Below are 72,089 nucleotides of genomic sequence, written 5' to 3'. Positions count from 1 at the left end.
CCATCACTGTGATATTAAATTTTGCATTTAGCATAATAATATTCATATATTTTGCTTACTTGTTGCTGAAAGAAATGATGAAAATAGTGTGCATGTAATCTTTTAGTGGAAAGATATTGGATAATTTTAAGTTTCTTAGATTTGTGTTTTCATTGGAATTCATAGAATTCTTGTTTTTGTTAAAAGGCTTGAAAAAAGTCCCATTAGATCCCAGTATTATTAATTGGAAATAAAAGAAGTCAGAGTTTGTAAACATGGTAAAGTTAAACAATATTTTCTCCTACCAAACATTTGTGCAATTTAAGGAATAATATTTTTTTCCTGAAAAGGTAAACTATACATCACACATACAAGTAATGTATTATATAATTTCAAACCCATCCTCATTGCATCTTTTTTCGATAAAAAAAGCCCTTTTTATTTAAAAATAGGATAAAATTTAGAACTTTATGCTGTAATAAAAATTTATAAATTTCAATAAACAGTCCTATAGATGAAGCACTATAAACATGATAAAAAATTATATTTTTTTCTGAATTCTGTTGTCGTTTATGTGTCAAGAAAAGCTATGCAAAGTTTTCATTGTCTGTTAATTATTATAGAAGTGAAACTATATAGTTTGTTTGTTTCAGATATATCCATGTATAAAGAGAACATTAAATGTTGTCTATTCCCTAAATCTGTTTTATAAATGTTAACAAAACACAATTACTGGCATGACTGTGTATATGTATATTCTCTTGATATACTGTATAGCGGGTTATTTTCACGGGTTTAAAATTTCATGATTTTCATTGAATATGGTATTCAAAATATATTGGGCAATTATTATTTTGGCAGATTCAAAACTTTTTTCAATACCTTTGGATGTGCACTTTTAAATTTGTGGAATATATTTTGGCGATTTTGTTCTATCCGCGAAAATAAGCCAAATTTACACCCCTGTAAAAATAAATACAGTATATTGAGTGAATTACCCAAAAAAATGGCATCACCTTGATAATTTTTTCCGTGGTCATTTTCAAAAGATGCATGCTTTCAAATCGTATGCAGGATTCTAAATGTGATTGTAAATTTAGTCATTGTGGAATTTTTTTAAATATGATAATAGAAAAACACAGGTTAATCTGATATTAGAATACCTGAAAAATATATCAAAAAAACATGTATCATAAGTTTAAAAGGGAACAAAAGAGTCAGTAGTTATAATTGTGTACTTTCTTATATTTCATGATACATGTGTTTTATATTGTAGATGCATTTATTCTGATGTATAACAATTTTTAGGAACAAAGTAATGTTTTTCATATACATGTATGAAAGCTCATTGACTATTTTTCTGAACATTTTGTTAGCTTTTTTTTTAATAAATTTTTTACATGTGAAGACATAATATTCCTAATAATTAGATTCTAAGCAAACTATACATTTAAATTTTCTTACATATTTTATTATATATGATCTCTATTTTAACACCTGAATCAACAAAATGTTATGAACAAAAAACTATCAACCTGTTAAAGTTTGTTTTCCTTCTTAATTGTAAATAGCTTGTTATCCTTTATATTGATTTCTGACTTATTATAAATGATGTCTTAAAGTATCAGCTGGGTTTTATTTGAAAGGTTTATATTACTTTGTTATGTGCCAATCTGTAGGTTAAAGAAGTAGCCTCATCATACTTGATATAAATATTTCTGCAATGTGATTATTAATTCAGTGGGTGTTTATTTTTTTGTCAAATTATGATTTACTTGGAGATTGCTTAAAATTTTGGTATTATCCTTGACACCAATCAACTTACAGGGAATTATTTTTATCACTTCAAAATGAAATGAAGAGGTGTCCTTCTTTCTAAAATTTTGGTATTATCCTTGACGCTAATCAACTTACAGGGAATTATTTTTATCACTTCAAAATGAAATGAAGAGGTGTTCTTCTATCTAAAATTTTGGTATTATCCTTGACTCCAACCAACTTACAGGGAATTATTTTTATCACTTCAAAATTTAATGAAGAGGTGTTCTTCTATCAAAGAAATCCATGAAAATAGTCCTACACACATATGCATGATATTGAAGATAATCATAATATGAATTAATTTTTGATTGGAGATATCAATTATCATTGGGATATATATACCTTCTGCTGTTATCTCCTCTTTGGTCGGGTTGTTGTCTCTTTGACATATTCCCCATTTCCATTCTCAATCTTATTTTAACCTGGAATTTCAATATACAATATGTTACTGTCAATGACTGTGTATTAGGAACATGTTTTCCAACAAATTTCGATATCTAAAATGATGTCTTGTTTATTTGTGTCTTTAGATTGCTGTCTCATTGATTGATACTAAAATCTCCTTTGAATAAAGATAAATCATTAACAATTATGTAACTCCATATCATATAATTGGATTTGTAGCTTAAACTGTACCAATACAATCAGCTTCCTCTATAGGTTGAATCATTTCATAAAATTTAATCCAAAGTGTTTTTGAATAAACTCAAAAAAAGGCAATAGATGACTGTTCTTAAATTTGTATATACATGTACATTTTCAATGTCACAATGTCACTTGTGTTTTTTCATCACAGTAAGACACAATTGTTGAAGTATGCCATTTGTAGCTGTTTGACCTTAGTCAACCAGTAGTGTTGCTCATTCAGGAAAAGAAACTTAAATTAGTACCATTTGCTTATATATGTCCTAGAAATCACTCTTGTATTGGGTTGTTACTCAGATTTGTTTTTTCTCACCCAATTTATGACTTTTGAACACCGGTATACTACTGTTACCTTTATTTATATTAAACCATTCAAATCTATTAAAATTTTCTAATTTGTTTGTCTATTTTGATTGTAATAAGGTAGGTTCAAATGTAAATCATTGAAAAAAAACCATTTGAATAGAGGAGTTTTACTTTTGCAATGTATTGTCTACTTTTAAAATGAGAAGGTTTTAGTATCAGGAAACTGGGTTTAAGGTGGTACATAACACTACAAGAGGAAAACTGTAACAGTCGACTGATTGTTTTAATCGTATTCTATTGTTAAGGTTATATAAAACTTGTCAATGATCGTAATTAGTGTTTGTCAAACTGCTATATTTCCAACATGTCCAATGAAATTTTGGTAGATAAAGTGTGTGGTTTTTTTTCTCAATTTTTCTTATGTTTTTGTCAAATTTGAACAAATCTAATTTCTTTTCTATGTTATTTTCTTTGTCAAGTTGTTTCTTTCTTATATCAATGAGTGAAGTTTGGTGTTATGTTTTATCTTTTTACTTAATGCTCTTTACATTTTATTATTACGCCAGGGAAAATTGAAATTAGGGATGTCAATTTATTTTATTTTGAAATGTTTGTTCAAATCATGTTAGTTAATTAATTACAATTTTGTGAATTTTACACCCATGAAGAAAATTAATTTATATAAATTATATTAGAATCAATTTGCATTAGGATTTAGATTTTTTTTTCAACTAGAAATGAAATTAGTTGTTGATATAATAAATACAAAACAAACATAAAAAAGACACTTTTTTTCAGAAGGGAATTATCATTTATCATGTATTTATAACTTTGTCCCATGTTATCACGAAGATGTATAAATTATTTATTTAATGTTTAACCTTGACCTGCATGTGCTTGTAAATTTGCTATGAATGGTAAAGTCTGTATTTACTCATCTTGTTCTACTGTATTATACATCGATATCTCACCATTTATATATGATTTCCCCCTTTAACTTACTTATATTTTTAAAGATTTTATCTTTGTTTAGTCTTTGGTGTATATAGGGTCTGAACAAATAGGTTTTAATTCAAAAATTTGTTTTGAGTTATCTCCCTTGGCCACCATTTTGGAGGTGTAATTTGTAGATGTTCTAATTTAATTAATGGCATTGCATGTGGAACAAACAAGTGAAATCTTGCTTGATCCTAATGATGAATTAAGCAAGGCTTCAAGAAATTAAAATCTTTCAAAAAACAACATTGTGACAAAGGGGAAATTACTCTTGTTCAATTTGTGTCAATCCAAACTTTTGACCAAATTGGATGCAAAAGAGTTGATGATAGGAATTGAATATAAATAGGTTACAATGGTCTTGATAGTATAAGATAAAGAAGCATATGCAATGAAGAATATTATTGGTGATTTCAAAGTATTAAACAGGCTTCATACTACAATTAATTCCCATTGTCAGTGGTCTGCAAAATTAGGTCACAAGTATTTAATGTATTCCTGTTTTTTCTTGCTACTGTTTTATTTAAAAACCAAACTATTCCTGTCTGTTATATATATATATGTCTAAATAAGTGAAACCTGTGAAAACTAATTGTTGTCACAGATGTACTGATTCATACAAATTGAAAGTAGGGTAGAAATAAACCTACCATTTTTTCAAAAAATAAAATTGTACCGTTTTTTGCTGTAACATGCATATTTTAATAGTATGTTAATGGTATATAATCAGGGAATTAATTTTACCTTAAAATGTATGAATGTATCAAAACTCATTTAGATTTGAAAAACTATTGTAAACAATGGAAAAATATTTGTAGTTAGAGGTCATCAAAATGGCAAAGAGGACACAGTTATGTTTATTACTTAAATAATAAGCAAACTTAATAACAATTAATTATCTTGTTTATATTTCTTCTTTTCCCTCCCCACTACACTGTGCAGAGATCAACATTACCAAGAACAATAGCTGTCAATTAGGATTTTTTTCTTGTTGATTTGAATACTTGATGTTATTTGATGCTTGTATTATTAATTGTTATTTTGACATTAATAAAAATACATTGTGGCAATCAACCTTATTTTTGAAATATATTTGCTGTTATTGTTTTGAAAAAAGGATAAAATGAATGTTTAAAAGTGAACTGAAATAGAGAAATGAAGATCTCAATAAGGAAATTGAATTAAGTAATATACAAGTATTTTGTTGTAGAAGTTTGTGTCTGTCATACACCATTGTAATCCTGGTATCTATATAAATTTATATAAACTATAAGTCAGACAAGAAGGATTAGTAAAAATATGAAAGCAAAGTATGGTTGTAAAAAAAATGTTTGTATGTTGAACTTCTAGATCATCAAGGAAGGGGAGCGAGGACAAGAACATAACACGCTTATAATTAAGTGGTCAAGACATGCGTTTGGTCTACATATGACTCATCAGTCACTCTCAAATCAATACAGAAATGATATTCGAAAGTTCAAAGTTCATAGCATTGACAACATAAAAACTAAAAAATATGTGCTTAATTTGGTTAAAGCCATCTATCACTGGGGTAGAGAAAACCAAAAATCAGAATGATTCGACATTTTTTCAAAACTGTAAGAGGGACAAAGATGTTGATTCTATTTAAAGTAGGTAAGTCTGTATAAAGGCGAAAACGGATCTGTCACCAATAAATATGCAGCCAGCATTCTTTCAGTATGTAATGATTGCATATATTTAGTAGTTTCCAGTTTATCATTCACAACTTAATTGATGATACTTTTATTTAGAGCTTGAAATATGCCATTGGCAACCATCTATTTTTGAAGAAATGAAGACAGTATGATGGCTGATCCCAAGTTTTATATTTGTGTAGTAATGTTTGCCCCTCATCCACAGATAGCAAATATGACCAGCAATAAGTGATATATCTAATTGCTATGATCTCCTTAATGATTTTATGATTCCATAAAGTAGTTATTGTCCGTAGATGATGATTTTAAAATTGAGAATAAACATGGGGAATGTTTCAACCCAACCACATTGCAGAAAACAGAATACAATGTACTAATTGTTCCTCAACACAGCTAGAAAATCTCGCATCAGGAGGCGGGCTTCAAAGCCCGTAATAAAAAATGTGTACCAGTTCAGTGAAAGCGGACGTCACACTAAACTCCAAAACATATTAATGTACTAGAATTAAAAAAAAATACATACAAAGCTAACAAGACCAGAGACTCCTGACTTGCGAACATGCGGTGGAGTTAAACATAATTTGTGAGATATTTATATTTTCGTTTTTGTCTATTATCTCGAAAACTGTAATTGATAGGAAAACAGTAGCCAAAAAAAAAAAAATGATCAGCAATTCAAGATATAAGAAATAATACGACAAAAACATTTTTTAGACTGTAGGATTAATAAAAAACGAATTCAAACTGTTCTACAGTACATCTTATCAATTAAAGATTTGATCAGGAAAGTTCACAGAACTCTTGTCTAATCACACACATGAATAAATTTTTAAAAACATATCTGGACTATGTCTCTTAACTGATAGGTTATACCATAATTAGTAAATCATTGTTTTCTCGAATTGTCGACCCCCCAAAAAAAGCAACCAACTTCTCGAAATTTTATATGAAGTTTAAAAGTATGTAAATGAAAATAGAAAAAAGGAATGAATTTCATTACTTGACTGAATTTGATGGTCGTTATATCTACTGGTATTACTACATCATTTCTGTTTGTTTTTATAGTGATTAACACTATGTTGACTGCTGTACCCCATATATAGACATTTTTACCTATTATGTCTGTTTGTTTTCTTCACACAACATTGTCAAAATATAGACAATAACTGTTTAGTGTCTTTAAATATCAGCTGTATTTGTACGAGGCTAGGACACAAGGTGTATGCTAACTTTTAGCGAGCTATTACACCTCTTTCGAGCCGAGTACAAATACAGCTGATATTTAAAGACACTAAACAGTTATTGTCTTTATCCTGCAATTAATTCTGCATATTATTTGTGTTTTTAAAGACACAAAAACACATGTTTTGCATTTATTTTCGATTTGAAATCCCTTGAGGCCCGTGTAGTAATACGATACAGTAATAACACATTCAGCTGAAGACGGGTTCGCAAAAACGAATCTCGAATGGTCAGCATTAATACATAGCTCAAAGTAAATAATTATCTATTTTAACATAACAATTAATTCAACAGTAAAAACAAATAGCAAAACATTGTCCAATTTGAAACAGAAGTATACGAGTTATCCTACACTTCAGGCTCGACATTCACTAAACATGCATGCTCAAATTGACATATTTGTTTTTGTTACACAATCATTCACATTCCAGTTTTGAAATCGATAGTTGTCATCGTAGAAAAGACTGCTGTTCATGTGTGTATGTTATCAGAAAATTGTTGTGATTCTTATTGCTCCAAAGAAATGTTTGAAAACAAACAGAACATATAAGTAATCGTTAATTCGCAAATGATACGTCGTTGGAATGCGACTGCAATACCCATTATGTGGTCACGCAGGTTCATACAATACTCGGTCCGGCAGTGGGCGGAGCTTTACAGCGATATCTGTATTGTATACAGATACAGCATAGCGATATCTGTAGGGCTGTATCTGTATAGTAGAATACTCAATTGCAGGATGAAATGGGATTTGTATACGACTGTCATACAAGTGAGAGGTTTAGCTTGCTTTAAAACCAGGTTTGATCCACCATTTTCTATGTAGGAAAATGCCTATACCAATTTCAGAAATATGACAGTTGATGTCCATTCGTTTGATGAGTTTGATTTGTTTTAGCTTTTGATTTTGCCATTTGATTAGAGACTTTCCGTTTTGGAAAATTGGAGATTAGTATTTTTTGATTTTGCTTCTTTTTAATGAAAAGGGCAATGACGATCGAAAATTTTTGTGTAGCTCATCTGATGCAGAAAACTTGGTATTTGTTGGTGTTATTAATTTCACTGAGTCGATATCTCTGATGTTAAACTGTTAGTCCTTTAGAGTTTCCACAGCTCAGTAGCTAGTACTTTGATTTCTGGCATGAAAAAAAGAAAGCGAACATTATTTGATTCGAATTACATTTGCTAATATTAGTAATTCGTATAGTATATTTTAACTAATTTGATTCGTTCAGGGATAGTCACATGTTTAACTATATTGTCAGAGGTAGATAGAACACGCGTACGGTGGATAGCAAAAAACAAATTGCACGACTATTTTTAGAATATCTAAAAACCCACCATTTTGTTACGTCATGTAATGAATTTCATAATATTGTTAAAAGTTATCGACCAAAAGAAGTATATCGACCTCGGACTTCGTCCTCAGTAAATATACTTCTTTCATGTCAAGAATCATTTGAAATTAAGGAATATATATACCGTAGGTAAAGCTATTATGATTCTTTGTCTGAAGTGTGCTTTACTATAGTTCCTTTGATCTTTGATCAGCTATTCAGCGTTAATATTAGGTTTTTGGTTAAAATAATTTAATCTCCAGTATCATTGAAAAATATTATTTGTCGAAATACGCAGCTGGAGCAATAACTTCCGAACTTTTTACCGTAAATGTTATCATTCATTTTTTTAACCTGGTAGTTTTAAAAACACCCACCCGATCTTCATCCTTTTGTAAATACAAGACTTAATATTATGAAATGTATACTGACAAGAGCAATAATGTTTGCACAGTATTTGAATCCAGGGATTAGTGTTCATACAATTTAATGCAAGTTTAATCTTAACGCTTAGTCCGTTAAAGGAAATTCTGAAACTTTGATATATCTTTTTTCAAAGTAATCACATGCAAAATCGATTCATCTATGTCATTGAGTCAATATGTTCCTTAGGTTCATGTATATAAAGATTTAAAAACACTCTTTCAAATAGTTTATTCTTGGTAAAATAAAGAGGAAGAAGAAGTTACCAAGAATCATAAATCAATGAAAAACACGCAATACCCAGACCAAAAAGAAAAACGATGGAAAGACATCAAAATCTCACAAAATAAAATACAGAAAATAAAGAATTGATCAGTACAAACCCCACCAAAAGCTGAGAGGACAGTTCAAGTTCTTTGGTTAATTAAGCAGATCTCGCATTTGCCATAGTCAATGTAGACATTAGGGAAAAGTGGAAGTACGGGAGATTAACAGTCGATACTTACTTAACTTTATATGGAGGTAACACGGCATGCATATTCTCTAAAATGTCTAATTGCAAAATAAAGGCAACAGTAGCATACGGCTGTTCAAAAGTTATAAAGCGACTTAGAGAAAACGATTACGGGTTACAAACTAAAACCGATTGAAACTCATTACCAACAGAAACACAACAAAACAAACGCCAACATAAAAGCGAACTATTTGATAACAACTGCCTTACTCCTGACTTGTTATAGGACATTTTAAGAAAAAATATCCAAGATCTCCATGCTTAGTGTAATAATTATTCGCCTATCATTTCATACGGGATAAATCGATGCAAATTTTGACTTATTTTGGCTTAACAAATTTGTCGTGTCAAAGAGTGGTAGAAATATCCACATCGATCGTAGTGCAATGTTCAATTATTGTATTTATTGATATTTACACTAATTGAGTTTTTGTCAAAAACAACCCAGACATATCTACATAAATAATGATAAATGCATACAGTAATGAGGACTCTTGAGACTACATCCATCTACCTTTCGATGCCGTCTTCCTATATTTTGGCATTGCTTTAGGTCGTGCATTTCTAATACTGTTTATGATTTTTTACACTAATGTTGGACGTGTAACGAATATTACTTTAATCTGGGAGAACATGACATATTAAAAGTTGTAGTTGTATAAAAACAAATTTGATATTACACACCCTTATAACCTTGCGACATTCCTAATGTGCCTGTTCCAAGTCAGAAGCTTGTAATGCAATGGTTGTCACTGGTTCATGTCTGTCATATTTGTTTATCGTAAATTGTATTGTTATAAGTGAGTCCGCTATTTTCGTCGTATGATTTTTTTCCCCACATTTATCATGTCGAGGCTGTTTTATAGCTGACTATACGATTTTGGGTATTATCATGGCACAATGCCGCACGGTGACATATGGTGTCTCAAATGCACGCAATAGAAATTTTATTGGATATCCTTCTCAATATTAATCATCCATCTTTTCAATTTTATATTGTTCCTTCACTATATTATCTAAAATGGATTTTTGAATATATCTTTTTAGGCATGCTGACGCAGAAATAAAATACTTTTTTATTAAGTTGACTTATTTTTACATAAAAGCAATATTAGGCATCCTTCATTGAGAAAAAAACCCGAATGACTCACAATAAAGAATTTACGGCGATGATATCTCTCTGTTTTTTAGATATGCTTTATTCTCTCACCTTGATTTGAATTGTTAATGACTTTGAAGCACCGGGTCCGACTCCTTTGTGAGTTCGTGTAAATCCCTCAGTATTCAGTTTGTCAACTTTGACTTGTATCGTATTAATTGAATAATGACCAATCGGATGACAAGAATGACATTCAAACATCCACTTCTTTCTAATACTACCCTTCCTCGAAAATTTAATTTTTTCATTAAGATATGAATAGGATTAAGCAACATTCACATCCTATAAAAGCTCTCTCCATATGACATGAAAATACAAATGAAATGGAGAGGCCGATAACAAACGTTTTAATGGAAAATTGAGGTTTGAACATTAAATAACTACTGCTGCCTATAACTTGATAACTGAACAACATGAAAAATGTCGCATTTTCAGAATTATTTACATTGAGTATCGCCTGATATAACTTCATGCCCAATTAAAACTTTTTAATCTATTTTGGTTAATTCTTGTTTTCGTTTCCTTCAGCTTTTAATTTTGAAATCAAAGTTGTTCATCAATATTAAAGAAAGTCAGGTGTGCCGGAAGGGAATGTGGTTCCTGTTCCAATGTTGTACATTTGATGTGGCTGATTCATTTATTAAATCTGGTTATGGGTCGAATTCGGTGATGGTTTAAATGAGAACGTTTGGTGCAATTTGTATTTGAAATTTCAACTTACTATTTACAATTACTTTTATTTGGAGATGGAACACATTACCAACCGACACATGTAGTTTCATCTTAATATGAAACCCTGAACACTATAAAAAATAGTACTTAATATTGAAACTTATTTTGACTTTATGGGTACTTTCATTTTACTGGATAACTTAAATCTGAAATACACATATAAAAAAATCATTGAACTACATAAATAATTTTTACTGAATTTTTTGTAAAATGGGGAATTTTAGATTTTCTTCAGATAGTCTTTTATGTCCTATTCAATAAAGGTAGGTATTTAATAGTTTGAAATCCAACATGAAAATACTACTTTAAATAATTTCATGCATCCGAATTATGAAAAAACAATCGTTTGCACTCCAAATATATATGAATAAATCTGACAAAAAATCATCAACAATTCCTGGCTTGTTATTACTGCACACCATATGCACGTTTTGTCTTTGACCACATTATATATTCGTCGGAAACGAAATGCTTACATTTAACTTTATCATGTTTATAGTGTTGTATCATCAAATGTTTCTAGTATCATATAAAATACTTGCTAGACCAAAGGGACATTTGGATGGTAATATTAAATAAGTCTTATGTGCTAATATTTTCGATTAAAATTAAACGATACAAAAGTAATGAATGCAGAACTAAACCTTACAACTTAAGTTTTTTACGTGTTAACAGAACGAAACATATCTATATTTACCATAACATAATGTATATATTAGAAGACATGATATTATAGTTTTCAATTGTGAAAAAATATTTTAAATCTTTAATTATGATTGGTTTTTTTCAGAGGACTAGTTTTATATATTTTTTGGAAGGGAAACGTTTTTGTTTGACGCCTGCTTAGAAACAGTTTTATTTGAGAATAATCAACATTTGCATGTTTATTGACAGTTGTGTATATATATATATAACAAGTCAAAAAGGGTACAACATCACCATTAAAAAACTATAAAATGAACAAATATTAGATATTTCGGATAACAGATACCCTTCTTCAATAATAGCACGATGTCAAATGAATCATGTCAATATATTCAAATTGAGACACTATCAAAATCTTGAAAGTATATACAATTTAAGCGGACACCACGGACGCAGGTACAATTTTAAAAATTCCAAACAAGGCGCAAATATTACAAAGATATGCCAAATAAAAATAGTTATTTGCGATGTGAACTTTAAATTGCCAAAGGTTGTGACAGTTTAGATGTTATAACTGCAGTTATAACATCTAAACTGTCACAACCTTTATGTATATACAACTCGTCTAAACATCAACCCAACAATGTTAGATCTGTAAATTTGCAATCGCTTTTTTTTTGTTCTTCCCTCTATATATAGAGTGTATAAGAATCTACCAACCAATCTATGTATCGGTATTGTTACACAATCTTTTAGACTCATATAAATATATACCATGTATATATCATTTATTAATCCATGTTTCATTAAAACACATAAATAAGCAGCCAATAGAATAGTATAGTAAACATGCAAAACTATTTATACTTTGTTTACGCCTCAAATATCAGTAGTTAACCTTTGAATGGGCCTCATTCAGTAGTTTTTCAATATTCATAATCCTCTGGGTATTTAAACATCTAATTTAAAAAATCCATTCAATATTCACCCGTTACACTCACCAGATAACGACTTCTTCGAACAAACCCACAAATTTATCAAGGAAGTGTATATGTTTTAAGGTAGGCATTTTAGTATATAAAACAGAGAGAGAGAGAGAGAGAGAGAGAGAGAGAGAGAGAGAGAGAGAGAGAGAGAGATTATTTATGTTAAGGCTCACTGATTTATTTATTTTCCAAAGTTTAATATATGTAATAATCAAAATTCTTTAGCATTGTGTCGTTACATTTAAAAAAGGATTAATGAAATCAGTAGTTGTAAAACAGACGGGATCCGTCATATGATATGATGTTTAAAACAGTTATATAAAACATGCACATCAGATCTACGGCAGTGTAAACACTTTTGGTTTACTCTCTGCCGGATGAAATCTGTTCCAGTTTCACATGATTTTTGTACTGAAATCGGCAGATATATGTTTATTTACTTTCACAAATTGGTAATGCCCTATTGAACTATTGTTCTCGAGAGTATCATCTGTCAGATAGCTAGTCCTTTAGCATTAGCAGAAAACAAATTTGATGGATGTTCTAGTTTATAACTTTTGTCATAAAGCTGTGGTTACAATCTTTTATGCTATTAATTATCAGGAGTGTCTGTCGGTTTATCTAATGGTTCGAATGCTTCTCAATGTCTATGTATTTGGTTTTCTAACGTTCAGGCATAGAGCATGTCGACAGAAAGTTTTTAAAGTGTACTAAAGAATTATAGAATAGTACGATTACTTAAATTCACATTGAATCAAATAAGAATATGTTGTCCAAGAGGTAAGCTGGTTGTCTTTGTTGTTTTGTAATTGGACATACTCATGAACCATCATTGTAATCAATTCTAACTTAAACAATGTCACAAGATACATTTTTGGAGAAAGAGGATTTCACTAATAAAATAATTGTAATACTGACATTATCTAGCCGTACGAATGAAGACAATAGGTTTCCCAAAAGGCCATAATACAATTACAAAATTGAGAACATAAGGAAAAATTGAATGGCATTATGTTTCCACCGAACATCTAAATACTACCACTATTAAACAGCAACATTAAAGGTTAGTGGTTTTTCCGTGCATATCATTGGTAATTATGCAATAAAAGAATTAGTTTACCTACGATTAGCATATGGTCATCAAAATATATCCTTATTTGCCAGTAAAAGGATAAAGACACATTTCAAAGTTTGGGAGAATAGACGACTTTAAAACATGTAAATGGAAAAAAAAAGAACAGAAAACTGCTTGCACAATATACCAAAACACGTATAAGAGTGAAAAAACACGCAAATGCTACGATTTCAATGCGAACATCACGTTTTTTCTAATATATACCCCACCTGGTACGTTCATCTATACAGTCCTAGAGGGAAATATAAAAATTGTATAAGATCAACTTGGTTAGAGTTAAGACACTTGTATAGCTCAATCAAATTGCTAACCATTTTCTAACACGCATATGAAAATGCTTAAAAGTTTCATTGAATATTTGTTAGTCTATTGATTTTTTTATACTTCTATATGAATTTTACAGATGCTAACTATTCAACTGTATTGTAAAGAAGGCATAAACTAAACATTTTGCATTTCACTTTTGGATCTACTTAATTTAAATTTATTTACCTATAAGTCTTAATGTTGTTGTTTGGAATATTAAACACATTTATCGGTAGCTGAACAATGTTATCGCACATATATTAACTGTAAACTATAAATGTATGCATTGAAACGCTACAAATATATACGAACATCAAACATATTTTGCTGATACATAAAGATTAATAAATAAAATGATATACAGAAATGATAACCAATAAAAAAAAGAAAGAAAACAAAATTATAATTACATCTGAATGCTGAATTTCCTATCATCGTTTTAAAAAAGTATGCATATCAAATATTATCGGTGATATCTGGATGCGAGCTAACGAAAGGAACGTTAGGCAGTTCACTGGTTGTAAGGGTTGTGTTACTTATACATGCAACACGTACTAGTAAATCAGTATACATTAATAAGTATTAACCTACTATTTATCATAAACTAGAAAAGAGAATGGGAGTTTGGCATCATGTTATAAATAATAATCTTTGACAACGATAGAATGATCATATAGATAAACTCATCATAGATACCAGGACTAAATTTTGTATACGCCAGACGCGCGTTTCGTCTACAAAAGACTCATCAGTGACGCTCGAATCCAAAAAAGTTAAAAAGGCCAAATAAAGTACGAAGTTGAAGAGCATTGAGGACCAAAATTCCTAAAACTTTTGCCAAATTCAGCTAAGGTAATCTATGCCTGAGGTAGACAAGCCTTAGTATTTCACAAAATTCAAAATTTTGTAAACAGTTAATTTATAAATATGACCATATCAATGATAAATCATGTCAGCACAAAAAGTACTGACTACTGGGCTTGTGATACCCTCGGGGAAATAAATCTCCACCAGCAGTGGCATCGACCCAGTGATTGTAAATAAACTCATTATAGATACCAGGACTAAATTTTGTATACGCCAGACGCGCGTTTCGTCTACAAAAGACTCGTCAGTGACGCTCGAATCCATAGAGCGATTTCCAGTTGTTATTCTGTTTTGTTGATAACATTTAGTTTCAGATATCATCAATCTAGGTTGATTTAATAAGAAAAATGCTAATCTTTTGAGGTATCTTCTCAGTTTTAATGGACTTCACTTTTTTGAATTTCTTATAGAGCTCGGTATTTTTAATTTACGTGTACTTGTTTCGATCAGATTGCTAGCTCCTAACATGTTTTAATGCATTCACAAAATCTTGGCTTTAAGATTTTGCCTTGAGAGTACCCGATGAAAGTAATTTCAGAAGAACGGTTCGGACTCACCAGTCTTTTAAGTCGTAGTTTAAGCATTTTCAATCACATTTGTGATGTTTGTGTTAGTTGGTTGTTAGTTTCATTGGTTCAGTGTTATGCTCCTTCTTAAGAAACAAGCTAAAAATCCGAAATTGAAACGATCACCTATACAATTACACAAGTACATGTAAATAAACAAAGTATCTCTATTTTGTATTTTGGTCATTAGCCAGTTATTTACAATTGATATAATGTGTCAAAATATTTCAAGTATTTATATGAAATATAAACATGCTCAACATTGTAGTATTTAAATCGAATTCAAATTTATATTCATGACGATATATTTTTAAGGTATTATTTATTTACTGACTGTGACCTCGATTCAAAAGTTTTATTTTAATTTTCATTTAAAAAGAAATTGGAACATAATGCAGACATTTCGTTTACTACAGAATCTATTCACATGAACACTTAAACCGAGGATCAAATTAACGATAGTTAATAAAATAATGAACGAATACCTTCCCATGTTTAACCTATCTTTCATTGGGTTGTTAATTTGAGATACTGCTGTGCCAAATAAAAAGTATTTAAATATTTACAATACTTTAAAATCTAAATATCCCTTTAGACGATTGTATACCTTAGTTATACAACTTTCTAAAGGAACTTTCATTTAATAATCTAGTTCTTGACTTATAATGACGACATGCATGTTGTCATCATAATACGATTAACGATTTGATTAAGTTCAAAATTATCAATGTGACTTCTTGAATATCATGAATATTGAATTCATTCTAACTAACATAATTTGAACCTTAAGGATGTTCGCTACTCTGTTAAAAAATAACAAGCTTTTTAAAAGACTGTTATGAATTGATAGTATATAAATAATGAAACTAAAAAAGTAGAAAAAAATGGAGGGTCCGTGTGCTCGTTTTAGAGATATAAGCCATTGAAAATTTGGCGGGAAATTATTCTCTCTAGATTTTCCATATATTTAACATTGGCACCTTATTTGTTTCTAACACTATGAAAAAATAACAAGAATTTTATAAAATTTTGAAATATGGCTTTTTAAACTTTATGTAATAAAATTATAAAAAGAAAAGTAGGGGTTAGTGGGCAATTTTTTTTAATAACAATACATGGATAAAACCAGAGGATTCCGAAAATCTGGCTAAAAGTAAAAAAATGGAGGAGCAAACATCCTTAAAAGTTGAGACACACTATAATACACTATTTCATATATGATGCAGAATTACATTTAGTGCGTAAAATAGATTTAAAGTAAAAAGCAATTATAAACAGAATTGGAACAGAGTATTATAACATTAAAGCATTATCGGGCATATTTATTTGTACATCATTTACAGTGTGAATTATTTCTTCTTTTTTTTAAAATAAGATATCAGACTTTTCAGCTACGAATTATGTTATCATATGTAAATAAAAGCACGTCTGTTTATTTATTATCAAAAAAATAAAATAACTTTTAAATACTTTTTGTGCTTATCAAATAAGTGTTGCTTATAAAAATAAAATTTTTGAAATCACAGGGGCTTCATCTTCTAAAATACGTTTTTCTATTAATGATTTGCATTGTATATTCTTATGTGTACCCTTTTTTATTTTGTTTGTTGAGATTTATAGCTTGTTAAAGTCGCTACATGTTTATGAGCCTGACTTTAGTCAGCAAGCCAGTGTAGAAATTAAATTAAAGAGAAAAGTATATTTATTCCGAATTAAATCGAATCTGTTACAAAACGAAACGCAAACATAAACATACGATGACAGTTAATTGCACTTAATGCGAATTCATCAAAAGACCAAGACGATAATCATTCTTCATAGTTACCCTCATGTCATAGTGTTAACATATAGTTACATGAGGCATTTCTTTAGACTTCTGCACAAATCTTACTAGGTACAGACCGGAAAAGATATCATAAAACGAAATTAAGTATTAATTCATCCAATTTATACATCTTTCAAAGAAAACGAAAAAATAGATAACAAGATAAATTTCTATTATATACAGTTATAACCAAGATGATTATGATAAACTAGACTTAGTATATATGTTGAATGGTTCTCATGATGTTGTTAGATAATTTGCTTTGCAATTGATAATTACCGAAACATCAATTCAATTTAGATATTTATTGATATAAACTGCTTAGTTTCGTGCAAATAGTTAAAATGTTAATGAAACAAGTTCCATTATTGTATACACGAGTAAATGTTTTAGTCTTAAACGGTCATGTTGATCTTGACATCATCTTTAAAGTTTGAACAATTAAGCTATTAATCCATGTGCAGCCCTTCAATCAAATGCCAGGCTTGTCCACTTCACTAAAGTCCGTACTGTTAAGACCTACAGTGTTACAAAAATAAATTCAAAAGCCTTTCAAGACGTCATATTTATTTAGACCATTTAGGCCATGCGTTTGAAATAAAATCAGTATTGTTCAGTAGCTTGCTAGACAATTCAGTATGATGTTGATCCATAAATAACATCTACTGATAGATTGAACCGATCTTTGTTACCTGAAAGCGAAATGAGTGAACAGTATTGAATTTCGATGCTTCAACTTTTCGTACAAGGGTAACGTTCAGAAATAAACTGTTTGAATCATTGTTCAGTCTTCTATGTTGACATGAATGATCATTGATATGGTCAAAATCATAAATTAACTGTTTACAAAAAATTACAAATTTGGAATACTAATGCTTTTCTACGTAAGGAATAGATTACCTTAGCTGTATTTTGCAAAACTTATAGGACGTTTTGGTCCTCAATGCTTATCAAATTCGTACTTTATTTGACACTTTTAACTCTTATTTTCATTCGAGCGTCACTGGTGAGTCTTTTATAGACAAAACGTGCGTCTGACGCAAATACAAAATTTTAGTCCTATTATCTATGATGAGTTTATTTAAGAGCGTTTCAGATTAAAATTTGTTTCCTATTAATGTCACACATTAACTCATGTAAATGAAAGAATATCCGTAAGTAATCTCAAATATTTAATGGAAGGCATGTAGCTTTGTGAAAAAAATCTGAAGTCCTGTACACAAATGATAGATGAACGTGTGAAGACCTGGAGCTGTTCAAGTTCTTGTCTTTCGGTCTTTCGTGTCAAATTTGCAATCATGCTACAACTTCTTAGTTTGTACCTTTCAAAAAATTCTATCATGTTATCTTTTCAAGATCACGAAATACCACGAAAATACCCCAATGCATATAGTTTGTTGAAAGAAAAAAAAAGTGGTAGCACTGGAATTGCACAAATGAAACCCACGAAATTATCCACGCTTAGTGACCGTTATTTTTGCTTCATTAAACATTAAAACTACGTGAAGTTTGTATTATGTAAATGAATACTTGTACTTCTATCTTTATTTGCTGAAATTAACATGAAAATGAAATTTGTGATTTATTGTCCTGTTGATATTCTATTTTTATGTTATCGAACCATGTCTACTTTTTATATAGTTTTTTTAATGCAAAATATTCTTTAAATTTTAAAATGTCAAGGGTTACATGTATAGTATGTAAAATGTTATTTAAATCTTTCTTTGGTATTTACTTCCATTATTGTATAAGACGGAAATGTATTTTAAAAGTCATAATGACCCCATTAAATTTTTAATAAAATATTTGGTTGGTGGATTTATTGAATAATATCCGATTTGTACAATGTAACTGTTTAAATAAGAAAACTTAAAATTTTACTGAAGTACATTTTAATGAAAAATCATTCATTCTGCAAAACATGGTAAACGGGTGTATAAATTTTAAATTTGCATCGGTGATGTTGATCTGAATTGTATTATTTATTTTTAAACCGAAGCCTATTCAATCATGTACTCCTAAACAGTCATGTAGTTATGGTCAGTGTGCAAACAATACCTGCACATAATGTATATCAAATAGATATTACTGCATGGAACCGAGTATATTTAAAACAAAATTATCTTGCGTGTAAGGGGCCCTTTTAAAAACATATATCGATGTTTTGTTGTAAATTGTATTATTTTCATTTCAATCTGTATCAACCATACTAGATGCTTGTGTTAGTATGAAAATAAATGCCAAATTTGAATGTCAAACAAATAAGAAGATTAGGTAGGATTGCCAATGAGACGATTCTCCACAAGAGACAAAATGACACAGTGATTATTAACTATAGGTAATCGTATGGACTACAACAATGAGTAAAACCAATACCTCATAGTCATCTATAAAAGGTCCCGAAATGATATATAAAACAATTAAAAACGTGAAAACCAACGTCCTGATTTATCTACAAATTAATGAACGAAAAACAAACATGCTATAGAGCAACAAACAACAACTACTTCATTACAGTCTCCTGGCTGAGGACAGACACATACATAATGTATGGCTTTCTTTAAAAAAAAACCTACCTAAATATCCTTTCAGGTTGTAAATATTATCAAGAACAGAATTGAATTATAGGTCTTACATATATATAGACGGTACTTAATATTACCAGATGTTTACCTTGTATAACCCTATACTATGGTACTTATCGCTAGTTTGATATATAAGTATAACCCTGTAATCTTTAATATATGATGTAGTGTTAATATATAGCCCTTTAGTCTCCTATATAACTTAACAAACAACTTTTGATGCAAGAAACTGCGCAACGACGAATTATTCGAAACTAAACAATATGCTTATCGTGTTGTTGTATCCTCAGTTTTTGTGAAGTGTTTTCTGGACTTAAGGTTGTCTTTTCATCTTATATCGTTTGATCACGATATTAATTGTCCCCTTTTATCATCACACTGTTTAAAATCAGAATCTGATCTATTGTTGTTATTGTACTTGTTACATTCGGAAAGTTGTATACTGCAGCTAAGTGTGTTTATTTTCTGAATATAGTAACTCAGCTACATTTTGTGGCAGTACAATGTCAATTTCGTCGTGGAACACTTTTTATATAATTAGGAGTTCATAAAGGGATGATTGAAAATGAGTTTGAAAGGAGTAGGGGCTTTAATGGCCTAAAATGGCCCCAGATTTACAAGATAATAAAAGTTCTAACAGAGCAGATTTTTCTCCATAAATTATTAGAATATGAGTAAATGATTTAAAAAAAATGTTTTTATTTACCTAAAAAAGGTTCAATGACGTCACAATGGAAGGTGCAAATGACGTCATTATTGGGAAAATAAGCAAAAATACCGAAAATTTGATGGTTTTTCTTAATTTTGACCACCGCACCATGCTTGCACCAATTAGAAATTTTAACATTTTGACAAGTTCATACATATCAAACTTCGGATAAAAAATCTTTTTGGTGCAAGGTTGGTGCGATAGTTTATTTTATATTTTTCATAGCCAAGCGGAGCAATAAAAAGCTGAAATTTGCCGTCCAAATTGGACCTTTTCATCTAAAAAGTTTAGTTTATACATTCTTATGCCTATAGAAACTTATTTTTTTTTGTGTTACAATTTAATTTGCTATCAATGTTTTTATTTAAGTTACCTTATAAAAACAGTAGTAGGTCAATGTCATAAAAATATAACTTTTTTATATTAAGCTTCATACAAATGTTTTATACCTTTCGGACATTGACCTGATATTGTACATGTATTGCTGTTAGGTGATACTTTTTAAGACTGTCATTTCTTCGAAAACGTTTTCCGTTCGGCTAATGTCTATGAGGAAATTTCTATATAACATTTCATCATTTTACATTAACATAAAATAAAGCAGCAATTAGCTCAATTGTGAAATTTGAAATAATAGTAATTAACCCTTCAGAAAAAAACTTTGGGACGGAAGCTTTGTTTTGCCCTAAAATGTGACCGGACAGACAGACAGACGGACAGAACGATGACAAAAAAAAAACTAACAGGCAAACAACATTCCCTAAGCACAAACAAACCTAATCTGGAGCAACACGAATCCAACCAACAAGCCGAAAGTGACCCATGTTCTCTGTAAGGGTATTCTTGTTTTTCTTGGGATTATTGCATATAGTTTTTCCCTTTACTATCGAACAATGTATGAACTATAAAAATTATAAAAATATGGAAACGTAAATTTGGAGTATACATCAATAAGCCTAACATATAAAGCTTAGACATGTTACAATAGACTATTTCAGTAAGAACTTTGAACTCTATTCAGCATACTATAATACCTCTAAATTAAGTTATACATTCAAAGAATGACTATACTATTTTTTCGTCTATGAAGAAAACACATAAAAAATGTGGTGCACACTGAATAAACATCGTAGCAGATTGTTTAAAAGTGTGCACCATATTTTTAAGGTTATTTCAAATACACACAAAAAATATTTGGTCTGTTTTGTACGGTTCTTAAACAAGTCGTTTTTCAAATAGTTACAGACTTTCGTTCTGAGAGATTTTTCAACCTGAAATAAGTTAACAGATGTATTAATATTCAATTGCATAAGTTCGATTTACATCCGGCGTAGCTCAAGTGTTATTCGAAATTAGTTGTCTCTGCCTATGGGTTTGGTTATATTGTACATGTTGTATGTTGTTTGTTTTTAAATTGCATTATCAGTTATTTTCTTCTTTATTATAAGTAAACAATAGATAAGAAGAATTACTGCCAATAAAATTAGATATAGTAAACCTATTAATCGATTGTGCTTTAGTATTTTATAGATTAATTGTATGTATCTTGTATAGTATAGACGTTTAATCCTTTGGTAGCTATTCTAACGACAATTTCAAAAATTGAGCTTATCGATAGTTTTAAATAAATGAATAACATAGCTATCTTTGATGTATGTTTTGGTGTTAAGGTGAAACAAAACTGTCTCCTTTTTAACAACATATACAGACTAAGACATTAGTGTGTTTCGAAAATTGTGTTTTTAAAGAATACAAAGTAAAGAAATATAAGAATGTTGCTGCCTTACGGGTTTTAGTGTAACTCATTTATTTAATTAGATTAACAAAAAGACATATTCTAATTATAGTTCGCTTTTTTTTGTTTGCTTGTCAACTACAATACCCTTCCCTTTTCACGATTGTGACCTACCGAATTAGACTTTCTACCGGATTTGTAATAACATAAGCAACACGACGGGTGCCACATGTGGAGCAGGATATGCTTACCCTTCCGGAGCAACTGAGATCGCCTCCAGTTTTTGTTAGGGTTCGTGTTGCTTAGTCTTTAGTTTTCTATGTTTTGTCTTCTGTACTATTATTTGTCTGTTTGTCTTTTTTATTTTTAGTCCGTTGTCAGTTTATTTTAAATCTATGAATTTGACTATCCCTCTGGTATCTTTCGTCCCTCTTTTAAATATGATACTTAAGTTTCTTGTTTCTAATTTCAATTTCTTTATTAACTTTGAGTCTTGCGGCTCGTCAGAGTAAATTAATCTTATTTATCATCAGTCTAAATGTAAATCACAAACTGTTTATGTTGAGTAAATTATACAAAATTTTATCAACTTTAAATCTAAAAATCGTATAGAATTTACGTAAGGGATATAAGCCGATAACAGTCCATTCTGTAAAATATTGGACAGGTCTGAGGCCGCAGGCCGAAGACCTGTCCAATATTTTACAGAATGGACTGTTAGAGGCTTATATCTTACTTAAAACATTGTTTTACTTGTTATAGACCATAAAAAAGCATACAAAAATAGTGTTTTTGCAAATTTTTTCACATCAAGTGTTTAAATAGTTTTGCAAAAACTTTATTAGTACTATCCTATATCTTGGCCCCTTTAAACACTAGCTCAAACTCAAACAATAGAGAGAAAAAAGAATGTACAGTTGAAGGTAAACTACATGTAAAGGTACATGCAAAAACAGTGCATGCGTATCACGAATTTTACGTGATCTAGACCTACATATAAACTCCCCGTGAGTACTTTCAATGCATTTAATGTTTGGAAATGGATATAGACGACGATGAAAGTATTTTTCTAACGCAGAATACTTTCCAACAAGAAGAAAGCGACGTTGACGATAGTGATGATATTGTTTGCAACTTTGTGTTAAAATCGGATCTTTATTCTGATATATCCAGTGCGGACAACGACGAAGAATTAGTAATGGCAGGTAATAATGGCAAGTTTTTAATTTATCTTAACATGGATGGAATGCATTAATTTAAAAAAATGGGGTCCCACACCAGAGTAAAAAAGGGGGGTATTCCAACAACATTTCCCCATTCAAATGTATTGATCGGCCAATAAAAAGGGGGTTCCGGACCCCCCCCCCCCCACCACCTGGATACACCAATGCTCAAATTGTAATCCTATTATTAACTGATTCCTCAGTTCCTTTTAAAACGCAGTGGCGGATTCATGTATTTTTGTAAGGGTTTCCGCTGACTGACATAAGAAGAGGTCGATATATTGATTGAAATTTTCCTCGACTAATTAGAGGATGGCCCAAGGCCCCCCTTGGTCCGCCTTTGAATAACATTATACGTTTAAAGACGGCCGGGTTCAAGTTGAAGAAAAAGGTTCAATTATATCAAATGCACCGCGTTCAATTTTATTTACAATGCAACACCATATATACATGTAGAATATAATAAAAAGCACAAGTAAAAGAGATAATATGCATGCAAGCAATTTGAATTATTTAGATGTTCTTATCTTCTAAGTTTCTGCATATTATATCATACCAATCAACTTAAAATTTATGAGTCCTTCTGAAAGTCTTTGCTGTACGAATTTTGTACTGTGCAAACATATTACATCAGAAATTCTGAATAATAGAGACATGTCATAGTGTACATATACTGAAATAAATTTTCTTTTATTTCAAACTTGTCATAGAAAAATCGATTGTTGTTGTTGCAAAAGATCTGACCCAAAAGAAAAGGCAAAAAAGAAAAAAATACAACAACAAACAAACGAACAAACCTAAAAAAACTCGCACACATTCACTTTTCGATTTTTATACAAGGTTTAAGTGGCTCTTTTTATCCGATTATGTATGTGTTACTCTTTTCAGTGTTTACCGAAATATTTCGTCCCTCGATCCCACTTGGCAAATGACAAAAAACAAAACATTTTTGTTTACATATAAAAAAGAAGATATTGTATCCTTATTGTGTTTTCGTAATATACATTGTATACACTCAATATGACCTTTTAGGTGAAGACTGTTTGAAACTGTTGTTACATTTCAACGAAACATTTATTGATCATAGTATGGCGTTTTTAAATAAAATGCATTCATTAAGACCCCCCTTTTTTAATCAATTAAATGCAGAAACGGTTTTAATTTTTGACTTAATTATATAACACAATTGCAAACTGCTTAAAATTTGATTTTACAAACATAATATGATTAAATTTGTCAAAATAAAATGACTATACTTTAAGATATATCCGTTTTTAAACAGTCACTTGGAACAACGTGCGAATCAATAACTTTTTGATCTCTTTAAACTGCTGTAAAGGTGTTTCTTTTTTCTGATTTATTTTTAAGTTTGTCATATTCCAATACAGGCAATACTATCCGATATTTTGATAAAAACAAACTTGAAAACAAACGCCCAAATCTGTAAATTAAGAAAAAAATTATGTCCTTGATTGATTAAGCAAGTGTTCGATTTGCATTTTGTACACAGTAGGAGGTGCACATCAAATGAGCAAATTTCTCTTAATTTTAACCAAAATATTTTACTGAAGTTCTTCTAATTTCTGTCCCTATCCAAGATACCCTCATTTTTCAGTGGCAGTCCAAATTTCTCCGACCGTCATCCCAGATGGCCTCTATCGTATCAACCTACCAATTGTATTTATTGTGAACTTGTTCTCGTCCTGAATATGCATAAAATATTTGCCACTGGATGTTAAGCAACAAACAATCAATCAATCGAATTGTGTCATTGTCTATAAAGCGTTCATTGTTTTAATTTTTTTTTATTGTAGCTGAAAATGATGGTCAACAGAAAGAGATCAACAACAACAAAAGCGGAAGATTTGTATATCCGAAGACCGATGACGACATAAAACAGCTTGTGCAAAAAGAAATCCCCAAAAGCACGAAAAACAAAACTGATTGGGCTGTGAAACTGTTCGAAAATTGGCTAGAGCATAGAAATGAAATAGCGAAAACTGATAATGAGATTTCTAAAATTGAAGGTGGATTAGTTACCATGACAAATGATCAACTCAACACAGTTCTTGGGTATTTTATTACTGAAGTGCGCAATAAGAAAGGACTTGAATACTATCCAAATACACTGTATGAACTAATAATTTGCATCCAGCGTTTTTTAAGACAAAATGACCGGTCCATAAGTATTTTAGATGACAGAGATTTTAGTGCCTTGCGCAGTGTTCTTGATTCTAAAATGAAAGAACTAAGTAGAAACGGAATTGGTCTTAAAACAAAGAAGGCGGATGTGATAAGCGCTGACCAGGAAACATACATGTGGAGTAACAATATTTTAGGAACTGATACGCCAAAAAAACTCTGTGACACCTTATTGTACTGTATAGGGTTAAACTTTGCCTTGCGTGCCGGACAAGAACACAGAAATCTACGTGTTGGTACTAATTCTCAAATATCTTTGAAAATATCTCCTGCTGATGGAAGAAAGTATTTAGAATATACAGAGGATGTTTCAAAAACGAATTGCGGGGGCTTAGAGCATAGAAAAATCCAATCAAAAGTAGTGAGGGCATACCAGAATACTGACTGTCCTGAAAGATGCATTATAAATATGTACCAAAAGTACATGTCACTGAGGTAAATATTGATTACTTTATATAAGAATAATATTGGTACAAATTATTAACTATCTCGGCAACCATTAAGGATGTACTTAGATGATAAGGTTTAGAAATTTTGTCAATTGATTGGACTCTTTTTTCTCCCTATAATACAGGGTAAAATATTTTGCTTTATAAAATTAATTCTTCTTTTATATAAGACTCCAATAGCTCATAAAAGGTCCTTATCAAACATGTAAGCAGACTGAATATTTCTTTTCTTTCGATTAGAAACATTAAAAAAATCCAATGCAAAAAAAAAGAAGTCCAAGACAGCCTTTTACCGCCGTTTTTTTCAAACTTCAGTTTTACGATCTTTAACCTATCAATACTTGTAACTCATTTCTTTGCTCAAACAGTGCTCTTCTGACTTGTAGTATCGATTCTATATTTTAGATTTTTTCATCCGAGTACATCCTTAAGCTCATACTTTTGCTTTTCTTTGTTAATGATTTGTCCCCATTTTAGTTTACATGTAAACAGTATCAAAATAATATAAAATATGTAGATGTGATACGATTGACGATGAGACGATTATCCAACAAAGTTTAAATAAAGTTGATACTCGCAATTATGAACAACCGTTCAGCCTTTAACAATGAGAAAAAAAAACATTTTTTTTCTTTATTTTTTTTTTAAAACGCATATCATTGTGACAATACAAATTTTGAAATAGATTTGATGCAATAAACATTTGTTAACAGTTTTGTGCAATACATGTAAACTATTCTTGCGCTGTAAATAATATTTGACGACACAATTCATCTTTTTTTCACTTTGATTGTTCAACAATTGTCAAATGGTTAGATTGCAGAGCATCAATACCCGGATGACGTTTTACACAGATTTTTGGAGCATATGCATGCCTTAAATAAAAAAAAAGATACCCCTCCCCAACTCCTCTCTTTAGGTTGATTGGTCGTTTCATTATTTAACTTTACACTTTTTTCAAAATGAGGTGCTATATAGAGTTTAATTTTGATATTTGCATTTCATTTCAGACCAAATGAGGGAAAATGTCAGGCGTTTTACTTGAGATCAAAGAAATATCCAACAAGTGATGAATGGTACGACGATTGTCCAATCGGGGTCCACCAGCTGCAAAAAACGGTGTCGGATTTGTGTAAAGGTGCTCAATTTTCTGGTAACTTCACAAATCATTCTCTACGTGCGACGGCAGCGACAAGGCTATACGCAGCAGGTGTAGATGAGCAGCTAATTTCAGAAAAAACTGGTCATCGTTCATCGGCAGTGCGTGGGTATAAAAGGACATGTGAAGATCAGCTTATAATGGTCGACAGCGTTGTTAACGCAAAAGTTCACAAGACGCAAGACTCCACACTTACAAAGAGCATTGTCGACAAAGTCGACGTCAAGGGAGACGACCCGAAAAATGAGAATGGCCGTGAAATAAGCATTGACGCTGGAAGTGTTAAAATAAATTTGAAGTTCTAAAAAACTGTCCACAAAATCACTGATTAGGAAGGTTACCTTAATAAAAATGTGTTTGTCAAATTGCCGTCATGTTTTCTTTCGCTGTAAATTTATTCTGACAGGAGACAGATGTTTAATGTTTAGTGAGTGGACAATCATCTACCTGTAAGAAACTATTATGTTACCTTAAACTGTCCAATATTTTTAAGAAAAGAGAGATCTATTCTTAAAAATATGGGACAGTTTAAGGTAACATATTGGTTTCTTACAGGTAAATGATGGTCCAATCACTGAAATAAAGAACAGGTAGAACAATAGAATGACGTCACAACAATGTTTTAATAATGAACGGTGAAAGTGAAAATCGTCAATATCAAATTTGACCTCCATTTTGTCATCAGTATCAACATATCAAAATTTGAAAAGCTTAGATTGAATGGTTCATGAGTAAATGCAATAAAGTGAATGGAAACGCCATTTTACGATCTTTCAAGAACTCCTGAACGGTAAAAGTCAAAATCGTCATTATTGAACTTGACCTCTATTTTGTCATCAGTAACAACATATAAAAATTTCAAAAGCTTTGGTTGAATGGTTCATGAGAAAATACACGGACACGACTTGAAACACCATTTTTCAATCTTTCAAGAACCATAACTCCTGAATGGTTAAAGTCAAAATCGTCATTATTGAACTTGACCTCCATTTTGTCATCAGTAACACCATATTAAAATTTGGGAAGCTTTGGTAGAACAGTTCATGTGTAAATACACGGACACGATTGGAAACTCCATTTTTCAATCTTTCAAGAACCATAACTCCTGAACGGTAAAAGTTAAAATCGTCATTATTGAACTTGACCTCTATTTTGTCATCAGTAACAACATATAAAAATTTCAAAAGCTTTGGTTGAATGGTTCATGAGAAAATACACGGACACGACTTGAAACACCATTTTTCAATCTTTCAAGAACCATAACTCCTGAATGGTTAAAGTCAAAATCGTCATTATTGAACTTGACCTCCATTTTGTCATCAGTAACACCATATTAAAATTTGGGAAGCTTTGGTAGTACAGTTCATGTGTAAATACACGGACACGATTGGAAACTCCATTTTTCAATCTTTCAAGAACCATAACTCCTGAACGGTAAAAGTCAAAATCGCCATTATTGAACTTGACCTTCATTTAGGTGTCAGTAACAACATATTAAAATTTTAAAAGCTTTGGTTGAACGGTTCATGAGTTAATGCACGGACAACATTTGATTGCCGCCCGCCCGGCCGCCCGCCGTACATCCCCAAATCAATAACCGACATTTTTGTCACAAAAATCCGGTTAAAAACCAAAAAAAATCACACTTTTTTGGTACTTTGTTTAGTCCTCCTTGGAAGGGAAGAAGCTTTTTAAGTGGAGAACAGACGTTCTTTCAATGTCAGTCATAAAATATGTTATCCTTCAATTTGATAGAAAACAAACGGGGGTATCACTCAATGACACAAAATCAGTCCATGCACAACGAGAGAAAAAACACACGTAAAGCAAAGAAAATGTGCTTTTATTGTTATGCTTCATCTCGTAGTCACAGTGGGATCTTAATCACAGAGCCAAAAAAGTCCTCACCTCACTGCAAGTTTAAAACGGCCACTAGTACAGACTTGAGCGAAGTTCTTTACAAAAATAATTTGGATAGACTTAGTTAGACGAAATACTAGATAAAAATTTGAATCGCAGAATTTAAAAAAAAAATCACAAAAAACAAAAAAACACAACAATATTGCATTGGATTGAAATTTAAAAAAAAACAGAAGGTTACAGGCTTCGGATCGAAAAGGTAATACATAAGACTAGACTGCTAATAAAGTCATCAATGCTAGCGCTTTGCTCTCACCCATTCAAAAAAAGTAAGAAGAAAGAAAATATATTATCAAAGGTTTACCCAAGCAATCGTGTTGCCTGAAAGAGTATTACAAACTGTATGATCCCATTCTATAAAAAAAAAGAATATGAATAAAACTCTTAGACAGTATAATTTTATGACAATCTTCTTAAAGTTTAACTCCTAAAATATTAGCAAATAATAACTGAACTTACCAAGAAGAAGTATCTCAATATTATACTTCAACAAAACACCAGGGGAGAGCGAGGAGTATTGTATAATTAGTTACGTAAATATTGCATAACATCGATAACAACATGAGATATTAAAAAAACGTGTATTTAACTTGTTATTGAAAAAGTTAGTTTTAGTATTGTGCTAATTGACAATTTTCAAGTGGAGTTCATGGACTGATTTGCTGACAAATCAATAGAGATCAATTCTAATAATTGTTTATAATGCGTAATGGAAAAATCAGAAAAAAAAATAATGCAAATTTTGAGGATTTTATGGCAACATATTCTATATATGTGGGGGTCTGGATGGGTTAACACAAATAGGAGTAATAAAATTAAAAAAAAGAAAGAAAAGGAAGTGATTCTGAGCGGCATAAATAAAAACAATACAGATAATTTAGCCAAACATATAAAAAATAAAGGAAGAATGAACCAAAACTCAAAATTAAAACCCGCTCTACACAATGAAGTATATGTATCAGATCTCCGCACTAAAGCCTTTTTGTGCTGCTGCGGCGTTAAGCAACAACCAGTCAATCAATCAATCATATTATAGAATTAGAACACTAAACGTATGAGGATAAATATTGCAGCTGCTTAGAAAAATTATGTTATTAAGGTGGTACCCAACACTTTCACTAAAATTAATTTGGCTCGTTTAATTTTCATAAAATTTTGTCAAAGTATTTACTTTGACACTTTAACAAAAATATAAAAATTTAAAATTTTTTGAACCAACCGTTTTGCCAGAAAAATTACACTGGTTATATAGCAATTTGACAAACACCAATTTTGATCATTGAGAAGCTTAATATTCCTTTTACAACACAACGTAATTAAAACGTTTAGCTGACTTTACAGAGTTATCTCCCTGTAGTGTTGGGTACCACCTTCAATGTTTAAAATGTAGTCTTTATAGAAGAGAAAAGGGTATGTATGCTATCTTGTGCGCTACTCGTGTTTCCTGGATAACACACGAACCCAAAGTTTGCAAAGTTTAACAAAACCTATAAAATTAACCGAAGACTTAAATTTTAAATGGGCCTTAACTGGTTATAGTTAACTTTCCTTGAGAGAGTTGTAACATTAGTTTTTTGCTCAATAATAATTTTGAAAAAAAAGTCTTTTAGATTGTTTTGTGATACTAGAATTTCTGGCTAGAAAAATATGTGAGAATGAATGTTAAACTGAAAGAAACGTGTAGAAGAAGAAAAGAAAAAAGAGGAAATTATTTAACATGAGTTATGTTTCAAGTGTTTGTTTTAAACATACATTTGGGTTGCTGGAAAAAATGGTTTTCTACAATGCCTATAGATTGTTGTTTGCAATCAGCCAAATTTTGTACTGATAACAACCTCGTTTTTCGTTGTTTCTTAAGCTCGTACAAATATTTTTTGTATTTTCCGACAATGAAGATATAATGGTATATTTCATTTGCAAGCATACGACAGCTCCTTATTCTATATGAATGTATTTCATTACAAATCATATTCAATCATTTAACGAACTATCATCAAACAAATAAATTTATATAACTCGCTTTAATGCAACCTTTTAAGATTGTACCTTTTCTAATTGACATTTTAATGACTTTAAACGAACGTTTCCCTTTGAAATGTCACTTCATATAACTTAAAACAAATTACAGACTTTAAGGATACATAAGCAATGTACATTCTTGTCTAAGAAGCAATTCAAGGATTTACGTATGTGAAAATTTAAAAATTGCGAATTCAAGGTTGCATGCAAGCACGAGAGAGCAAACAGAGGAAGACAAGTCTTAAATAAATGCGACGATACCATTACTTTTTGATCAATTACTACTTTCCAAATAAATTTGAATCAGATGCATGTTAAAAAAAATAGGTGATTAATCGATATTTTAACTAACCCCCTCTTCTATTTTCATAATATAAGGGTATGGTTGGGGTTTGCAGAGTAGAGAATAATGGAGGTGTAATTGAGAAATATAACAACAAACTAAAACCAAATCACTTAAAATTAACTCATAAGATAGATACAAAGCAGAAACACATCTAACAAAAACACTGACCAGACGTGGCAGGGTATTTATACATCCCTGGAAACATAACTGCAGCAGGACCCCTCTTATTGCGCAGTCAGTGCCACTTCCCCTATAAAAAGTTCTGGGTCCACCACTGGTTCGAATGTGCAATTCCGTTTGAAAACAGTTTTCTACGCGTGCAGTCAATTTTCCAAGCCAAATATTTGTATCTATCAAAGAATTAAGCAAAGCTTTAAAGTAATTTGTGGTTACAAAATCGGTGACTTTATGATATACTCAAGTAATTCATGCACAAGTTAATTTGAACGGCAAATTAAAATATACAGTCACGTGTTTATTCATAGTTTTTGTATTCATTATGTATTTAAACTATTTGATGACAATGTGTTCAATTATGGGGTTAAAAGTTCGCTCACAATCTAACATCTCATTGTTATTTTAAGTTTTTAAAGCTGAGATTAGGAAAAATATTTCAATATGTAGTCAGAATTGTCATAATTAGGTAATATTTATTATCACTGTTAGAGACTTAAGACTTTGAGTATGTCAATAAGCTTTTTAAAGATTTTTTGACCGTTGGGAATATCTCTGACACAGAATTAAAATAAACAATCTTAATTCAAGATCCTATGTCTACGGCATCGATTCGAAAATTTCAAAAAGGATCGGAGAAGGTTCCGAAAATATGGAATCCCGGTAATTGAAAATCATAAAAACAAAAGTATAAAAAGCTAGTTTAGGGTTCTCGTCAATGGATCCGCCTTTTTGACAAGCAAGTGCCTCATTATAAAAATGTCTGTTAATATCCTGTTATCAATTGATTTGATTTCACTCCGCCCGATCAGCATATATATACGAGCATATATATAACATATAAATTTCATTTTACGTAATGGTTCTTGTGATATTGCCAGGACACAAATAAATGTTAATAAATCCGGTTTGCTGTCATTGTGACAGCCTCTTGTTATCCGTTCTTTTTGTTGTTATGTTGATAATAATCAACTAATTTAGTTGAACTAATTTAGTTGATTATTATCAACATAACAACAAAAAGAACGGAATAAAAGACATTTAATTTAACAAGTTTATAATATGACAAACTTATGAAATTTAACAACAAGAATGATAGTTTTGCTTAACTTAATTGACTGGCTATTTTTCGGTAAAATTTCAACTTTTTCTTCTAAATCATAATAATATTGCAATTTAATCAAATAATAAGATGAATTGTTGCTTCAGAGATTAAGAGCAGACATGTCACTTCATTGAAAGTCGTATTTGAAAACCAAAATTGCCTTCATATAAACATATCCTGATATAGGAATCTGTTGCAAAAAAAATTTCAGGAACGGCTTCTTTTGAAAAAAAAAAATCTCAAAAATAACCGTCTTACGCATGTTTCAAAATGTTTCCATAATTAAAAAAAAAAAAAGTTTTAAAGCAAAAAGGAAAGGGGAAATATCACGTGTTTTAGAATATTTTTTTCTAATATCTGAGAGATAATGACATATCTATATATATATGTCTTTTTAGTTATTTTTTTATCGCTGGTTTGCTGTCTCATTGATGTCCAAATCTCCTTTTATTCTTATTTGAAGGTTCAATAAATAGGCTTATCATTCCTTTTTCAGTATAGGTATATAGGTAACGCAATTGGATGGCTGAAATAGAATCGACGTAATGAAATCTCAATTTTGCTTTGTTATTCCTCATATACTAGTAGTTAAGCTGACAAGCTGTTCATTTTCTTTATAAAGTACATCGAGTACAAAATAGTTATAAGAATCAGAAATTGATACGGTTAAAAATCCATTATTTTATCAATTATAAATGCAATATAAAGATATTATCAACTGAATATTGCTCTTATTAGTATATGTTTGCTAATGGACATATACATTGCCATTGTTGTCGCTTGTACTTCAAGATAGGTCATGTCCCTTGAGCTGTTGTGCGAAGCTGAACATCTAATGGCCTTTTAATGATGCTTGCTATGATTTCAACGATTCAAATATTTTTTGTCGTCGGACATTAGTTATGTGAAAAAACAAAACAAAACTAGAATTTAGAATTGATACTTTAAGTCAGGAGAGAAATAGTTAAGAAACAAAATAGATTAAAATAATAATGAATAATCGAGCTCCTCTTTTAAATATTTTCAAATAAAATTGATAAAAAATGGCGGGAAAAGACTGACTCGGACTTTTACCTTATATTTGCATTGGTATTATTTGGGTCTCAAATCGAACGAAAAGAAATATAGAATTTGCTTAAATTTTGGTAGATGACCTTTTACTTGTTATTGAAGTCTTCTATGAAAAGCAAAATGGGAGTTATAAGCCACAATATTTTACTCTGTATCATAGGAAAAAATCAAAGGAGTCCAAACATCAAAGACACACATGAAAAAACTAAACTAACAGCTTTTTATTTAATTGAGCTGAAATTGGTCATGTATACAAAGTTGCTTCCATACGCTGTACATTGTGGTGGCAATGGGCACACAAGGTCCAAGATAATATAAACGTTAAAGTCATTGATTTTCGAACAGAATTACACATTACAGACATTTTTGAATACAATTTATTGAAATATAAGATATAGATATGGGTTTTGCTGCAGTTTTAAACTTCTATTTCTTTTGGTCTTTGGTGGAGAGTTGTTACATTGGCAATCATACAACATCTTATAATTTTCACAAATATAAGATAAATCAAATCAGTGCACGTGATTGATTCATTTGTTTGATGTGTATGCACTTTTTATTTTGACTTAAATTTACATCCTTGTTTTTTTTTAAAATAGGTATGATCTACATTCTTTAAAAACAATTAAATAAGAAATAAGAAGCCCACCACCGGGTGCGGGATTTTCCCGTTGTATTGAAGACCCATTGATGGCCTTGGGGTGTTTCTGCTCTTTGTGGTGTTGTTGCCCCCGCTTCCATTCTGAATCTTATTTAAAGAATTTTTAACTATGTTTATTAATGCTTCCATTGAGCTGTAAAGATAAGAGATACAAAGTTGTTTTTCAATCTTTTCAAAAATTTAAGTTCATTCAATACACACAGAATGATTGAAATATTAACTTTCTGCTTAAAAGATTAAGTCTACCTGCACAAATTTTAATTACCTTTTCTTGAATGTCAATAAACTTTGAAATTCACCTGCATTTTATTAGATTATATTAAATCATATTATAATGCATCCACTCAAGGAATAAATTCGGTCTTTCAATTACAGAATCTCAATACTAAACATTAAGCATATATTCTGTATACATGTTAATTTGACTTTTTTCGTTAGTACTTAATGTAAGATAATGTAAATCATAAGTGAAATAGACAAAAAAGGAACCTTGTAAAAGTTTACAATCTTTACGTCTTTTGGTACGTCTTTTGTATAATTAAGTGACATGCAAGATTTCTCATTAAATATGTCTCTAACCTTTATGAACTAGTACACTGCCAAATGTATAAATGATATAAAGGAAATCTTTCAGAATGCCACAGTTGCCATACCAAGATATTAGGAAAAAAATGAATAAATAAGACAGAAAGGATTATCAATTCAATATAATGGGATCTTAGAGTTGTAGAGTTGTGATTGATTTTAAATGCAACCGAAAAATGCACAATATACTCTTTTCGGCTATGTTGTACTTACCATGTACGCATTTATATATTTATATTTCTATTTCAGCCTGATTGACAAATCTTGACGATGTCAACACTGAATGGGAACAGCGATATACAAAAGACAATTGAACATTTTATTGACGCAGTCAAAGGACGTGCACCTCCTGACAGATTGCGTCACTATTTAGGAGAATCTAAACCTCGACACATCGTCGATTGGACTGATGACAATGGCCTTGACCTTTTACATCATTGTATTATTCTCAACAGCTCGGAAGCAGTTGAGTTTCTTTTGTCGCATCGATATTTTAATGAATCGCATCAACCTAAATACAACCCGTATCTACACCTGGCCGCCAAACTAGGGTTAAGGACTATTCTTGGTGTAATCCTGACTCATCGTCCGAACGATAATCGACCGATGACAAATCTAATCTATCCCGATGTGATGAACAGAGATGACAAAAATCTATGTATAAAGTTAGAAAACCAATCAAAGGTAAAATACATATCATTAAGACAATACCAGGAGCACCACCGAAGTCTGCTTTGTTTTAAAAAAGAAAAAATACCGCTTGGCAATTTCAATCAATCAATCAATCAATCAATCAATCAATCAATCAATCAATCAATCAATCAATCAATCAATCAATCAATCAATCAATCAATCAATCAATCAATCAATCGTTTTAGTGAAGCCTGCATGATGCCATCAAAATGAAATTCAGTTGCACCAAAAATTCTCTCAGTTGCGCCACAAATCATATTATATATATTTATATAGGTATACATGTCAAAATTTACAAAGCAATATTTGATATTAATTTCGACAAAAAAAAACCAACTCATATACTATAAATCATTTCAACAATATCAAACTTTTCGTTTATGCTACTCTTTCAATCTTAAAATACGTAGCTCTTATACATATAGATTGAATTTTTATCATCTTTTTGTTTAAACAACTTGACCGCCTTTTCGATATAAGAAAATTTGAGGGATCTTCTTAAACTCCTAAAATTGTCTGATAGTAAGGAAGCTACTTTGGTCTTACAAATGAAGTATAGTTTTCTTAGAAATTCTACAATGGCTACATATCTATTTAAATGGCAACACCATAAGGGCTAAAAATATCAGACGATAATGCAATGTTTATAGCTGCTGTACGATGTCTACTATGAAGACCGATATATAGTATCATCGGCGTAATCGCTCATTTCGCTATGGTGTAGCAGATCTTGCTTATTTTGTCTTATTTGGGATTTGGCTATTATTTAATTTTTTTAAGTGTCGTGTGAATCTATTGTGTTTCCCCCTTGTTTTGAACATACAAATACCATGATGCAAATAAGATCCTATAGGCTATACGTTATAAATTCATTTTCACTTTTTAATATTTACAATTTATAACTTGTTTTTATTTGATATGTTTTCAGGTTACACCTTTAGATGTTGCCGCATTAAACAAGCACATGGACTGTGTTCATCAAATATTAAATATTTGCGTTCTAAAGAAAAACCCAGAACACAATAACAGCGGATATATTGCACTAGCGACAATAGATGGATCCGAAAAAGCACTACGATACTTGCTCAAACATAAATATCAAAATGATGATGTGCGAGAAGCTATTGAAATAGCAGTAAGATGTGCCAGAGCTTCCTGTCTTGATCTTCTTCTTGAAACAAAAGTAAAGACACGTGACCTGTTTGAAGGGAAAAACCCATTTCATATGCTTTATACTTTCAGTTCAGGAAAGGAATTCGGCCGTGGCGGCTATGCAAGCTTACCTGCCGTGACAACCGTCCTCGTGAAGCACAAATATGACGTCTGCGTCAAAGATCCAACAAATACGTATCCGTTGTATAGTTTATTATCTAATTCGCTGTGCATGCATGACTCTATCAATACACAATACTATATTGAATGTGTGCGCATTTTACTGGAAGCAGGCGCAAACGCAAACTTTGATGAATGTAAATATGAACAGACTATGAATTCTAAAGGAAAGAAATCTCTGATTGGAAGACGATCTTTTTTATCAGCAATGCACTGCCTGTTGGAAACAGTAGAGACGTATTCAGAGTTTTTGGAATCGGCTTCATTGGCAGTAAAATTTGTTCTAGAATGTGGTGAAGCATTGCTTTCACATGCTGCAAAAACTAACAAAAATGCACGTTCATCCAAACATAGGAATAGTGTTTTAGGACCAATTCTTCACCAGTATGCTAAAACAAGTGTCGCGATAGGAGTTGATGAAACTGTATTCCGGTTCCTACTGCGTTATGGAGCTGACGCTAATTATAAATTAAATGACAAATATGTAATTAATACATATTTAGACGGTCTTTTAGACAAACTTAGCCAGATAGCTCCATACATTAGAAAACCCGACCACGTGAATGATGTTGAAATTATGCTTAAAATGTGCAAATACATGTCGAGAAAATCTATAAAAGATGCCCTTCGACTATTCAAAAACAGACATTACAGACCAATAGAACAGACCGCAAAGTATATCACTATGGTACAGAAAGAATTAGAACGGCAAAGTAACACAATTCAACCTTTGAAACATCTAGCTGCAAAATCGGTCTGGGAAATTTGTGACAGAAATGCTAGTTCCGTCCATAAGCTGAAAGTTAGCTCGGAACTCAAGACATGTATTCTTCCTATCGTGAACTGGTAGTTTTCGATTCATCCCCGTTAAGATATATTATGAAGTCTGAATATTCTAAAAACAAAATCCTAACTTTTACATTATCCACAAAATTTAAAAAAAAAAATATTCAGGGCTATAAGTTTGTAATTTAGACACGTTTGAAAAAGTAAGGCAGTATTATATTACAGATTTTTGTAAAAAGTCGGAGGGCATAAGGGACTGAATAACATTATTGCATACGTAAAAATATCTTGAAAATTGCTCTCGTGTCAAATAAGTTGAGGAAATAAGATATGTTCATTCTTCTATGATTTTCATTTGGTATTGTTAATATGATTTTGAGAAATTTATTATTGTATAAAAAAGTCTACCTTTTTTGTTTTTGTTTCATCGTATAATATTTTTATTGTGCCAAATATACACATCCGTCCAAATTCGTTCGTATTAAAATCTATAGATCTTTTAAGGTTTCACACACGGAATCTCATATAAATTCATTGACACTTGTGAGCAAAGTAAAGTAGTATATTTTACCAGTTATTATTTTTATTATTTAATTATATTAAATCTTTCTATATAAGATTAAAAAACAATTATAACCAGATTTTTTATTTACTTCAGTGTATGTCCTTATCTATCCGTAAGTACCATATTATTATTGTCCTTATTTTCAAATATTCAAAGTAGCATTTTCATTGTCAATGATTTGTAATCTATACTGTTAATGATTGAAAAGGTTTATTTCAAAAAGTATTAAAAAGACAAAAACAGAAGTAGTGATTTTACTATTTTTGGTGAATATAATCGAATGTTGTCTCGATTTATGAACCCTGTTTGAAAATTTGAATTTGAACTCAGTTTTTCAAACAGGGTCCATAAATCGAGACAAAATCCAAATTCAGTGTTTCAAACAGGGTCCATAAATCGAGACAAAAGAAAACATTCGATTTTATTCATCAAAACAGTAATATCACAAAAATACTGAAATCCGAGGAAGTATCAAAAAGAAAGTTCCTTATCAAATAACATAATCAAAAGATCAAACACATCAAACCAATGGATAAAAACTGTCATATTCCTGACTCCGTACAGGCATTTTATTTTGTAGAAAATGGTGGATTTCAATTTTCAATCTCAACTGATTAAAGTGACCACAACCGTTTTGGATCAGTTGCTTGAATAGATCAATTAAGGGATGTACAATGTCGCATATATGATATTCATCATGCATTACGTATGCTGACTGAGTTTTTAAAAGGTATTTAAAAACATGTGCGTAGAACGCATGCCGTAACCACTAAAACAAGTGTCTAATTCGTTTTCAAAATACCATATGATTTGTAATATACGGGTGCTTGTGAATATAAAGCATCTATGGATACTTTTTTGGTAGCAGTAGCGATAGATTGAATTGCAAAACATGTAAATAAAATAGCAACTATGGAAAGAAAGCTCTAATAATGCGTTGCGTCCTTTTTGATTTTAATGCCGCTGATGCCTCAAAAGAAAAGTAGAATATTACAAAGATAAAGTCAATCTCATCAGTCGAAAACAAACTGACAATGCCATAGTAACAAACAAAAACCGACCAAGAAGCAAACAACAGTATTAACACAACAAAGAAATCTTTAGACAGCGCAACAACCAAATCAAAAACCACAGTTATCTTTGGTTCTTCGGAAGGGTACGCAGATCCTGATTCAGGGTAGGCAACGTGTTATTTTTTTCACATATCTTTACACGGGTTTGATCAGCAGCATACCTGATGAATTAAACATGAATCCGACATATACAAAACATGAAATTAACGTTAATATGTCAAAAAAGGTATGATCCAATAATTGAAAAAGACATTTAGAGTCACTAAACAGTGCCCAACGATGGAATATCTGGTTAACATATGGTTAGTTCACTGTGCCCTACATGTCTAACATTACAACCGGGGAGAAAACACTGATTTTAATACGGAGAAGACCAGAATTCTGAGGAAAAAAAAACCCTCTGACGATATTGATGGAAAAAAATAGCATTTTGTTTTGAACACACTTGAAAATACTTTACAATAGATTAAGAGCGTTGATCAGTCCTTCAGTAAAATTTTCATATTTATCCTCTGTAGTTAACTCAGATCTGTTCAGACTCTCTTCTTGCAATTAATTAGGATATCATTATGTATAGTCTACGTTCAGATTGGTCAGAAGATTGCATTAACTGTACAAAACAACAAGATGTTGAATTATCTGAAAAACTTATGAACGGCACTTAATCAAATGAGGTGGAGAAAATTGTGTTGTTTGAGTATATAACTGTATCATAAAGATTTTGTCCACAAGGGTAACTGTTGAATAGAAACATGGGCACTTGTGGTCTTCCGTCGTACAGCAGTAGACCCCCTGCCAAATAGAGGAAATGAGGATTCCATATGGCTCTGAGGAATGTATAAGTTAGCAGTGATGCATAGACGGGAATAAGGCTGTTTAATTGATGCCTGATGTAAAGAGAGTGTTGCAACTCTTTCAGGTCTCCATATGTCCTGTTGCAGACTAAATTTATGTCTCTATCCAATAAATCATTAGTTTTCAAACACAGTCTTAAATTCATACCTTTATTTTGATCCTCCTCTTATATCAGGATCTACCTATAGTTTATAGCGTTAATTTGAACATGCATGATATATTTGTCACCAGCATTTAGTCAAGTAGAACGCATAGATAAAAGAAAGACTCGCAATACAATGGAAATACAAAACAAACCGACACAAAGTGAAAATGCAGTCTAAAAAACACAAAAAAGGTTGGAACTATGATTAAAAAACTTATAAAACTTATTTTATTACAAGACGCAATTACCTAAAACTCACTTGCTTAAAGATTCAAAAGCATCTTAAAAATAAATTTTGAAATGTATCAGTAGTTAAGAGAAACATATCCTTCTATGAAATTACATTAGTACGATTAAAGGCATTCTTATTTCACCCAAGACATCTATAGAATATTTTTCACATTTTTATGAAAAGACAGATAAAAATCAGGTTCACATAAAATCATTATGGCGACTCAACCATTGCAATGGAATAACTATGAAATACTTCTTCATTCGTTCACCTGCTACACCAAGGTTTTATTGAAACTTAGACATTGGATAGTCGTTTGCACGGTAGCTATATCGATCGTGTACTATTTCCTACTTTTTAGGAAAAAAGTAAACTCACAAATATATTGAACTGCGAAGAAAATTCAAAACTGAGAGTCCCTTATTAAATGGCAAAATCAAAACCCCAAACACATCAAACGAATTGATAGAAACCGTCATGTTCCTGCAATGGTACAGCCATTTCCTTATGTAGAAATGGTGGATTAACCCTGGTTTTAAAGCTAGTTAAACTTCTCCCTTGTATGACAATCGCATCAAAATTCATTATATTGACAACGATGTGTGAACAAAACAGACACAGTAGGTAAACATATCACAAATAGGGGTACAACAGCAACACTTACCCCACAAAAATATGGGTAATCTCAGGTGCTTCAGAAGGGTAAGCAGAACCTGCTCTACATGTTGCACCCGTCGTGTTGCTCATGTTTTTACAAAGCCGGTAAATAGTCTAATTTGGTAGGTCACGTTCTTGAAAGGGGAACGGGATGTTCTTGGCATCCGTTCTAGTTCCGCTTCCAGTTAACGCGATTCTCTCGTGTTTTATTTTTTAAATCAAAAAAATATTTTTAACATCGGTCTACTATTGTGGCGTTTTCTCTATTTAGCATGCTCTCTTGTTATCGTTATCGATTTTTATTGATATGAAATTGATTTGATATGACACCATAATTAACAGTTTTGTAATTCTTTTTTTTGTAATTTTTATTTTATGTTGACTGCCAACATAATTTAAAAAAATGATTTGTTTAGGATACCTACTAAAACACTATTTTCAAAAACCAACGTTTAAGTTGAATGAAGTGCATAAGCTTCAACTACTATTAGACATGATTAATTCCAATTAGGAAAATGGAATATCTGAAAAGTTCTTAAATTAGCATTTGATTAATTGAAAAAAGTGGTTTTTCTAACAATGTCATAATAACAGTTCAGAAAAGATCATTTATAAGGATAACGGAGAAGTCGTGATAGTAATTACGTTCCTATTATAGCATCAGCACAGGGAATAATTGAGCACACGTGTTCTCTGGAAAGTCCATATTATATAACGTAGAAAGTCCGAGGTTATGTCGGAAAATCAATTATAATGCAACAATTTATGCCTTTAAGTAGCAATTAGCCTGTTAATCGTTTAAGGATAACCGTTTTTATAGACGTGTTCCTTACATTTAACGTCTGCTTAGTAACGATGCACGTGATGCATTTTGAAAGGGTATTCTTAAGTTTGTACAGGGGATGGGATTTTATTAAAAATTCGAAGGATATTCAAACTATCAATTTAAGCTATTTTAAAGTGTAAAATTGGCAAATTAAAGGAAGATTAAATTGTATTTGATTTTAACAGCGTCTAATTTTGTTGATCTATAAGACAATACACTTGCGCTTGTTTCCTTTATTTGCATAATCCTTTAATCGTAACAAGGTATTAAAGCAATACAATTTTTTAAAGTATTGTTTATACATCAATTACGTTTGAACATAGATAAAAAACAATATTTTATGTTGTTTTCAAAAGATTAAAATGCCTAGCATGTTACATTAACTGATGGCTTATAAAAAGGACCGATATAGTAAGTTCGTGTTGATAAAATAACCGTATGCAACTTTTATCTCCCAATTATTGTTTTTTCTTTTTATCGAATCTCTAGTTTAAAAGCTTCAAGATTAAAGAATATTCTTATATTGTAAAAAAAAAAATGTAAAACATACTCTTTACCTTTGTCCTGAAAATTAAACTACACAAAGGTAAATCTTCTTAAACAATATCAAACTTAAAAAAAAGTTTTAAAAATAACTCAAATTATCTTGTTATAACCGTTTGTAAAAAAACCGCGTCATAGGTATTCTCTTTTTCTCATTTTTGTTAAAAACTGGGTTTTCCCAAAATAAGTACCGTGGCATTCAACTAAGATAAAAACTACATGCCAAATAATATTATGTGAATCAAACTATTACTTAGCCATAAACTAAACCCATCCAATACATCATACAGACAGTTCTCTGATTAATAAAATGCATGAAAAAAGTCTTCCATATCAATAATCTGCTTTATGAATAATAATCTCATATATTTAATTTATGGTTAATCCTTTTCATCGTATTTTCCTAATGGCACTTATAATTTTGCTTTTTGCAAATGGATTTGCTCTGCATGTGATTTCAAACTATTTAAACAAATAAACTCATTCTCGATATAACATTCGAACTGGCAATTCAGCTATATTTGAAGTAATGTTTTACCTTTTTATTTGACAATAGTACAGAAGGAATTATTAACCATTTGTGTCCGCCAGATTTAAATGACATTCGTGTTCTTCAGTCTGGAAATTGTCAGTGTACCATGTAATGTATCGTAGATCGTTGTTCGTCGTTTTCGTGTTTCTTTAAGGAATGATTGTGGTCTGTATTTCTCGGACTTGTACTTTTTTGTCATATAGCTCTTCACCTGTCTTGGTTCTTATACATCCTTGGGTATTTAGTGTTCACCGTTTAGCGTTCCTTATGACGATATTACGATGGATATGAGATTAAAGTTTTATTGAATAATATATATCACCTATGAACTGAAGCATGGTCATACTTTTATCTTTTGAAATTGTTCAGCCTAATGATCCAGGATCTCTCTTAATACTTACTATCTAACATGACAGGTGCCACATGTGGAGCAGGATCTGCATACCTTTCTGGAGCACGCCAGACACTGGAGTTCGTGTTGCTCGGATTTTAGTTTTCTAAGTTGTGTTTTGTGTACTACTATTTGCTTGATTGTCTTAGTCTTTTTTCTTTCCCTTTTAGACATGGCGCTGTCAGTTTATTTTCGACTTATGAGTTTGAATGTCTCTCTAGTATCTTTGACCTTCTTTTAAAACCAACTAGGTTTAATTGTCGAACATTTTGCTGATTGTAAGTGCACAAAGAAATATAACTCTCGTCATACTGTTATAAACACGTTAGTTAAATCATAATAATGTAACGACGATTCAAAGATAAAGTTTTCTTTAATAATTGGTGCTTAGTACCAACAAGTGGTTACTAGTATTAGACATATCTAGTGAAGTTTTCTTCGACATAATTGGGATTAAAAAACACTTATGCCTCTAATAAAAATAAAAACAAAGAACCAATGCATTTGTTTTGATGATAAACCAACGCCTTAACTAATGTAATTAAAGAACAAATTTTACATAATTAATAAACAACATACCTTTAAAACGTGTGCTAATGACTCCCGTCGGTGCTGGAGGGGTTTCAGATATATAGGGGTTAAAGGCATTCACAAAAGTATATTGATATCGTACGGTGTAAAATCAATGAAGAACTAATACATTGATATTTTAATAAAAATGAAAATTATATAAACTGATATGTTTGATCTACAAAAATTGTAACAATAACATAAACTATATCTCAAATAAGACAAGACTGTTTTTTGTTAATAAATTTCTATACAAAACAATTCATTTACACTATAGAAAAGGACTATTTCCAAAAGGTTTGAACTGATATCAAAATGAAAGAAGGGTATAAACAGACTAATTGCTTTTCGAAAAGCAAAATAGGTTTAAATTTGCAGGTACAATGCATGCATGATTAAAACGTTTTTCCACTTTTTTTTTTAAAATTCATAGCACACGAATTATTCATTCACAAAATCGTATGTATATATATAAAATGACTAGAAACCAAAACAGATTGCATTGTAAGCAACGCTATAGTTTTAAAGTATGCCTAACTCCGAAAGGTATTACCAGCTGTAATCAGTGCTGTAGTATTGACACCATTTATTCTATATAAAGGCAACAGTAGTATACCGGTTTTCATAGGTCATGAATTGATTGACAGAAACAAATTCCAGGTTACGTTTCTTAAATGTTCTGTGTTCCGTGTATAATTTCAAAAATCATTACAGAAATAATGTTCGTTCTTCCTCAGGCAAATCGATAGATAATGATTGTCTATTATGTTGTTCCTTTCGGTTATATATCTTCTCACATAGTCTGAGTTCTGGGTTTGTCCGTTTCTGATAAAGGTTATTCCAATGTTATATTATTACCTAGCCTAGAGTCGAATCAGATACTTGTTAGTGCCAATGATATACGAAAGCAGTGATTCGGTAATGATATGATTTATAACATAACTTTTTTAAACTATCTATTTTTATAGTTATGTCCCAAAAAGGAGGCACAAGATGCGAAAGACATTGTGAAAGTCATAAGAAGCAACAAATTAACTTACAATGCCATGTTACAGAATGCAGCACAATATCAAAATAATACAGTATACAAAACATAACATAGGAAACTGAAAAATAAACAACGCTAACCCATTGGCCGTTTCAGAATCTAAAGGACCATGGGTATTTTTATTGTTCGTAACCCAACATAAAAATAGTAGTCACGAATCGGTTGAATTTCAGTTGTTTAGGACGTTTTTAACCAATCACAACGTTTTGGTGTACATTTTTGAAAATATTACCAAGAATGCATTCGATTCTGAAACGGCGAATTGTCGTAATAGCAACTGTGTCATGATATCTTCGAGTTTGACATTCTCGAATGAGTCATCTCCATGAATGTGTAATTATAACTAACAACGTGATAAGTGCCCATAGTAGATCAACATCTGTTCAGCCTGGCAGAGCACCTGTGACTCTATGTTTTACCGCGCAGTCTTGAATGTTTTTAATTTGTGTACTGTTGTCTTGTTTGTCGTTTCGTTGCAATTCGTTTTACGCTTTAGCTTTAGTAGTTTTTTTCGACTTTATATCTATTGCCACTTTTCTAATTAATTGAAAGTTGATCTTTTTCGATGAAGACCCTTTTGTTTAAAAATTAAATAGAACCAAAAGGTAGCATTAATAAGGAAAAGATAGAGAACTACACCACTGCTATTTTTTTTAATAAGACACTCCTTAAAAAAATAATTGTGAACTTATTATTAGTTTCGACGAACCCAATCCGTGTTTAACAAAGGTGTTGAAAATGTGGCATAGAATATTATAATCGATATACTAGTAGTTGACAACAACTAGAGCACCTGTAACATGTGTAAAACTGCCACATATTTTGATAGTCTCTATTATGTTCAAAACATTTCGACTTTATATTCTTTTGGACCATTTGCTAACTGTATTATGTCGGTTCCAACATTTGAATCAAGAAGTTATAATTACGTTTCTGTTATGTGACATCCCGAAGAGTGTCTAATCAATACACAAAAACTGTATTGTAAATAAAGTGATACTTGCGGAACTGTTATAGATGACTTCAGTTTTTTTCTTCTCTTTTATGCTTGTGTCAAGTGGCATCCTTTTTTTTCAACGTCTTCGACATCAGCTGTTTTATATTGAGCATACATTGTACTTACAAAAATGAAGACATATCCACCTTTTGTTCTGTATTTTAATCAAACATTTGTCTTGTATATATACCTGTTTTATAGAATTTATTGTAAATAATATTGAAAGTTTGTTTGATTTAATTCTCAATTATTGCTTCTTAATATTTCCTGTGCAAAAATCTCAAGAAGAAAACAGTTTTAAAGAAGATCTCCGTTATTTGACATTCAACGTTATTCTAATAGTATTCTTGTTTGTTCTATGTCTGACAATTAACATTTTCTTTAATAAAGGATAGAAAATCGTAGAAAGTTCTTCCAAAATTTTGTAAAATTGAATTTATAAATATCTGGACTTTATAACAGGTTAAATAAAGATTAATATCTTATATACATTTGTATTTCGTTTTTGAGACGCCATTTCTTGTTAAATCACGAACGAAATAGCAAGTATCAAAACTGATACCATAAAAACCGTAAAAGTATTCAAAAATTATTGTCGATATCATTATACGGTATCATTCACGATATATGTATCTTCAAAACTAGGACAAGTGTACTATAAATCTGTCTTTTGACTAGTTATGAGTAACTTATAAATTTTAAATAATTCAAATATAAAGTTTTATGGAGGTTAATAATAGTTTGATAAACTGAAACTTCTAAAAAAACTAACGTTTCAGAAATAGAAGGCATGTATATGAAATTGTGTTAGTATTAGTCTTTCAACATAACATCCTTCTACCAAGGACATAAATAATTAACTTCGTAGTTATTTTAAGAGTGTCTTCAATATTTTTCCCGTTTCGACGCGTATTGTTCGGTTTATTTTGAAAATAATGTTAGTTAAAAAAAAATGACGAAATATACCAGAGGAACATTCAAACTCATAAATCGAAAATAAAATGACAACTCCATGACTAAAATTCGAAAAGAAAACAACAGACAAACAAACAGTACACAAAACACAACATAGAAAATTAAAGACTTAGCAAAAGAAAACCCATCAAAACTAGGGATAATATCGGGTGCTTTGAAAGGATAAGAAGACTCAGCTACACATAGTAGTTGATTTTGTTTTAATTGCAAGGTGAGCAAATTTCTAGCCGACTTAGTATTCCCAGGAATATATTCTTTCAATCGTCATACTTACAGCAACAGATAAATTATAACATGCCGTGAATACATGTGTTTGTTGTATCTACCTTGACTTGATAACATTCGGCAATCTAGAACAAATGAAAAAAAAACATTCGTGTAATAGCCTCAAAGACAACTTACAACGAAGCAATACAAATTCATTTACACACAATTCTATCTATATAGAAGAAGGATCAACAAAAGCAGAGCAATGTTACCATACTACATAAAACAAAATATCACATTTTACCTATCAGCTCAGTAAAGTAATGTGGAGATGACAACAGATGGTGATATTAACAAAAAACAATCACTGGTCTGTCCAACTGCGGTTTCGATACATTGGCTCCATTCCTGATAAAACTTAAGAAAAACAGAAAATACCCTTTTTCGTGACTGGTGTCGACACTTGGTTCTATATAATAACCTTCGTTCGGCACAGTCGAGATCAAAAGGTTAGAAACCCTTAGATATAATACGTTTGCCTGGAGCAAAAGCAACAGCGTTAACCGTTGAGAGCATAAAAATCGAAAGGACATAGGAGAACAACAAATAATTGAAAGGAGAATTTACCTCAGCAAGTTCGTGGTAATAGGTTATGGGTTAAACTCGAAAAAGAAGACGTAGAAACTCTTGATTTAAGGCTGAGAGTTCCTTGATACAAATCAAATTAAGAAACTGGATGGGTATATGAATACCCCCAATAAATCAATCACTAAAGACCAATATGTTGCAAATAAACTCATCATAGATACCAGGAATGAAATTTTGTAATTGCGTCAGACGCGCGTTTCGTCTACAAAAGACTTATCAGTGACACTCGAATAAAAAAAAAGGCCAAGTAAAGTTCGAAGTTGAAGACACTGTCCTAACTCCATGACAAAATTAGTTTGTCACCGGAGAAAAAGACCTAAACAACATCGTTTGTGTGTGTAAATCGCATTACATAAACTGCTTGATAAATGCATTAGGTATTGAGAATTCAATTGGAAACTCAACATATACCCCACGACCTTACCATTGAGGAAATCCTTGAATTATAGGTCTGTTTTATGTTCCTTTGGAATGTTCTCCAAAGATGACGAACTGGATCTTCCATCACTGTTTTGGAAAGTATCCTTGAACTTTACGTTCCGATATATTGATGGCATTCTCTTACTTAATAATCAAAATTCGGTATTAATGTTGAACTCTTTTGTTTTAAGTCTAGATAAAGAATACAGAACAGATACAGTTCAGTCTTTCCACTTATTTACGTTTACGGTTTACGAAAAAAGAGATTATTTCAGCTTCCCAATTGTGAACATTCCATTTCTACGGAGGACTTTTCTGCAGCTCCTGCATATGGTGTATATATCTACACTTGATACGATATTCCAGGGGTTGTGTTTCCTATCCCTTTACTTTGGGTTGCTGCTCACAAGGAAGCTATTAAACCAAGAGTTCGAAATTGTGAAATTAAAATCCTCCTCATTTCGTAATTTTTTTCAGACGCCATCACGAGTTGGTTGACCGTTATGAAATATCCATTTCACATATGATTGCGGATATCTTTCAAATGTCGTAACAACAACCCCGTCCTCTGTTCCAGAAATATAATCTACCGATTTAGACTTATGTACTTACATGATCAACACGACGGTTGCTACGTGAAAAGCAGGATCTGCTTACCCGTCCGAAACACCTGAGATCATAACCATTTTTTGGGGGAGTTCGTATTGCTCAGTCTTTAGTTTACTATGGTGTGTGCTGTGTACTATTGTTTGTCTGTTTGTCTGTTGGTCTTTTCTGTTTTAGCCATAGTGTTTCAGTTTTTATTTTTAACTCACGAGTTCGAATGTCTCTTTGGTATCTTTCTCGTCCCTCCTTCAGTTTTAGTTCATTGTCATAAACTTAAAATCTCAGAGTGTGACCAGTGCTAATATGAGCAGTGACATGATTTGATTGATAACTTACTTTTCTATAGTCCTACCATAATTGATATAGTAATTATACACAAAAACTATTTTTGGGATTTAATCTCCTATCAATAATGTTACTTGTAGAAAAGCATATTTCTAACCTACTTTGTATTCCTGAGAATATATATTTTTTAAGTTGATCACTGCAACATATAGATTAGTACATTAGGTTTGTAACTCGGCTTTGTTTTCTCTCAATTGATTTATGACTTTCGAACAGCGGAATACTACTGTTGCCTTTATTGATCATTATTTCGAAAGTTGATCGAAAGCCATCAAGATTTAATTAATTGGTATGCAATATTTCTGTCAAAGATGACGACAAAAAGTTGCTCATATGATTTGACTTTTTATGTTATTTTTAGTCTTACTGTATCTCTTATAATTATGACTTTCAATTTATTTTTAATTTGAGCGCTTGAATGAAGGTTAATCTAGAGTATAAGCGCTTCGGACAGATGCAACGTATTAAGTGTTTTGTTCGTATGTAAGGAATGCGCTGCTGTCATAGTTTAAATGTTATATCTAATTTCAGGTGTCGGGGTTAGGAAGTCGACCTCTACTGTACCCGTTTAAGTAACATTGTTGTATTTCTATTTCCGTGATGCAGCTATGCGTTTATTCTTTATTCTTTTTTCAAGGCATGGTTTTGCTTCGCTGTAATTAAATTTGCAGTTTTCACTTATTGGATAAACAAAAAAAGTCGATGATGAAACATTGTGGAATGTAAATAAAAGAAAAGCTTATTAATACGAATGTATTCTAAAACGTTTTTTTTTTTTGCAATACATCTCTAGATTAACTAATAGTATAATTCAATTTAAAATATAATTTTATACGTTTTGTAAATTAATAAAGAAACACATTTGACAGACTTTCTTTAATTTGTTGTTGTTGTTTTGTCTAAAATGAGTTTCTTTTTCTTTTTAAATTTTCAACAACAAAAAAGATGTATAAACATGCGGTTTTCAAGTATTTTAAATATTTACATCTCGTTAACTAGCTAGATGTTCAAAAACGTTATTATGTTTCATTAATTTCAAAGTACATATGAATAAAGCTGTGATACTTTTAGTTTGATAAACGAGTGTAGAAAACAACTTTTCTTGTTTGGAATTACTAAATGGTCTTAGAATTCCCTTCACTCACATTTCGATGTAATATAACAAAACTCAACACTCAAACTGCAATTTTGATGAATTATGAACGACACACAAATAAATTTGCTTATACTTGAAAATCATTTTTCCTCATCTTTATTTCATTTTTACCCAATGTATACAGGTTTTTTATTACTTATTACTTATTATGATGTCATCATGCTGTCTGAACACATTAATACTATAAATGTACCTATTGAAGGGATGGACGTTCAGATATATCAAAATATCAAAATAGTTACAATGCATACGTACATGTTTTAAAATTGCCCGAGTCAATTACACTTTACTGCAGAGTTCGACTCGTAAGCTGGAAGAAGAAGAAAAAAATTATTTGCTCATATCTTTTTCAATGATAATTTGATTCAGATGGGAAATATTATATACAAAAAAATCGTCAGAAGTGAGGACATAAATTACTTCTACGCTGATTACCAAAATATCTTTCTTCTTACTATTTAAAAACATGTTAAATTTTATTAAAGTCGGATAAAAATGTTCATCCCGAGAAGAAAACCCTTCTCCCTCCTGCAAAGATAATTACAGGTATTTGGTCCAATGTATCATTTTTCTTTTTCTATGGTATTTAATTTTAAATTGATTTATTCTTAGCCATATGTTGATATGGTGTATTAACTATTCTAATGTAAAGTTGTTATACAAATTAGTTTAGTTAAAACAAATTAAAATACATAACCGGGAATTTTCAGCTTGATTTTCCATGAGGAAATATAATATAAAGTGTTGATAAAAAAAATCCTCGGTATTATTAATAACGGAAAAATAAATGGAAAACGATCAATCTACCCTTAGTTAGGCCTCATTATCATATCTTAAGAATTAATCTAATATATCACCAGTCTCCACCTATCTATTATGACAAACACGATAAGTAAAATTGTGAAGTACTTTGCGGTTTTGACAGAAGCCCTGTCATTTATTTGACATATTGAGTCTGATGACAAGTTGGCTCACTTCCAAACAAATCGTAAACATGTAGCGAATAGGTGTAAACATTTTGACCTATGATTTCTATTTATAATTTTTTTTAAACGAACAAAGTAAATTTCTTAATGCCTTTTGTGAGTCATCTCATGTAATATTAAAACTTATTGATCTAACTGCATATCAATTAACTGCAACGATGAAAATATAGAACTAGGTCACTTTGGAAAACTTAAACCAACATCTATTAAAAATTTAACATTGCATCATGGTCTAATGTTGTAAAAATAGTCTCGACATGCGACACACTTTCTTGTTAGAAGCTTGTTACGGCTTATCTCTATGGTTACGATAATGACGAATCAGTATATATAGAAAAAGAAATGACGCATATTGTTAAATTTCTCTCCCATGCACGTGGCTTTGTTTGTTTTTATATGCAAATGATGTTTTGGTTTTGACACGCGGGAAGTTGGAAATGTGACAGAAGCAGACATAGAAACAAATGTTGACGAATGTAATGGCTAAAAACAATGGAAGATAGTTCACAACAAATATATCCTGAATTTGTTGGAAGATCTTTACGAGTCATAGGCGATGAAATGAACGATTATTACTCAACTGCGCAAAATGAGGGTCATTCGCCATGGATAGTCAATGAAAATGTGCGAGAAAAAATTGTGAATATACTGTATTTTTGTATACATATTATACATATTGTTTGGTTGGAAATTTGAAGAAACATTCCAGGTAAATTTTATCTCTCAACTATTTAACAACAATAAAAAAACAACTGAAAAAAGCATATATGCCCTTACTTTGTTCTGTGTGTATACACGTATCTCACATACATGAAAGTGTGGGGGTGAGGGAAAAGCGAAAAGGGGGGGGGGGGGGGGTGGTACGGGGCAACGATCTTAATAAGTTGCAGTGCTTAAAATTAAGCTGGATATAAGCCGGGGTAGACATTGTAAACATAAGCATTGTAGAATTATATTTACATTTTAACAATACAGATAAATCCTGAATGCAAATGCAAATGAATTTGCTTTTTTTTACGTAAATGATTTTTAAAAGGCTTTAGATAAATGTTACTATTGTATGACAGTGTCCGTCAATTTTAAAATATCTTTGTCACGTTCTTCTGTACTCATAATAATCACTTCAGATAAAGTACTTAAGTATAACAGTTTTAGTGTCAAACTCTTGACTAAATGTCAATAACATTATTTCTTTGTTGTCGTAAATATAAAATTGATGGTTCAAAGTCTATTTATGAAGTGCATCACGATTGAGTTTGATGATCTTTTATGCACATTATTTCTGCATCAAGTAGTTATTTGTTGTTAAAAATGTCAATTGCATAACAGTAAACGAGAGAAATTGATTGTTGAAATTTGATAAAAGTAATTTGACAAATTATATAGCATATATAATTGGTAATGATTAAGAATAATGTGTTGAAAACTACGCATAGATAAAGCAATTGGCATCAAATTAATGCATCTATCAATATGAATTTAATGTGCTATAATAAAAAGATCATGTGCGAAATTTCGAGATAAGCATGACAACTTATGTTGTATTATATATAACAAATGGATGAAATCTGGTCCAGGTGTTTACAAGCCAATTCATGTTCTAAAAGACATAAGATCAAAGTTCACGATACCTGGTGTATACCTTTTTGCACCTATTATTCATTTACATATTACAATCTGTGAGGGTCTGGGTGGGGTTTACAGTAGGCCAATTCTGCAGAAAAATGGGTCAAATAAATATAAAAGAGAAAAACAGTCCCATAAAATTAAGAAAAGTGAATAATAGAAGGATAAAAAAATAAAGAATAAAGAAAAATGCCCTACAAAATTAAAGAATACAGAAATAAAGGACCCCCTGGAGATCGTCATCTGTAAATGTCTGTACTATTTACATAAGCCTTATGATAGGTCATTTTCTCAGGTATGGTGAATCACTTGACATAGAGGCAATGTTACAGCGGTTCTAAATATTGCTTCTTTGTTGTTTACTAATGCACGTGAGTGTTTTGAAGACACGTGAATAAGAATACATATCTATGACCTTGATCTGCTATCAATCCAATTCTTTCCCACGATACGTCATCACTAAAACTAAAGATATACGCAAGTTGTATACTTTTTTGAACTTTTAATTTTTATTTGTACAGACTTTTTTTCATTTAATGATGCCAAGGCATAATCAATTGCTGAACTGCCTAAAACATTTATCAGAATAATTCTTAGGTAAAGGCTTCTGCTAACTGTTTTTCTTGTGCAGAGGCAGATTAAGGGGGTCGGGGGTGGGTGTATCTATGCTCTTAGATTTATATACAGACGAGACATATCTCTATCAGGGATAAGCCTCGCCTGTCTGTCATTTATATACTGTAAATGTATAGTTGTGTCATTAGTAAATGGTACTATACTTTAACTGCAATAATGCATATATATCTAACATTGTTGGGTTGATGTTTAGACGAGTTGTATATACATTATGTACACAGCCATGTATCACCATCATTGATGGCGATCCGATGGATACATCTGTTGTAGGGTTGTCACTGACTCAGACGTACTTATGAATATAATTATTTTCTGTGACTGTATCTTACATTAATTTGTAGGATCCTTTACTATAGATAATTTAGCTGATCTGTAACAATAACATCTTCATGCCTTATATATATCATGTACTGTAGTACGCCGCTAGATTAAAACTGACGTGGAAAGGTAACACATGCCCACCGAAAGCTCTTTTTTTGAGAGCCCAGGTGGTCGTGTGGTCTAGCGGGACGGCTGCAGTGCAGGCGATTTGGTGTCACGATATCACAGTAGCATGGGTTCGAATCCCGGCGAGGGAAGAACCAAAAATTTGCGAAAGCAAATTTACAGATCTAACATTGTTGGGTTGATGTTTAGACGAGTTGTATATATACAATATGATGAAGTTTAAAGCGATCTGATTTGTTTTGTCATTTCGGCAATTTAGAACGACCACGAAATAATGGACGTTTAAAAGTTTAAAACTTATCGTCGTAGGTCAGTTGGATTTAAGAATGTTAAGCATCTGAACAGAGGTTTTATATTCTAAATATCAAGACTTTCATTTCAATCCGATTTCGAGGATTGTTATTCTTTTTATTTTATTTCATATTTAGATAAACCTTCCTCTGTGATTCAATAGATTGTATGTGCCTTCTACTGTTCGCAGGATGCATGGAATTAAAAAGAAGCCAGTTCAAAAGGTTTTTTGGTATTGTTCGAAAACTCTCTGGTATTTCTAGTCCTTTATCAGGGGTGGATCCAACCATTTTAAAAAGGGGATTCCCAACCCAGGATAAAGGGGTCGAACTAAATTATCCCATTCAAATGCATTAATCGTCCAAAAAAAGGGGGTTCTACCCCCCGGACTCCCCTGTGGATCCGCCACTATTTAAGGAAGTTTTGTGTTTGAATACCTTGTGAAAACCCATGCCAATGATTTTCATTCAGATATCTGGTAGATTTTAGTTTTGAGGGTCCTACCGTTTGGATATTTCACACTTTCCTTAAAATATTGATATGATTTATTGATATGTATAAAACGTTTTATTATTAGATTTCGTCAGATTAAGACTTTAGCAATGTGTCAAACTAATACTTTCATTTAATCTACAAATTATAAGGAACTGATATCTGCAAATCCTGCTTTACACGGTGAAAACAGTTTTTATTCATCATGTATTTTGTTCTCCTTGTACATGGTGTCTTGGTGAGATGATTTTAGCAATACGTGAAAAGACGGTGCACAATATTTACATTTTACGAGCTGTTAGTGACTAAAAACATTTTTCGCTACACTACTGTATTCAATTTTTTTCAAGTTTACGCCGCGACAAACCTACGTGAACAATTTAATTTTAATGATATTGCATTGTATTCGTCTTGTTACCGTTGCAACATAGTACTGTATCTACTTTTAATCCTCTGTTGTTTGTGATATAGACGCAACTGTGTTTTTCGATGTTTGTTCACCCTTTACATCTATAAACTCAAGCTACATGTATCATTTCTAACTCCTTTAGATAAAATCTTTTGTATAAACAACAATTTCTTAGTTATTTGTGCCATTGTGTCAATGAGTGTTTGTCTAGACACTAGTATAGATAATTATATTGAACTTAAAATTACCTGAACGGTATAGATGGTAAAAAGGTGTAATTGCAAACAGGTGTTACTTATAGTAAGTGTTTTGTTATCAGACAAATGTACCTTTAATATAACTTCTTAACATAACAATGAAACTTTTGTTGGAGGAAATGCATTTGCAAACTGTAACTAGTATCTGCGTTCTTCTTGAACGCGTTACAGGACCGGATCAACTGGTGCATATCTACTATGCTTAAATTTTGTTAAAAGAACACAAATCTACGCCTCTGAGTGATAACTCTTTGTAAAACAAAAAACGCTACCTATTTTGATCAAAAACTTTTTTTTTTCTTACACTTTTGCGCATATGTGGTTTACATCGACGCTGAAGGAATTAAGACGCCAATAAGCGCATGTGTTATTCAAATACTTAACTTTATATATGTATAATTATACAGTTCTATTTTGATCGGTTATGCGGACAGTATTCTTTTAAGAATTTTTATGATCAAAAGTTCACGTACCAAATTGTTTTTTGAAACACGGTTCAAAAACGATATATAATCTGAACTGTATTAATTGATGCAGTAACAGATCTTAAATGTTACCAACACTTGTTTCTGGGAAAAAAAATACCCTTTTACCTTAAAAAGTGTATTGTATTCAGAGACCTGTTTTGCTAAATTGAAAAGACACAAACCCAGTGAAAACTAGCATTGAACATGTCTCAATATTTAGCTTGTAAATAATTGCAAATACATATGAATAATCGTTGTATATATAGTTGTCGTAGAAATCGTAAAGATTATGATATATAATAAGTGATTGTTTTACTGATAGCGAATTTGTAATATTTGGAGTTACCACAATACTAAAAAATTTGGTAATGTAATTTTTTTAGAAAACAATTGCGATTTACATCAGGAGAATAATGCCAAGTCTCTGCTTCATCGTTTTCTACTTCTTATTCTAGGGTATAAAATGTCAAAAGGGTAACACTTGTCGAGGTTTATTTTTCGCAATCTAAACAAATATATCTTTGCACCCCTTCTCCCCTTGTCGCCACTGAAAGCAGAGAGAGAGAAAAAGAGCAGCAGAAAGTTGATCAACATATAAAAACAAAATCCACCCATAAGCAAGCACTGAATTTTAAAAATGTTGTTTAACACTCTTTTTTCATGATTTTATCCATTCAAATTTGCAAGTCCTTCTTTTTTTAAGTTTTGTGTTCGCCTTTGTTATTTTTCATCTCTTGAAGACATTCTAGACATAGACTTAAAGTTATTGACAAATTACATGCATATATTAATGAACACGATATTTTGTAATGCCTTAAATAGAACAAATAGGTTACACTCAAATACTTTAGGACACTTTGTTTATTGACCCTGAAGTATGGAATGCACTTTTATAATTAAAATCACACTTATGTTGTATGGAAATTAAAAATATCAAATGTATTTCTTTTCATTTTAGATTTATACATCTGTTACCCGAAGTTCAATAATCGTTAAACATTGAAGTTATATAAGTAAAACTTTATATACAACATGGGGAAAATGACTGATTCAGAGTATCACCTGACATGAGTAATTTGTACCGGAAATTCCAACGCGCTTTGGTACTATATTGTGATTTTGGAAAGACCGGAAGTAGTGGATTCCATGACAATCAGATATATATCATCAATGGAAATGGTGCAGGTAAAAGGTTTTTCCAAGTCTACTGTTTGTAGGATTTTCCAGTGTACATGGACCTGGAAAGGGGTTTTCCCTAACAGAGTATTGACATCGTTATCGACCAATTGATTTTTTCTTTGTTAGACGATCTACAATCACTGGATGCATTCCTTAGTTCAATATCGTCTTATTCATCTCATATACAAGAGAGATACCGCAAGCTGTGTTGGAAAAGTGCGATAAAATAGTTTTAATTAGAATGTCATGAACATTAATTCATTTTTCCAAAGGAATGCGTCTGTTCGGTGAGCAGTCGATTTATGCAATATTAATTATCATCAGCAATATAAGAGATGTTATTTCTTTTTTGAGAACAAATCTTTATTTATTAATATAAAACTGTCTGTCTTTTAAGTGCCTATTTATTGGTTCATATTTATGAAACAATAGAAACTTTGATTAAATAACATTTCTTTGTCTTATTGTAACATGAATTAGATTTTTTAATATACAATTTACTATTGCCGAAACCGCTATTAAAGAGATAATACTGTTTATCTAAATGAAGCGTACATAAGCCTATACTATATTTGGATTTAAACATCTATGTTTAGAAAAAAAACTTGAACTAGATTTTGTACAACATTATTGATTTATTGATCTGCGACACTTTTCATAAACATCAACATTTCCAAATATCATTTATACATAATTAAGTCAGCTGATCTCAACAAAAATGAAATTGCTCATTTCAATTTATTATATGTAATTAATTTTATGCAAATCGTACTTTTTTAATTTACTTCTTTGTATTATTCATTATTTCAATGACATTTTCATCCTGTAAATGCACCTAATGGCATGCCTTTATGACTTTGATATTTTGTGATTTTGGATACGATCCAAGCTATTTTTGTAAAAATGTATTTCGTAAATATATACACCTTTGTTATTGATTTTTAAAAATAGAAAATGCGTTAAATACGAGATTTTAATCTATAAATAAGCCCACCTCGATGTTGTATTTCATCATTACAAAGCCAAATTGGCTGCTTCATCGTCAGTGTAAGTGATAATGGTATGCTTGTAGAATTAGTAATTCCGAATGTGACACATTCACTAAATATCCGCTTTTTCTTGTATAAGGCGGAAAAACAAAACAAGCATAACTTTTCATTTAAAACATGCCAGTTATTCAAAAGTAAATGAATTGAAAACGGAAGGCTCAGAGAACTTTTGTTAAGTCCTGAATTGTCTCCAGATTTTATTTGAGACTAGCTCGTTTTCAAATAGTCTCTGAGTAGATTAGTATTTCGGAAATAACTTAATTTACAAAATTGGCTGTTACACTTGTATCAAAAGTAAATTTAAACAATAGTAAAGAGAAGTGTAAATATTTTAAAGAACGTAGAGAAATAAATAGCAGGTTACTGGTAACATTGAAGGAAACCATTAAAACTATAGGTTAACATTTCTCAAAATAAAGGCAGCGTGCACAGATTTTACGTACATTGAGGTTAATCATATAAATTAACTTGTAAAAAAAGATGAATAAATAAATAGGTGTTAATGAACAAATCAGCCTGTCAAAATGATTGTTTTAATTTGTGATGATATTGAGTTGTTACAGTACTAGTTATTCGAGTTTTAAAGAATAAACTCGACCGACAAGTGTTTCCTTCAAACTTTCGAGTTGTTTTGCTAAATAGAGTTATCTTTCTTTGAATGTTTTGTAAAATAGCTTGACTTCACTGTTGAAGTGTTGCTTGTTAACCTGGTTGATTTTTTAAAGTTTCAAGTTTTTGTTAGGCTTGTACAAATTTCAGGTTCATGTTTTGACTTGGGATGGACAAGAAACATTTCTTTAAAGAGAAAATAATATTTTGATTGGTCGTTTCATAATCTAAATAGGAACATGGGCAATTTCTTTCTACGTACTCCAAAATTGAAATAACGTCTCGTCGTTGACTGAATTTCCATTGTTTCGGACGCCTTTTACTTATCACAACGTTTTCATTTACGGTTTTGAAATTTTTTACCCATACTACTTTAGATTCTGAAACGACCAATTTATTTATTTTTAATCATTTTCTGTTTTAATATAAGCCAGCAATATTTCAGGAATCAGTGATACACATGTGTTTAGAATTTAACATTATATGCATGGTAAGGTGCGGTAGAATATAATGTTTATTATACGATTGTTCAGGGTATTAAAGGTATATCTAGTGCATTATGAATTCAAAAATTAAAACTTGCTGTAGTTAAAACATTTATGAAAAATGAATTTTTGGAAATGCTTGATAATTTAGTTTAGAGAAATTATATTTCAATTTCGAATATATAATGATAATTTGATATGGAATACATGTGTTTTCCAAAATTATAGAAAGCAATCATGTATCTTTAGTTAGAGATAAACTTGTCATGTAGTTGATATGTATGATAGGCCCTAATTTAAAAATAATAAAAATATGTGCGTTTAGGGTTCCCTCCTCAAGAAAATGTTAAATGTATATAAATTGTTGGAATTTCCTCTATTTTGCTTTTTTTTTATACATAGGGAGACTTGCAATTTTGTCAAACTTTACTATTAGAAGAGACAATACAAATTTTAGGGTAGGAATTGTTAGGTGTCAAACTAGGGGAAGTATGGTAACTAAACGCAAATATTTTTATTTTATTTCGGCCTTAACATTATATTTTTCATGAAATTAGCTTTTTAGTCGAGTTCAATCATATGCAAGTATTAATGTAAAGAATGCAACATCATAAACCCCGATTCACAAAGTAGCATAGAAGAAAAACACCGAAAAATTGGGTGTATAATAAATTGTTATGAAAGATTCGTGAAATACTTGAACTTTAAAATGCTCAAAGGGGAAAGAATCTTTGAAGATATTCAGGTTTCTAATATCAAAAATTGAGAAAAAGCATGAAACTTAAACACCAACTTGATAATAATTAAATCAAAAGATTAACTTTTTATTCCACCGTTTAAATTATCTTGATTATCATGTTTTGTACTTTTTTGCGATAGAAATTTCAAGTGTTTGACGAATTTTTCATTTAGAGATCTCTAATTAACTTTATGCAAATTCAAAGCATAATAACTGGACAGATGCCAGCATTGTTTATGTCCATGAAGACATTAAAATTGTTATAAATGTACTAAAATTTAGGCATGGCAAATCCCGATAGCAAATCATTTGGTGCAATCAAGCATTCAGTTTAATTTTTAAGTGCTATTGATTTTGAGTACTAGTATCAGTATTAAGCATTGTTTAGAACTATATTTTGGGGCGGATTTGTCAAGCCTTGTGATTGAGCGAAGAGTGAGACCCACGGGAACTGTTTCAAAATATTCCGTTTTCATTGATATCATAAAATATTAAGAGAATAGTCTTGATATCAAATGTTTTCATACTTTTATTTTAGCTTGGCGGTAATAGAATTCAAATCCAAGTTATCGCCCTTTAATCGTCACTTTTTTCAAATTTTCTGACATTTTCATTATGTCGTCTGTTCGAAAAGATCATATTTTGAGACGGTTCCTAAATGATGTTGTATTTAGTAGAATTACGGGTCGGAACTCGACACATTTTTCTTGTCATGCGTTGAATATGGTGCCAATGTTTTTTTGAATTATTTATGCGTTATTTAATTTTTTTATTTTAATTTTTGTTGCAAATCAGATATTTATAGAAGTGAGAGAATGACTTTTGTAAAATTATTAAAACAATTAAAACAATATATTGTGTATTTTATTTTATAATACGATCTTCACGGATCTTATGCGCATGTGTCATAGGTACTGATCAAAGGTCGATGAATCTGCAGAAAAGGCATCTAGAATGAATTGCTGGTGAATGGACCGTGCGTTGATCTCTTGATGTCTATTCTGGTACTTGTTTTGTTAGTTTCATGACGTATATCCTTCATGTCCTGCGATTAATTTACTTGTTACACTACACTCCCTTTATGTTTATATCCCGAAAATATTTAGTGATTTATTCAATAGCGATATATGTATATTTATATTACTTTGACAGGTGGCTATTGTCCTGAGTATACATGAAATACTTGCTACTGCACGTTCAGCAAAAAACAATAAATACATAGATATAAAAGAGGGAGCATTTCGGACCAAACTTCTTGATAATAATATCATTATATCGTCCAATTTGTAATCCTGATTATGCATGGAATATTTGCCCCTGGACGTTAAGACACCGACATCAATCAATTGTACAATTGAAAATTAAAGTAATCATTTTTTTACCTGATCATTCACCAAAAAATCTTTCGAGTAGGAATACAATATTTTGATTGGTTAAGAACCAGGGTTCATAATTGACAAAATTCGACAAAATAAAGTGAACAAGAAAGTCAAAGGACAGATAAACATATGGAGTTAAGCCATTTCAATTGATACTTTATAGTGTGTCTTTCTATGTTGTGATGTTAAACTATTGTTTCAGTTAAGGGTGAAGGTTTGGTACCACTAAAACGTTTAAACCCGTTGCAATTGTTTGTTGATGTGTTTCTCGTTTTTATATATAGATTAGACCGTTGGTTATCCTGTTTGAATGGTTTTACACTAGTTATTTTTGAGGTCATTTGTAGCTTGCTGTTTGGTGTGCGCCAATGTTCCGTGTTGAAGACCGTAATTGACCTATAATGGTTTACATTTACAAATTGTGACTTGGATGAAGAGCTATCTTATTGGCACTCATACCACATCTTCTTATATCTCTATATGAATTCCTCACATCTATAATCACAGATATCGAAGGTAAATGTATACAAATAATGATAAGCAAACGATATATATCGTTACAAACACTAGAACACAACAAACATAACCCACAACGATAAATACTCCTTATTAGTGACGCGTATTGAGTTATTGACAGTCAGTTGGTACATACTTTATATGCCTGTCTTTAGTTATAAATTCTAACACATTGCAAGTTTAACTAGGCTGCACTGCATTTTTTTTTATCCACCTGGGCCTACAACCGGGCGCTTTTTCGCTGCGTTGAATACCCATTGGTGGCCTTCGGCTATTATCTGTTCTTTGTTCGGGTTTTTCACTATTTGACATATTCCCAATATCCGTACTCTATTTTATTATAATAAGCTTTTGATATGACAATTCCAGTTGTATCGATCACTTTATGCCGAAAATGTCTAAAAATGATGAAAAAAACCACAAACATCATGATAAAGATAGATACTAGTAAGTACGTGGCCAAATACAGAAATAAAATGCAGTATTAGGAATCCTTTAAAGTGAACATATACAAGTGTTTCCGATGGAGATTTGTGTTTGGCAAGTCGTTTCAAGTTTATACTATATATATGTAAGTGACTCTTGTTAAAATATGTGAACAACTTGTCTTCTTAAGTAGCCGTCTCCTTTCGCTGTTGTAAAGCAAAATAGTGCCACTTAGGATGAAGCATGAGTAACTCGTTTCTCTAATTAAAACAAGGAGGAAGATACATACTCAACGTAAATAAATCCGCTCTTGTACCGAAAATAACCATCATTATGTTCGCCAAATTGTACGTCTTTCAGGGCCGTAACTACCTATGAGGCAGGGGAGGCAACTGCCTCCACTGAATTTTCTACACTAAAATTTTGTTTTTTAAGTAATAAAGTGCAATATTGACAATATGTACACCAAGAACTTGAATTTATTTTATAAACAACACAAGTTTACAGTTTTAACAGTGTTATCATGATACGTGATATATGCGTCATTTTCCGCATTTTTGACTCGAAAGTGAACCGTTTCAGAACACATATTTTTGAATAAAACTTAACTATTCACATTTATTTAGGGGCTCAATTGAGCAGAGGGAGTTCCCTTTAAATTGTGAATCTTTTATGATATCGGGAATTGTTACCGGCTGAATCAGCTGTTTTAACCGCTTCTCCCGATCGTACGAGAACATTATGGTCCATGCCTTAGTAGCTAAACACCCCCATTCGTTGTAGCAGGGAATTTCTATACTAAGTATATACTAGACTGTATTTAAAGTCCCTGTTTTTAGTTATATACATGTCTGTTGAGCTTTCAACAATATTGAAATTCATGGTCCTCGATAAAAAAATTATCTTGCGTTCCATGATCTTAGTTGCGTTATATGGTTTTTTTTAACTTACCAGTTTGATTTCTTAAACAAAATATCTTGTAATAGTTATACAGGTTATAATTGTTTGCATAAAAATTGCGTCCATTTTACTGATGTTTCTTAAAGTAAGGAAATCGAAGAAAAACGGGTAATTTTTAGCCATATAAAGAAACTGAAAAATCCGTGGTCACAATGTATTTAGTGTTAATAATTATAGGCCAAATTACAACCTTCAAGATGGAGCCTTGGCTCATCCCGAACAGCAGTCTCAGCTTGTTTTTGCATAAAAATTGTTTCCAGGTTCAAGCAATACTGATGTCTCTTAGAGTAAGGAAATCGAATGAAAACGGGTCATTTCTAGCTATTTTACTGAGAGAAAAAAAATCGGCGGCCCCCAAACCCCTGCCTCCCCTGAACTAGAACCCTAGTTACGGCCCTGTCTTTAATTACGAAAGACTAAACTTTTAAAAAAAATACTAACTTCAAAGTGGTAACGCTGACATTGTTGTAACAGTCTTATGTACACTGACGTTGCATACACTTTGGACAATGATATCAAATGAGACCTCATGTACATATCTCGAGGTAAAAGATCAAATTCATGTTGCTTGAGTTAGATGCGAGTTGAAAGTGTTCTTATTTTACTATGGAATCCAAAATCTTAAAGGCATGACATTACAAACAAAAAGGCATTAACTTGTACCTTTGTTAATAATAATCGAAACCATAGACGGTAACTCTTTACTTTAGTATGATGAAAATAAGACAAGACAACAATTGTGTGGATATCAATCAACAGCATACTTCCCCCTAAATGTGTACAATGTTTGGTATGCATCGGATTCGGACACCTTTTAAACTGAGTTTTACTGTGCGTGTTGTTGTGCGTTTGTTTTTCTACATTGGCTAGAGGTATAGTGGGAGGGTTGAGATCTCAAAAAAAAATGTTTAACTCCGCCGCAGTTTTGCGCCTGTCCCAAGTCAGAAGCCTCTGGCCTCTATCTGTTAGTCTGGTATGATTTTTCATTTTAGTTTCTTGTGTATAATTTGGAGTTTAGTATGACGTCCGTTATCACTGATCTAGTATGCATATTTGTTTAGGGGCCAGCTGAAGGACACTTCCGGGTGCTACATTGAAGACCCATTGGTGGCTTTCGGCTGTTGTCTGCTCTATGGTCGGGTTGTTGTCGCTTTGACACATTCCCCATTTCCTTTCTCAATTTTATATGTTTTTGAAAGTATGTACAAACACTCAAATATCGTGGAAACTCGAAACCAAGATTACAAACTTTTCAAAAGGAATAACCAATGATTACTAACGGTTCAGGTACAAGCTATTAATTTCTTTTCATTTCTTGGATTTCTCAGAACTTTTTCGTTTTCTGAAGAAGGAATATATTTCGATTGAAAACTAATAAAAATCGTCGATTTTAAGTTACATTTTGCAGTAAATATAAACGATTCTTGATTCATAAAAAATGGGCTTTGGTTAACGCTTTTACAGCCATTAAATTTAAAGAAAATCTATCAATTCTCCAATAATTGGTCTAAAGTTGTGATAGAGAATTCTAAAACAGATAACGGACAGTGATTCTCTGAGTCATAACATATAGTCCTACAGACACACTTAGATAATATAGGTTTAAGTACAAGACTTTTATATAGACCATAAACCGATTGAGACGTTTCTTCTGGCTTATCCTGTAATTAAAGAAACCCGTAACCACACACAGACATTTCAATGACTTGAAAGTGTTGCACTTTATAGATCAATTTGCTCAACTGTCTATATATTTTAATGACTTTAAGTCTATCATTGTTGTCACTGTCACTTGCATTTGTGTTACAGTATTTTTCATAACTTTTTGTAATACATATTGATCTTATCCAGGTTATTGACACAGATGGATGGCCCAGACAAAGTGACCAACGCGACGATTCCGTTTTTTGTCGTCAACACTTCAAAGTCTTGGATAGTAACATGTTCTAATTATAGAGTTTCTTTTCAAATTCCATCTTCACTAGTCAAGGGTTACGATCAAACCCCTCTCCTCTGTCTCATGAGGAGGGGAGTGAATCGTAACTCTTTGCTAGCGACGATGTTGAAATTCAAGTGTTCTTGTTATTCAAAGCTGTTATGAGGATAATAACTCTATTCAACTTTTTTCAACGCACCGAAGTTTTCATAATTCTAGAAAAACCACAATGGGGTTTGTAGAGGGGAAAATAATCGGCAAAAATGTAAATAATAGAAAAGGGCAAACAAGTTCAAACTTGATTCCTCATGCAAAGTTCACCTTGGACAGAACCTGTTGTAAACTAACTGTGTAGAACGCCTGTGTGTTGCCATCTTGCATCAGTTAATCAAAGAATCGACTAGTAAATGATTTCGAAGACAGATGTACTGCATTTTGTCTCTAGATTTATTTCGCATTTAGCCTATTTTAAAAAAAGAAGTTCTTAATCATGATCACTAACTTACTATGGAAGTAAAGCTCTTTATTGTATTCTGATATAAATCTAGGAAATGTGGTTGGCATCGTTCTACAAAAACATATATGATTTTTATAATATTGAAACGTTGCTGATTTATGTTTTAAGAATTTGGTAAATACTCTATGATATTGAATTATGCATGAAATATTTGCCACTGGACGTTAAGCAAACAACAATCAATCGATAATATCCAATCTCCCGCAGGATTTGACAAATTTATATCTTGACCCTGTTATTGAACCAAATAAATGCGCCCAGCTTCTTTATAGTAAACATTTCATTTGGTGATTGTTAAGCAACCGATTCAACACCCTTGGAACCTCTCAATTTATAATGGTACAGTCCAATATTCAGAGGATACCTCAGAATCTTTAGTGAAAAAGTAAGAGTAATATATTTTGGTAGCCTTTGGCTGATTTCTGTTTTGGTTGGGTTATTGTCTCTTTGACACAATCCCCATTTCCATTTGCAATTGTATTTGTACATGCACTGTAGGTGCATGTAATCTTGTAATTATTTTGTAGATTAGAGATGTAGAATAATGGATGTGCTTCAAAACACGCAATAACCTTTATTCATGTCGAGAAGATAATTCTGAATATTTGGTTTGCTTTATATTGTATCAAGTAATTAATTAATGACAAAAATTAACATTTGAATTAACTCCGTCTATAAGATTCAAAATATTATTTTTCACGTCTTTTAATGAAATGGAATTATACCGAAAAAAAAATTCGATTGATTACACAAAGTCATGCTATTGATTGAATATACAAAAACATTACAACGGAATAAGAAACTGAAAATTTTCAGTGCTGTTGTTTAAAAACCAGTTGCAATCATGTGTTATAAATAAATAAATATATATAATATATAGATTTGGATCGCGTAAGGAACTATTTTTAGGTGCTACAAATGTATTTCAGTCATTTAATGGATGTATACGTGCACAGGACTTTTACAACCGTATTAGTATGAAATTCCAAAGATATAAGAAAAATATTTTTTTCCAAATGAAAAACAGCATATCTTTTTATATAGGTATACAGGTTATATATGATTATTGTTTTCATCGAGAAATAAATATATTAGTACATTATTCAAAATCCATCCATCGAAAATTCAAAACGGAAAGTTCCTAAATCAAATGGCAAAATCAAATGAAAAAAGCACATCAAACGAATAGACAACAACCGTCATGTTTAATGTACAATTTAAATCATGCCAAGTACGAAATTTCATGCGCAAGGTATCAGCAGCAGTGATAGGTTAAGGATTTACCGCAAAGAGCCGCATTTCTAAAGTACGATAGTTCTTATCTGTGTCAACGCAAAGTGTAGCCTGTAAGACCGTGCTTTCCCACAGTAGTGTCATGCTTTGCTGTACCAACGCAAAGTGCAACCTTTAATACTATATAGTCATACAGTAGTGTCATGCTTATCAGGGTGTAACCTTTAGACCGTATCCCGAACTTAATTTTATTTTTATCTATTTATATCAACGCGAAGCGCATGTTCCCACTGCTATAGTTGTGTCATTCTTATCTATAAATAGTGTTCTCTTTAAATTACTGCACCCAACTCTTAAACAAAGTAATTTTACTTATCTATTAATCTATTAATAAACGATTGCAGTTTATTTCGTATAATTTATGTTCAATCCACCTGTAAATTAACGTTGCATTATGTCTATAATGGAAATGGGGAATGTGTCAAAGAGACAACAACACGACCATAGAAAAAACAACAGCAGAAGGTCACCAACAGGTCTTCAATGTAGCGAGAAATTCCCGCACTCGGAGGCGTCCTTCAGCTGGCCCCTAAACAAATATATACTAGTTCAGTGATAATGAACGCCATATATCTATTCAGTATGCAAATATGTCTGTGGTCAAATATAATTCAAAATTTTCTGGATCTTTAAACTAACTATTGAATAATTTTGAATTTTATCATTTAATATCAAATGTTCGTTGGGACAGTCCTATATCAATGCATATACAAATAAACTTATAATTGAAGCATGCATCGTAAAATATTTGAAGCTTCACAGAAAGAAAAATAAATAAAAAAGCACGATGAAACATGTGAAATAAATTCCGTTGATAGTATTACTTCTATACATGTATGAGCTGTTGTCATAACTATATAGATATATATACCCATGTTATAAAGGGGTTGCAAAACTCAATCGTTTGGACGGGCGACCTACATTACTGTACTTGATTATCAAGTCTTTTTTTCTCCATGAACAAACAAGTTGAATGCTTTTTTATATGATTTATAACAAAATGTAAGCAAGTCAAGGACCTTTTTCTACATTGTATGTCAGATGACTATATATTCGAAGATAAAGATACATATGAGATAATCTCTTAAGCCTCGAGTATTTCTGAAAACACATTTGCATCTTGCGAAAAGAAATTTGTACCGTTTATTGAATTTAAAAATCTAGAGTTGTTATTTTTTATTCCATAGACCATATTTGATTTTTATGATCAGAAAACAATTTGTCATCATTATCCTTACAAAGTGGAACTAAAGGTAGCTGTTGAACTTTGTTTCTTACTTGTATATCTTACATAGTGGATCGAGTGCGTTGAAAGAAGAACCTAAACAAAACGTGTTAGGTTCGATGTTGTTGACATTTGAAAAGGTATGTAGCAGTTTAATCCTTACCCAAACATTTGGTATCTGTATCGTCACTTTCAATATAGGAGATTGAGGATATTTTAATTTGACCCATGACCCAATTAAAATCATATTTTACTGAATTGCTACAATATGTAATGCACGTTTGTGTACCTTTTGTCTTTATATTAACTCTCTATTAAAATAAACAAGTTATATTAAACCTCTATTATAATAGACAAGTTACATTCAAATTACCCCTTGTTTGAAAAAGATATTATTTTCGTTTAGTTTTCTACTTCAATTTTCTGTAATGTTGGTTGGGATATCATTGTTATAGTATGTGTTCTTTATATTGACCATAAACATCATTGGACATTGGCGAGGCTAGTGTTGTCCTTTATAAGTATGTGTTCTTTATATTGACCATAAACATCATTGGACTTTGGCGAGGCTAGTGTTGTCCTTTTTAAGTATGTGTTCTTTATATTGACCATAAACATCATTGGACTTTGGCGAGGCTAGTGTTGTCCTTTTTAAGTATGTGTTCTCTTATATTGACCATAAACATCATTGGACTTTGACTTGGCTAGTGTTGTCCTTTTTAAGTATGTGTTCTTTATATTGACCATAAACATCATTGGACATTGGCGAGGCTAGTGTTGTCCTTTATAAGTATGTGTTCTTTATATTGACCATAAACATCATTGGACTTTGACTTGGCTAGTGTTGTCCTTTTTAAGTATGTGTTCTTTATATTGACCATAAACATCATTGGACTTTGACTTGGCTAGTGTTGTCCTTTTCAAGTATGTGTTTTTTATATTGACCATAAACATCATTGGACTTTGACTTAGCTAGTGTTGTCCTTTTCAAGTATGTGTTCTTTATATTGACAATAAACATCATTGGACTTTGACGTGGCTAGTGTTGTCTTTTTTAAGTATGTGTTCTTTATATTGACCATAAACATCATTGGACATTGACGTGGCTAGTGTTGTCCTTTTTAAGTATGTGTTCTTTATATTGACCATTAACATCATTGGACTTTGACTTGGCTAGTGTTGTCCTTTTTAAGTATGTGTTCTTTATATTGACCATAAACATCATTGGACTTTGACGTGGCTAGTGTTGTCCTTGTTAAGTATGTGTTCTTTATATTGACCATAAACATCATTGGACTTTGACGTGGCTAGTGTTGTCCTTTTTAAGTATGTGTTCTTTATATTGACCATTAACATCATTGGACTTTGACGTGGCTAGTGTTGTCCTTTTCAAGTATGTGTTCTTTATATTGGCCATAAACATCATTGGACTTTGACGTGGCTAGTGTTGTCCTTTTTAAGTATGTGTTCTTTATATTGACCATAAACATCATTGGACATTGGCGAGGCTAGTGTTGTCCTTTATAAGTATGTGTTCTTTATATTGACCATAAACATCATTGGACTTTGACTTGGCTAGTGTTGTCCTTTTTAAGTATGTGTTCTTTATATTGGCCATAAACATCATTGGACTTTGACTTGGCTAGTGTTGTCCTTTTCAAGTATGTGTTCTTTATATTGGCCATAAACATCATTGGACTTTGACTTGGCTAGTGTTGTCCTTTTTAAGTATGTGTTCTTTATATTGACCATAAACATCATTGGACTTTGACGTGGCTAGTGTTGTCCTTATTAGGTATGTGTTCTTTATATTGACCATAAACATCATTGGACTTTTACTTGGCTATTGTTGTCCTTTTTAAGTATGTGTTCTTTATATTGGCCATAAACATCATTGGACTTTGACTTGGCTAGTGTTGTCCTTTTTAAGTATGTGTTCTTTATATTGACCATAAACATCATTTGACTTCGACTTGGCTAGTGTTGTCCTTTTTAAGTATGTGTTCTTTATATTGACCATAAACATCATTGGACTTTGACGTAGCTAGTGTTGTCCTTTTTAAGTATGTGTTCTTTATATTGGCCATAAACATCATTGGACTTTGGCAAGGCTAGTGTTGTCCTTTTTAAGTATGTGTTCTTTATATTGACCATAAACATCATTGGACTTTGACTTGGCTAGTGTTGTCCTTTTTAAGTATGTGTTCTTTATATTGACCATAAACATCATTGGACATTGGCGAGGCTAGTGTTGTCCTTTTTAAGTATGTGTTCTTTATATTGACCATAAACATCATTGGACTTTGACTTGGCTAGTGTTGTCCTTATTAGGTATGTGTTCTTTATATTGGCCATAAACATCATTGGACTTTGACGTGGCTAGTGTTGTCCTTTTTAAGTATGTGTTCTTTATATTGACCATAAACATCATTGGACATTGGCGAGGCTAGTGTTGTCCTCTTTAAGTATGTGTTCTTTATATTGACCATAAACATCATTGGACTTTGACTTGGCCAGTGTTGTCCTTTTTAAGTATGTGTTCTATATATTGACCATAAACATCATTGGACTTTGCTAGTGTTGTTCTTTTTAAGTATGTGTTCTTTATATTGACCATAGACATCATTGGACATTGGCGAGGCTAGTGTTGTCCTTTTTAAGTATGTGTTCTTTATATTGACCATAAACATCATTGGACTTTGACTTGGCTAGTATTGTCCTTTTTAAGTATGTGTTCTTTATATTGGCCATAAACATCATTGGACTTTGACTTGGCTAGTGTTGTCCTTTTTAAGTATGTGTTTTTTATATTGGCCATAAATATCATTGGACTTTGACTTGGCTAGTGTTGTCCTTTTTAAGTATGTTTTTTTTATATTGACCATAAACATCATTGGACTTTGACGTGGCTAGTGTTGTCCTTATTAGGTATGTGTTCTTTATATTGACCATAAACATCATTGGACTTTGACTTGGCTATTGTTGTCCTTTTTAAGTATGTGTTCTTTATATTGGCCATAAACATCATTGGACTTTGACTTGGCTAGTGTTGTCCTTTTTAAGTATGTGTTCTTTATATTGACCATAAACATCATTGGACTTTGACTTGGTTAGTGTTGTCCTTTTTAAGTATGTGTTCTTTATATTGACCATAAACATCATTGGACTTTGACGTGGCTAGTGTTGTCCTTTTTAAGTATGTGTTCTTTATATTGACCATAAACATCATTGGACTTTGACTTGGCTAGTGTTGTCCTTTTTAAGTATGTGTTCTTTATATTGACCATAAATGTCATTGGACTTTGACGTGGCTAGTGTTGTCCTATTTAAGTATGTGTTTTTAGGACCGTTGTTTGTCTTATTCAACATTCATTTTGATGGTAATTGTTTACCCCGTTCCCTTATTATCAGCTTACCTTGTACGAAATTTATTATCATTATGTTTAAAGATTTACAGATT

The 72,089-nt window shown here is 31.4% G+C and overlaps 2 protein-coding genes across 2 annotated transcripts; both read left to right on the top strand.

Moving 5' to 3' along the window:
* The first annotated feature begins 12,427 nt into the window (after positions 1-12,427).
* On the top strand, positions 12,428-38,553 carry LOC143075510 (uncharacterized). The gene is made up of 3 exons (XM_076250945.1): positions 12,428-12,536; positions 35,353-35,787; positions 36,725-38,553. Exons 2-3 carry the CDS (start codon positions 35,374-35,376, stop codon positions 37,976-37,978), a joined length of 1,668 nt encoding a protein of 555 aa, XP_076107060.1. The 5' UTR covers positions 12,428-12,536; positions 35,353-35,373; the 3' UTR covers positions 37,979-38,553.
* Positions 25,222-27,533, top strand: LOC143074422 (zinc finger MYM-type protein 2-like). Its single transcript, XM_076249886.1, has 2 exons — positions 25,222-26,049; positions 27,074-27,533. The coding sequence occupies exons 1-2, from the start codon at positions 25,454-25,456 to the stop codon at positions 27,525-27,527; spliced, it is 1,050 nt and encodes a 349-aa protein (XP_076106001.1). The 5' UTR covers positions 25,222-25,453; the 3' UTR covers positions 27,528-27,533.
* Positions 38,554-72,089: the final 33,536 nt, after the last annotated feature.

This window comes from Mytilus galloprovincialis, chromosome 5 (genome assembly GCF_965363235.1).
Source record: "Mytilus galloprovincialis chromosome 5, xbMytGall1.hap1.1, whole genome shotgun sequence".
Taxonomy (NCBI): Eukaryota; Metazoa; Mollusca; class Bivalvia; order Mytilida; family Mytilidae; genus Mytilus; species Mytilus galloprovincialis.
Note: the sequence above shows the minus strand (reverse complement) of the source record. Positions and strands in the feature narration are given on the sequence as shown.

Bases quoted from the DNA above. Each gene is read 5' to 3' on its own strand.
- LOC143074422 (XM_076249886.1), top strand. From the start codon at position 25,454: ATGACAAATGATCAACTCAACACAGTTCTTGGGTATTTTATTACTGAA. The intron at 26,050-27,073 runs GTAAATATTGAT...ATTTCATTTCAG, and splicing joins CAAAAGTACATGTCACTGAG to ACCAAATGAGGGAAAATGTC.
- LOC143075510 (XM_076250945.1), top strand. From the start codon at position 35,374: ATGTCAACACTGAATGGGAACAGCGATATACAAAAGACAATTGAACAT. The intron at 35,788-36,724 runs GTAAAATACATA...ATATGTTTTCAG, and splicing joins AGTTAGAAAACCAATCAAAG to GTTACACCTTTAGATGTTGC.